Source organism: Phyllostomus discolor, chromosome 6 (genome assembly GCF_004126475.2).
Source record: "Phyllostomus discolor isolate MPI-MPIP mPhyDis1 chromosome 6, mPhyDis1.pri.v3, whole genome shotgun sequence".
NCBI lineage: Eukaryota > Metazoa > Chordata > Mammalia > Chiroptera > Phyllostomidae > Phyllostomus > Phyllostomus discolor.
Genome location: NC_040908.2, coordinates 696,883 through 767,242, shown reverse-complemented (window position 1 = coordinate 767,242; position 70,360 = coordinate 696,883).

Sequence of the window (70,360 nt, the reverse complement as noted above, 5' to 3'; positions counted from 1 at the left end):
GTGATGGGCCCTCCCCCTCCTGCAGGGGCCTCCCCGAGGGGCGGGCTGGCTGAGCACCTTGGTCAGGGAACGGCAGGCCGAGCGCCCGCGTACCTCCTCCTGAGTTTCTCGTTCTTCTTAGTGGAAAAACCTACAAATCTCCACCTGTGGAGCCCAAGCCCTTCTGCCGTGGCTCTAAGGAGGAAGTCTGGGGATTCACCCCAGGGTGCAGTCCCCTCAGTGCCCCCCACACTGTTTCAGCTCGGGGACTGCCCCCCTGGGGCTGGACGCCCGCCCCCCCCGAAGGGGACACCTGGTCCCGACGGCTGTGGGAGCCCGACAGCTTCGCCCGCCCGCCCGCCCGCCCGCACGGCGAGCACACGATCTACAAGGAACGTGGCTGCTTCTCAGAAAGGCTTCTAACGCTGCCTCTAACCTCAGCCACCTCTGTGCCAGCCTCCAGGGCGTGTGAGCCCTCCTTCCCCGGCCCTTCTGGGGTCCTGTGGCCCGCAGCTGCCCCCTCCAGGTGCCCTGCAGATGGGGCTTAGCTGTGAGGAGCGGGGACAGTGGCCAAAACCCACATGTTGCCCCGCTCCCACGACTTTGTCACCGTCACCCTCCCACCAGTTTCCCGGGTCTTGTCTCCTCGGGTCTGGGCTGTCCCATCACCCTGTGCTCTCGCCCCTGCGGCTTAGACAGGAAGGGGTCACGGCCGGGGTCACTGCGGGGTCACAGGAAGGGGTCACGGCCAGGGACAGAAACGTTCATTTGCTTTCTTCTTGGTGATGCCCCGCACAGTGCTGAGTTGTCTTGGACGTCACTCGAAACAGTTTTGTTAGGTCGTGTGGTGACAGCCGTCATGTCAGTGTGCATTTAAAAAATGAACTTCCCAAAATGGGTGAATTTTTGTGTGGCCATTTTAACATTGAAGATGGAAGAAAATACGTAACATTTTTGGCATAGTATGCCTTATTATTTCATAAAAGGTAAAACCACAGCTGAAATACAAACAAAGAGACTCATGCCGTGTGTGGAGAAGGTGCTGTGACGGAGTGAACGTGTCAGAAGCGGTTCGCAGAGTTTCGTGCTGGAGGTTTCTCTCTGGACGATGCGCCCCAGTCGGGTGGACCGGCTGAAGTTGATAGCAATCAAGTCGAGACGTGGATTGGGAACAATCAGTGTTCTACCACGTGGGAGACAGCCAACGTCCTCAAACTATCCCAATCGATAAAGTTATTGGTCAAAATGAAAAACGTGCCTTTTACGGAGAAACCTAAATCGACTTTTCGGCCAACCCCACATTTACCCACTTTTAAACACCCACTTCCCTTCCTCCTCCCCTCACCTCTGGGCCCCTCCTGCCTACGCCCCCCACGGACAAGCAAACATCCCTCAGCTGTCAGCCCAGGGAAGAGCGTGGTCCCCCTGCCCCCCAACTCCAACACCCGTCTCGGCAGCTCACGTCTGAGGTGAGAGGGCAGCAGCGTTTACAGGGCAGCCCCCCCAACCGGAACGTGCCCGGGGAGTACGAAGAGAAGGGGGGGCGGGGCGGGGCTGATTCTTTACAGCGAGGCTGGCCCCCGCCCGGGGACCTCCCAGGCTGTGACGGTCTCACCCGCAGTCCCTTGTCCCCAGACCAGGACCTTCCTCCGGGCTGTGTGCGTCCTGGGACTCCGCCCGCCCTCGACCGCCAGCCCACCTCTCCGCCCCCCAGGCCGCACGCCACATCGACTCGGGGGCTCTCGGTTTTCCTGGCTCCAGCTACCAGCTCTCCCTGTGCTCTCGCAGGGCATTTTCTTCCTAAAAATAACCCGGGAGCTCTTCACACTCCTGAGGAAGGTCAGCAGGTTTGTGGGGGCAATGAAAGCCGTCTGAAGGCACAGACCAAGACTTCCACACTCTGCTCGTGGGCGGCAGCATCAACAGTACGTCGGCCTCGACGGGCTGGTCCAATATTCACGCCCCCGTCTCCTGGGGAAACGGTCCCGGGGAGCGCCGGGCGCCACGCTGCACCCCCGCCCCCAGGGCCTCCGGAGTCCACAGCCGGAAGTCGGTGCCCGCTGACCGCCTTCACGCACTTCGCCCCAGCTTGTGGTCAACGCTTTTGGAAGCTGGTGTTTAGGAGTAAGAAATAGAGAGACCCTGGCTGGCGTAGCTCAGTGGACTGAGCTCGGGCTGTGAACCAAAGTGTCGCAGGTTCGATTCCCAGTCAGGGCACATACCTGGGTTGCAGGCCACGGCCCCCAGCAACCGCACATGGATGTTTCTCTCTCTCTCCCTCTCTCTCTCTCTCCCTCCCTCCCCTCTCTACAAACAAACAAACAAACATAGAAGAGTCAAAACTAGATTTATATTTTATTAAAAAAACCCACATAACCGGTCCCCCTGGAGGACGACAGGGAACAAACCAGTTCTCTTGGCCGCAGCAAGGAGAAGGCCCCCCCAGCAGTCGCTCTGCCTTTGCTGTGTGACGTCTGTCAGGGGCCAGACGGCGGGAGGGGGGGCCTGTCCTTGCGGGAACATCCCGTCCGGCTCAGCAAACGTCCGGCGTGTCGTGTATGTGTGTGCGTCCCGACTTCCAAATTCAAGGCGGTCACGCGTGGGAAGTGTTCCGTGGAGTCCGTGGTACACCAGTCCCCGCTCTCACCGGGAATGCTGGACCCGGCTGAGGGAACCTGGCAGATTCCGTGAGAGTTTTCAAGCCTCGCTGGAAACCCTCGGTGTGGGTAAATGTGTTCACGTTCACGTGCGTGTCCCAGTGTAGGCACTGTAGGGCTGTAAACAAGAAGACGTGTAATTTCCTGCTGGCCCAGTGCTCGCAGGTGTTTTCATGACAGTGTGACTGCAGGCACGAGACAGCTGGGCTCGCTCAGGCGCCCGGCCCTCCGCCCCCCCAGCCCTCTGCCCCCCCTGGGCCCCCCCCCCGCCCCCGGGCACACGGGCCGTATCGTCTCCCATTTCCCCAGCGAGGCGTCACTGCGGCCATTCCCAGCCGTCCCACCTCCGTCCGAAGACCGGGGACAAGACTGGTGGACTCCACGGGGGAGTCTGTCGCCAGCACAGGGGAGAAAAGCTCAATTTCTTTCTTTTTTAAAAGACTTTTAAAAAAGATTTTATTTATTTATTTTTAGAGAGGGAAGGGAGGGAGAGAGAGAGAGAGAGAAACATCAATGTGCGGTTGCTGGGGGCCGTGGCCTGCAACCCAGGCATGTGCCCTGACTGGGAATCGAACCTGTGACATTTTGATTCACAGCCCGCGCTCAATCCACTGAGCTACGCCAGCCAGGGCGAAAAGCTCAATTCCAAACAGCATCGATGGTCTACAATGTCTGTCTCTACATATGTGTGTGTTGACGTTAGTGAGGATCCCTAAAAATCAACCAGAATGCTCTTCCCAGGCCCCTGATCTGCACCGGCATTACCGACACAGAGAGCTCAGAGCAGACCCTGGGAGGGGCCGGGAGGGGCCGCAAGAGGTGGTGGCTGGGGCAACGGGAAGCAGTCTGGGACGGGACTGGCGGGGAAGCCGAATGCCTCTGGAGCGCAGGGGGTTATGGGCAAGAAGATTCGAGATAAAGTAGGGCCCTCTGGCTCCCTCTGGCTCCCTCTGGCTCTTGGGCTCCTCCCCTGGAAGCCGCCTGGACGGTGCCGCTGCTGCTGCCCGTGCTTCCCCACAGACAGTGCCCTGGGTGGAGGGAACTGGGGCGCAGCCCAGGGGTGGGCCGGCCTGGCCCAGGGCGGTGGGTTATCCCCTGGGCGTCCAGAGGGGGTGGCTGTGAGGCAGACACCGGCCGCTCCCGCAACACGGGGCGGCTCTGGTGTCTGACGCGGTTCCGGTTTGTGAGCTGACCCTGCAGAAACAACGTAGCTAAACACAAGCAGGGGAGCGAGGGGGAGCCCGGGTGCTCCAGAGTGAGCCTTGTTGGACAGCTCAGGTGACGAGCGCCTGTGGGGGGCTGTCGTCATCCCCCCGACTGGGAAGCTTCTGGATGCAGACCCCTTTCCTTTCCCACCAGACCCTCACCCTGGGGCTCGGCCGTGAGGGGGGTGGGGGCAGCGGGACCCCACTCCTGTTCGGTAACATTATTGTTTCAAACTCGTTAGCTCGTATCTCAGGCCGGGAAACACACAAGTCCCTTTTGCCCCAGTTGCACGACTATCGGGCGGACGACGTGAGGATGGAAGACGCGACACAGAGACTCCAGACCCAGGACGACTCCGACGGGGGCAGGGGTCAGGGGTCCGGAGCCGGGGGCGGGGGGCGGTGGCTCGCCGGGAGCCTGGGGGGGTTTGTGAGTGCGGTGGGCTGCCACCAGTCCAGTGAATGCCATTCTGCTTTCGTGGACTTTCAGGTCGTGTTCCGGAAATCGTGAACTTGGAGATGACATAAATGTCTCTTGTAGATTCTCTTCATTGGCTGGTGATCATCTAAATCCTCGATTCTCAGAATTACACCGGGGACACTCTATATTTTTGCCAAAAAACGACCAGCTGTGTAAAATCGGGCCAACTCCGCAGACGCACCGGCTCTCTGTACAACCTGGAGGTGGACGCGTCAGGGCCCCATGGCTCTGGGCTCCCCCCGCCCCGACCCGTGTCTGCCCACACGCAGCAGCACGTCCGTCGGAGCCGCGCCGACGAGGCCCCGGGTGCCCCTGCGAGGCCGTGATCCGGTCGGACCGGCCGGTTCTCGGGCCACACAGCCCGGTCCCCCCCTTTTGCCTGTAAGTGTGCCCCCTCCCCAGCTCTTCTCCGCGACGAGACCCTGGGCTCCGTCCCGCCCCTGGCCCCTGGGTGCCGTTCGGCGGTGGGGGGGCCCTTTGCAGAGCGAACTCCCGGTCACGAAAGCAGGCTTCTCCCTGTCCGGCGAGACGCTGTTCACACTGTAACAGAGTGCCCCTCATCTCGCACGTGTTGTGCCCCCGGGGTTTTCTCGGCCTGGCGGGGAGTAACACTCCGCACAGGGCCAGGCTGGGACCCGGCCACGCCTGGGTGCCCGGCGTCCGCCACCCGCCGGGCCGCATCCCTTCCGTCCGGTGGGCCGCCGTGTTGGGTCGGCCTGCGGCTCCACGCCAACCCACACCAGTGCAGACGTGGTTCCGAAGAAAAGCGACTCGGCCACTTCCCGCTCGGCCTGGGCAGCTGAGGCCGGGTGGCGGCCCCCCTCGACACCTGAGGTGTGGGCAGCAGAGTCCGCCCCTGTGTCCAGGCAGGTGACTCGGACAGACGCCCTGCTGGCGCCGAGAGCCCAGCCGCCCCCTGTCCGTGGGAGCAAGGGCTGCAGGCCACTGAGACTGGAAACCCCTGAGGGCCAAAGCCACGCAGTGCCCAGCATCAGGCCCGGACAGACGACAGACGGGCCGGATTAGTCCCCTCTGCCCTGGACTCGGCGACGCCTGCCCTGAGACGGGTCTGCGTTCCCCGTTTATTCCCTCTCACCGATCGATTAATCCATAGAAACGAGCTGCGGAGCTCCCAGCCCGGAGAGGCTTTAGCCTGTGTGGTGCACCCCACGGGGCGGCGAGCAGCCTGTGAGCAGTGGTTTAGGGTCAGGCAGCAGCCCCCTTCGGGGCAAAGCGTCCCACCGTCCGGTGCAGTTACAAACCCCAGGGAGATCGGGAACCCCCGCGGCCTCCGGGGCCCCGGTCCCTGCAGCCGGAAGGGCTGGCTTCGTCGTTTAGGAAACCCCAGTTCACTGCATGCTCCCACGATGCCGCTGCAAGATGCGGCTGCGAGGCCACCTGGCTGGCGGCTTCCCGACTGACATCCCCCCCGCCCCGCCCCCCCAACCACTGCACAACACCAGCCTCTCAGGTTCTGTGGCCTGGCGGGCAGGGGGTGGGCGACCAGCAGGCGAGGCTGGAGGGCCCGCGCTGACACTAGCGCAGGAGGGAGGCCGCCGCTCCCTGCAGCGGAGCCCGTGGGCCTCCCCGCCCCCACCCCGTGGAGAGGACACCGCGTGTTGTGCTCAGCCACGCGGCTGCCGGCCGGACCAGGGAGACACAGCCGTGGCTTCGGGCCCCGGAAGCTGCTGAGGCAGCGCTGAGCCTGTGTGTGCCTGTGTGTGCGTGTACACACGTGTGCACGGGTGCTCGGCCATCTGCGTGTGCCCTGCACCCAACGTGCAACGCCTGTTACAGAGGCGCACACACGCGTGAGGAACACAGTCGTGTGTGTGGACATGTGACTGGAAGTGCCCCGGGTTACTGGCGCCCAGAGACCTGCTGATCCCTCCCGCTGAGGGTGGGGGGCGGCCTGGGGGGGGGGGGGCCCGAGGGAATGGGTGTTGCCCTGCTGGGTGCGGAGAGGCCGTCGGCGCACACGCGTGGACGAGGCGGAGAAGCTCACAGCACGCAACTCCGCACGCGTGTGTCCGGCACGCACACGCACACACTTCCATTTTGACTGTTTTCACAGTGAGTCTGGAGTGTTTCAAAACAGTGACGCATCCTATATCCTGGGCCTCACACAGGGCGCTGGGCCTCGCCGTGTGACCCCCACGCTCAGTCCTCCTGCAGACCGTGTCCTGCGGGCGTCTGCACGGGGACGCCCCGTCCTTTACAAGGGACGTGGAGGCGCCCCATTGTCCTGCAGGCTCAGCCCCGGGCCACCGCCCCCACCCCCCGGGGCAGCTGCCCTTCCTCCCGGGGAGCGCGGCCTCTGAGGAGCCGTCCCCTGTCCCCGTGGCGGGCTGTCTGGGGAGCTCGGGTCGACCAGGGTTGCAGGGACACAGGAGAATCCGGGCTCCCATGTTTTCCAGTGTCTGTGAGTGATCTCTGCTCTTTGCTGCACAGAACATCCGATGTGGCGCCCAATCAGCGGAGGAGGCTGCACAGACGTCACCGGTTCTGTGTGTGTGTGTGTGTGTGTGTGTGTGGGAGAGAGAGAGAGAGAGGGGAAGGGAAGAGCAAGGGAGCAGGGGAGGAGGGGGAGGAGGGGAGAGGGGGAGGAAGGGGGGAGAGGGGGAGAGGGGGAGGGGAGGCTGCACCAGGGCAGCCCCATCAATTTCGGGTTCACGCGGCGGCTCAGGGCAGCAGGGCGGCAGGACAGACCCCATCCCAGGGACAGGAGTGACTAAAGGCAAAAACCCACTTAGGCGCATAGCTTCACATAAAATCCCGCATCTATTACCTAAAGGAATCAAAAAGAGGAAACTTCCACCACAAAACTGAGATTGTTGATAATTCATAGTAAACTGGGTGGGAAAAGTAGAATATATAGAATTCAGAAAAAAAAACAGCAACCCAGTTTTAATTTTAAGCTATTTTTGATGAGATGATAATGGTCTAATTTCCAGAATGCCTTCAAAAAAAAACCCAAAAAACAAAACAAAACCCTGAAAAATTTGGCAGAGATATTGAAAAGATAGTTTTTTTGAGGGCAATCTTAAAGCCATGGCTGAGGATTTGGAAAAAAAAAAAATAGCCGGAGATTTATTTTTATTAGATCTGGTTGGGTTATTGCATCATTCGTCAGCCCCCAGCTTTCTATTCCGATGCTCCGCGTTGCGTAATATCTGGGGCACAGGACCAGGCTGCCGCGGGCGCAGGGGGCGGAAACGGGCTCCTCGGAGGCCGCCTCTGGGTCCCGCTGGGAGCCCGGGGCCCAGGGGGGAGGGGGCAGGGAGAGCTCCCCCTGCCCCCGGTCTGCTGCCGGGCGCAGAGGGGCTGTGGTGGTCTCCTGGGCAGCCGAGGGTGTCGCTGGCCCCGTGACCCCAAGGCTTGCCCGCTGCCCCTTCCCCCGACACAAAGCTGGAGGTGAGTGCGCCTCTGCAGCCACGGGCTGGTCCGGCGGCAGCCGGCCGGCGAGCAGCAGGAAAGGACGGGAGTGCAGCCGCCCGAGCCCCTCTCCTTGGCCACACACACACACGCACACACACGCATGTGCACACGCACACACACACGGGCACGGACGCACACTCCGACCCCAGCTGGCTGAGGGGAAAAAGGGCGCTACCTTTTTAAAAAGCGAGCGGCTGCAAGCCATTATTAGCGAGGGCTATATCGAGCGCCCCGCCAGACAGGCGGCCGGGCTGAGCCCCAGCCCCGCCCAGACATGTGCCTTGCCATTTTCATTTTAATCAGCCGCTCAGGACGGCTGCTGATTCATTTTGCAGGAAGTCCCCCCGGGAGCCGAGGTGGACGCCTGAGGCGGGCGAGAGGCGACGGCATCGGGGCGCGGGCGGGGACGGCAGGAGGCGGGGGGTGGCCGCAGCCGCGTCCCCGGTGTCAACATGGCCACTGCAGCCCCGTCCTGAAACCGAGTCCGTCACAGGGAACACACGAGAGGGAGAGAGAAAGGGAGAAACTGTCACAGCTCGTTTCATTACCCAGCTACGCCCCCGACACACACACACACACACACACACACACACACACTCTCTCTCTCCCCCCAGAACGGCTGGAAATGCCAGCTTCCTGCACAGTCGCTGTAAAATGCAACCTATATACGCATATATATTTTATTTACCTGGTAACTGGCTGGGGCGGATACCTGATTTAGCCGGAGACTTTGATTTGTGGGATTGACAACCTTATTATGCAGTGAGCTTATTATTGATATTATTCTGCTCTCGGTTGCCATGGCCACCTTGTGAGACACATTCAATTTTCTCTCTTCCATCATCATTATCCATGAGGCCATCTGTTGTGGAAAATGAATTCAGCCTCATTTGCATGACTGATAAGCAATTTTTTTTTATCTATTTAACAGAAGGTCATATGCCGGGGATTTGGAGCTCGCGAAAAAAAAAAAAACGTGGAAAGAAAGCGTCTCGGGAGGCTGAGTGGGAGCCGCGCGTGCGGGACTGTGTGCGGAAGCACGGCAGATCCCTCAGGCCCGGGAGCCTATCGCGGGCCTCCCTGGTCCCTGCCCGCCCGCCCGGCGACATTTCCCCCCCGAGCTGCCGCTCCCCACGCAGCGAGAGCCTTCCCCGCGGTCTGCACGCAGCCCCGGTTGTTTTGCTCATTGTTGGTGGGTGTGCTTTCATTTTTTGTTCTCCGGACTGTGGGTTTTACTGTCAGTATCCACCGAAGACACAAGCGGCCCCCCTGCGTCTCCGCGGCGGCACGTTCCGCGCCGTCCTTCCAGCGGGCGGAGGAGCAGGGCTCCTCTCTCGGGGCGTTTCTGAGCCGGCACAGTGCCCCACACTGAGCGAGTGTGACTTGGGAGCGGTTGTGGTCATGGTGTGAGGTATGTGGTGTGCCTGGGGTTAATCCTGTGGAGGCAGCGGACAGGGGCTGTCTCTCCGTGGTGCCGGGGCTTTGCCGCAGTGGCCATTGTCTGCTGCATGTTCTCGTCCCTCTCCCAGCGTGGCCGGGGGCTGCGAGGCTCCCGGGCTGGAGGGCTGGTCACCCACAGAAGTCTCTTTCTAACACAAAGTGGGTGCTGGGTTTGCATGCCTTAGGCGAGGTGTTGTTTGTGGAAAAAACTTGCTGCATGAACGGAACTCGGATGCTGTGCAGACATTGAAACAGGAACTTCCTGGAAACGTTGCCGGATTACTTGGCATTACAGATACAGCGTGTCCCTGATGCAGAGCCTGTTAAAACATTAGATATCTGTGGCGTGGTGTGGTGTTTGCCTGATGGAAAGAAAGTTGACTTACGTTGATGCAATAGACAGACTCCAAGTTTTTTTTTAAACTGTAATCTCAATGTGTGAAGTTCATAATAATGAAACAACATTTAATTTATAACAGAAATGTGTCTTTAATATGATTTAAATTAATAAACTAAAACCCGAGCTGCAAACTGTAGTTTCAAATTCTGAATTTCAAGATTTATTCTAAACCAGAATAAGGCAGAGAAGGTAAATATTCATGTGGCAGGTCCTCAGAACACAGAAGGTCCACTTTGAATGCAGCACTGATTGAGCCGTGACAATTTCTATACCACTAAAAAAAAACCTATGCAACCTATAGACTTTTAAGTTATTTATTCACTTAGAGTAAACACATTTTATAATAAGAGCTTCTTGTTTGTGTTTGTGTTTTTAACCGAACAAAATTCACCTCCTAGACAGAAGTGCCTACACCCCCCCTTCAGACACAAGGGGTCTTCCTAACTGTTCAGTGTCACAGAAGTGACAGCTCCAGGGGCCTGTCTGCCACGGTGACAGAAGTGTGACTAGTTTGAGGAGAACAAGTGGGGTTTGCCCAACCGTCCTTTCCCGTAGCACAGCTCCACCGCATTGCCGCAAGTCCTCACCCCTGCCTGGAGAACTCTGCACGCGGGGGCGGTTGCATGCTGTACGTGGCATTCAGCAACACGCTCCGGAATAAAGAAAGTTTGTTCGTTCTGACTGGCCTAAAGGACAGTGTCTCTCCCACCTCCTCAGGCATCGTCACGGAACGGGCTGCAGTTCCCCTCGGAGCTGAGCGGCCCTAATAAGTTTTCCTTATCAACGCCGTCAGACCGCGGCCGACGTGCCTGTGTGACAGCTCTCACTCGGTGGCACTTTGAACAGGTCCTGACACCGTGTCACAGGCTTCACACGAGCGAGAGCAGCTGTTATATAATCCTCCCCGTTGTAACCAGCCACATGTCTTGCATTTTAGCTGGAGTCTCAGGAAGTAATTCTGTGTGGAGTACTAATGCCACACTCAGAAAGTTAAAAACAGGAAAAGCCTGATCGTCGGGGAAGATTGTGTGCAGTGACATCACTTTGCTCGGAGGGCTCTAGCCTAGGCGGCAGCGGCGTGGTCCCCGGACCCACGTTATGACACCAGAGAGCGTGCCGCCGCCTCCCGCCCCGGGCCTGGGGCCTGCGGGCGGGTGGGTGAAGCAGGGCTGTCAACTTCTGAGACGCCTAGGAGGTGGCTCGGTTGATTTCCCCTCCCCCCCCCCATAAAAAAAAGTTAATTACCAATCTTGGTTGGATTCTTCCTCGCCTCCCTGACATTGACTGCTGCTAATTCACTGATTAATCTCATTAGCGTGATTATCGCAGGATTTGGAGTTGGCGCCCATTGTTCTGCAGACGGTGCGGCCACTCGCCGCCTCATTCAGTGTCGCTGCGATTGTTCAAAGGCCGGTCCAGGGAGCTATTGTGAGCCGGGCGGCTCGCCCTCTCCCTTTCAGCACCGGGAGCTGTCCGCCGCCGATAGCAATTACCTTCAGCGGGGACGGCTCCCCGCTAGCTGGCTGGCAACGTGAAAATGGCTCACTTTCATCACCCTAATCGTTGTCCTCGCGGCGGGGACAGGAGTCGGGGCAGCGTACGCTCGGACGTTGGGAGATGGTGGCAGGAAAGACAGACAATCTCTGTAGCTTTATTTTGCGTGCAAAAAAATTTATCTGACTTTCCAAATTACCACACATGATATGGTATCGTGAAAATGACTTACACATGTATAATTGTGTTTTTTTTTTTAAAAAAAAAACCCATATTGTGGACATGCTTGGAAAACCTACTGGTAGTGAACATTTGTGGGATTCTCGGTAAAAATTTCATTTTTGAAAAGAGGAGTCAGGGTTAGCCAGATGAACTGGTGGGTGGGAAGTCTACATGCAACATGAATTTTAACTTCTCTTGAGTTAAACTTGCATCTCCTAGCAAAAGGTAGGCCAATTTTTTTTTCCAATCAATTTGGTTGGGAGCTGAGATTAGGGAGGAAAGGCTGACAATGTGTGTGTGGCCTGGTGCGTGCAGTGCACAGCAGTTTCTGCAGAAGCAGGAGCTCACACCCGACAGCAGCAGGGCGGCAGGGCTTTCAGCAGGTGGGGGCGTCTCGAGGTTCTGCTGGCACCCTTCCTGCCCCATTTTGTGCCTGACTTGTTTATTTTTTCCCCTCTTGTAAATTTTTATATTTCATAGCTTACTACTGAATCTGCCCAGTTATTTCACTGTCTTATGTGTTATGTCTGTTTTCTATGCCATAATCAATTAGCAAAAATAAATAAAATATTTTGCAACTTCAAAGCTTTTTAAAGTTTTTCTATTTGTTAAACTATACTTCAGATGTACAGTTTTAAATGCACAATCTGATGATCTGTTGATTTTGATTTTCTTTTACAAAAACTTCACACATGTGACAAAATGCAATTGCTTCTCGGTGGAAAATTTATTTTGTTGCCTAAATAATACTTCTGAAGTCTCACATGCAAACAAGATTTCTGCCTGTGCCTGTAAGACAACCTAGTTGGAGGGAGAGGCTTTGTTTTGGATAACATACTATACCCTCTATAAAATACTTTGTTTACTCATGACACATTTTTTTGTGGCTGCATTTTAAACTTCAAACAATGTGACATTTTATTTATTCTCGAATATTGCCCATACTGAAGCCCGCCCAGTGGCAACAAGGGGCCAGGGAGAGGCCCCTGGGTGCTGACCACCCTGTTCCTACACTGGCGTGTGGCTTGGCCACACGTCCCTCCAGCCCGTGGTTGGGATCTCCGACCGTCAGCCGGTTTTTCAGAGGCGCCTGGGGCTTTGCCACAGCGTCTGCCGTGATGCGCAGTCTCCCCGGAGCCCTGCCAGGACGCAGGTGAATGGCAAAGTCAGGAAGAGGGAAGTCCAGTTTTGCTAAATTCTTATAAATAAATTACCCCAGATCATAATTTAACTGTGACTTCTTATTTTAAGGCTCTAAAAACGCCCTCCTCATCAATGCTTTCTCTGGGGGGAAGTGTGCAGCATTCTTCTGAAAAGAGCAACAGAGGATAAGCTCGAACAAAAACTTGAACACGATTAACCCATTTTTCGCCAAGTTTCACCCCACTGTGGTGCTCACCACACTCCCCTGACGGCGACCCACACTCTCCCCCAATTAACCTGCACAGGCAAGACGCCGCCAAGTTAAAGAAGTGTCTGTGTGCGTAATTTTTAAGACTGTCCTCTTGAAGTTATGGGGGGGGGGGTGAATCACATCCAAACAGAATGTGTGGCTGTGATAAAAAACAAATATTTTAAATGGGCATACTCCACACACGAGAAATACAGCCCATAATGATAAACGTGTACAAGGGATGCCACCAAACACGGTACTTTGGTGGTGACTGTACGGTTTTTCTGGTGCCAGATTGTTTCAGGGAGCAGCTAGACAGTCTCCCATCAGCCGGCTGCTTCAGTGCAACATGGTTTCAGTTCGGAGCGTGCTTTGTCTCTCTCTCTCTCTCTCTCTGTCTCTCTCTCTGTCTCTCTCTCTCTCTCCCCCCTCTGTCTCCTGCCCAGTCCCTCTCTCCTGCTCTCTCTCCCCAACTCTGCCCTGTCTGTCTCTCTGCCACCCTGCCCCCCAGTCCCTCACACCTGCCTTGTTCGAGCACACACACACAATGATTTTTCTATGCCTGTTTTCACAATGAAACTGTTTTAAGCTTTGACATTGTAATGAGTCCTCGGGGTATCCGTGGAAGTAATCGGAGATGGCAGAGAAAATGCAAGCCAGGTGTCAGAGAACCAGGAGGAACCCAGAAATGCTTGTTTATCATGGAGAGAAACACTGAGGAGCATGGCCGTACCGGGCTGCTGGGCTAGAGAATTCCCGTCAAATGTGTCTCTTTAAAGAAAGCCCCTGCTCCCCACGTGGTGATCACTGGAGAAGTTGGGAGGGGGAGGGACCCTCTCAGCCGGAGTGGAAGGGGCATTGTGCCGCGCGAGGGCCGGGTGGCACAGGGCACGCTCGGGGAGCGTGGCTGGCTCTCGCACTGCGGAGATCTCCCGCAGGGCTGTGTGTCGCCGCCGAGCAGCCGGGAGGCCTGGGCTCCGGCGTCGGCCGGAGGCTGGGAGGCAGAGGAGCTGCCTTGGAGGCCGGAGTCGGGCATCCTGCTAACTTTGGGCTCCTGCGCGCTGCCCCCGCCCGGACACCCGTCTGCCCGCGCTCAGTGGCCGGTCACGGCTGCTGGTGGCGCTGCTCCCGGCAGGCACTCCCGGGGCCCTGGGCAGCTGCCGGCGCCGGCCCCGGAGCGCAGGGCGGACGGGGTGCACACGCGTGGGGGACGGGGACCAGCACGTGTGACGGCCCCTCCGGGGCAGACACGGCCCTGCCCGCACCTGGGAGCAGACGGCGGACCAGGATTTTGCCGGCCAGCCACCCACTGTTCTGCATAAAGGTACCTGTTTCCTTTCATCTAAAGGTCGCCTGAGGTTTGTCTGGTTGTTGCCACTCCAGCTCTCCCGAGTGACCGCTCGGGCACTTCAGCACACAGCTGTCTCCCTGACTACCTAGCGCCGGCCCGTGTTTGATGACAAATTATCACACTTCCTAGCACCGCGCGGCTGGGCGGACTGCGTCTCCAGCGGGGCGGCTCGGGCTCCGGCTCCGGCGGGGTGGTGCCCCCGTGGGCGCCCGGCAGCCTGGACTTGTTATTAAACAGGAGCCTGCGTTCGAGGCCCGCGTCCGGGGGGAGGGTGGGAGGTGCTAAGCAGCCTGTGTGGTTTGGCGCGGCCTTGCCGAGTGCTGCTGAGCCGGAGGCTGGCAGAGGGCGCGGGGTCTGAGCCGCCGCTGGGGCGAGGCGCTCGCTGCTCACTGCTCGCCTCCAGGAGCCATTTGTAGACCCGGCGCTCCCTTTTACCCAGAGAGGGGCCAGTGGAGCTCATGCGTCTCGTCCCCCTTTGTGCCTAGGAAACCCAGTTTGGCCTTGCCCTTTCAGAGGAAACTTTTCCCGGCCGTGTTCTTCCTGCAGACAATGCTAAAAGGTGCATGACGGTTTGAGCGTCCCCGGGAAATCGTTCTGTGCCTTTTGTTTTCCAAGGGAACGCTGGAAGCAGCTCGCACTGACACAGACCTGAGTGTGGCTGGCAACCTGCACGCGATGTGCAGGCGGCTCGTGTTAACTCTTGGGGAGCTGCCCTCCCGCTCTGAGCTGTGGCAGGGCGGGCTGGGGGCCCTTTGTGTCTCCTTTTGAAGCCGGGGGGCGGCACCGTGCGAGACACCGCGGGTCCGGGCGGCCGTGCGGGGCTGCTTTGGCGGCGGTGTGGCTTCACCGCCACCCCAGTGACGGGGGCTGGTTTGGAGATGGGCTGCCTCTCCCGTGAGCTGCGAGCAGCCTGCCTCTGACATTCTCCGTTCCCATCTATTCCATTAAATACGGCCCTGCACATGATACACATTCTGCTCTAGAGATTTAGGGGCCTGTGGCTACAATGTAAGAATCATACAGCATGCCTCCCCAATCTCGCCCGGCTGCGCTGCCAGCTCCGTAAACAGGAAGGCTAGCAATCGCCGGTGGTGTGATCCACGGCCGCACCTTGAGCAGCGGCCGGCTCGGCGGTGGGGCTGCCCCCCGGACCGGGGTCTGGGGAGATGGATGTGTTTCGTGCAGCTTAGAGGACGCAGCCCGAGACAGGGTGAGTCGGCAGCGGGCGGGGAGGCTGCCGCGCTGTGGTCTCCCGGGGAGCCGGCCGGCGCACACGCGGGGCCGGCCCTGTCTGCGGCGGCCGCCAGCACGCATGCCCGCCCTCCCTGTCGCTTAGTGGTGTCAAGTTATTAATTTCCATCTTCGACTTCAGGCCTGTTAGTTTCCTGTCGGAAAGCATTATTACTTTTGTCCATGTGGCAAAATAATTAGCATACAGATGAGGAGCGCCCGGTGTCTGCGCACCGGCAGGGAGGTGTGCCGTGGGAAGTTGATTGGGTGAGCGGAGGACACACGGCGGGCGCCCGAGAGCCCCCCAGAGTTCTGTGGCCGTGGAGCCGGTCGGAGCCTTTTCCGGGTGAGTCCCCGGCAGGGGAGGCGGGTGGCCGCCGGGGGAAGGGCTGCCGGCCGAGCCGGCCCCGCCGGGGAGCCGGGGGGCTGCGGGCGCCGGTGCTGGGAGGCTCGGGGCTCGCCTCGCTGCTCCGGCAGGTAAACGCGTGCCGGCGTCCGTGCCGTGTGCCTGGCGGCGGCTCCCCTTCCCGAAGTGGAGCAAAGTTCAACTCCGTGTGGTCAGCAACAAAAGGACAGTCGGGGCTGCCGGGCTGGGGCGGGGGCTGCCCCCCCCCCGCCCCCGTGCGTGGGTCTGGAGTGGGAAGGAGCTAGTGAGGCATCATTGTCTCCGGTGCAGCAGCCATTGCCCGGCGTGTTTAATTAGTATTTTCTGGAGCAGGGCACCCGGGCCGGTGCGACGAGCAGACGCCTGTGTCCGTGGAAGGCCAGGCGTGATTAGTTTTGACTGGTGTATATTTTTCCTAGCTGGAGGGGGGTTTTGGCTGATTCCACGGGCAACTTACTGGACGTTATGAAAATGGAACTGAAGTTTCTATTGATCTGTAAGCTCCGTAGATGGGGAGATGGGAGAATTAACGCAGCCCCTGGTACTGCCAGTGCTTGTCAGAAAAATGGAGCCTGTTTTCACCAAGCAGTCCTCTGAGTTGAGAAATAAGTGTGATGCCTGCCGGAATCCTAATTTTTTTTTATTGTCGTCGGTGACACACATTTCTTATATAATTCTGTGACCATAGTAGCGTGAGAGGGTGCTTCAGGGTTTAGTTGATATCATGCCATCTCGGGGAATTCGCTGATAAACAGTTCCGTCCTGTTCTCATAATTCCTAGTCTCCTTAAAAGGTAAGGTTTTCATTTTAAATGACCTAATTATTTCATCTGCTTTCAAGGTAGAAATTAGGCAGAAACTGTTATCCTTTAACTGTCTGTTTACAGTTTCCTGAATACTGCAGACCACTGGAGTTTCTTCTGCTTTTATTTTTAGGCTTTTTTTTTTGAAAGAGTTGCTTTACTTTAGCTGTTGACTTGTACACAATGACCATGAATATTTGACAGAAAAATGCAACTTTTTGAAGGGTCATGTCTCCTGTTTAAAAAAACTAGGCATTTCCAAAAAAGAAAAGAACAACAACAAAAGAACCACCTCAATGAGCCTAAACCTCAGAAGATGTTGCAAAGCACATTAACCCTTCATGGGAGCCCTCTGACACTTGGTGTTGCTCATTCTCTCTCCCATACTCCAAGTTTCTGAACATGCACATTGAGCTTTTTTTTTGGCATAATAGGTAAATTCTTCATTTTTATATCATTTTATGCATTTTAATGCATATCTATGCATATATAGCCTATTTTATTTTATTTTATTTTAAAATTTGCTGGTAAATTAGAATGAAAAAAAATTGAGATTTTTTTTAACCCAAACAATATTAAATGCCAAAATATCCTCCGACAGACTCGTGCCGTGTTGTCTAGAGAAAAGTAGTGTTTCCATGACTTTGCCTTTGCTGTGCGTCATTTCAGAGCTGAGCCGAGCTCCCCGTGATTAAAATAACCCCTTTCCGTTGCACGGTGGGTTATACCTTCCCCAGGACAAACCGCCGGTGCTGTGTCGGCCTCGCGTGCCCGCTCACGGGGGGGGGGAGCCCTTTCGTGGCACCTGCCACGCTTCCTTTGTGCCCGGCTGCCTCTCAGGGCTAGAGCCCAGCTTCCTCTTTTTTAAGGGCCAGAATGACGCCACGTCACTTTCCACTTGACAGAGTTACTTGGTGCCACTCTCTGTCACGCCGGTCCTCAGGCACCGTGCAGCCTGGGCGGGGGGGCCTCGCCTGGGAAGACAATGAGAGGCCCCCGGGGGGGGGGGAGGGATACGCTCCTGGCCACCTCGCTGAGAGTGCGGTTTCTAAGGGGGTAGGGTTTTTTGGTTTTGTTTTGTTTTTTGTTTTTTTTTTTTGTCTTTTTTTTTTTTTTCTAGTTTAGCTCTGAGGTTGAAGATCAAGTTTGGGTGAGAAAGCAGACTTGCACAACAAGTTTTGGGGCAATCCACGAGATGCCCAAGCATGGTCTGCAGTCCGACACCCTTTGCTTCCCCGGGGGCAGCGTGGCGGGCTCCGGGGCACCTCGGCTCTCAGGAGGCCGGTCCCCCTGCGTGGACCGCCCGCCACCGTGCCCGAGCAGGGCGCCCAGGGACCAGGGAGGGAGATGGGGGGGAGCAAACCCTTTCCTTTCAAAAGGTTGCTGGACCCTTTCTTGCCCCCAAATTCTGTGCTGTCATGTGTTGTTGCAGCGTTGGGAGGGCTGCAGTGAATGTCTCCAGAGGCTGTGTGTGTGCACGCACACGTGTGTTCTGAAAGTGCAAGCGGAACGCTGGGAGTCAGCTGACAGCGTGTGAGCCGCTGGGTCAGCATGTGCTCCGGGGCCCCTGCCTGAGGCGCCCGTCCGTGCGGCGGAGAGGCAGGCGCCTGGGACGGCGTGGCTCGCCGGCCGCCCTTGCTGGAGTCCCGCTGCTGGGAGGGTGCACCCCAGTTGTGTCGGAGAGAACCCCCTCTCGACAGCCGGCCATTCGCTGGGGACCTTCCCGAGGGTGGGGTGCCAGGCTCAGGCCTGTAAATCAGACAACTCACAGATTAATAATTTATGGGGCGGGGCTCCTTCTGGCACATTGGCCAGCCCTGTTCTGAGTAGCATCTTCGTGCTGTGCCCCCGGCCCAGACATGTCACGGACGTCAGGGGCGCTCAACAGGGTGGTGGCTTCTGCAAAGTGAGCGCTGCCCCCCCCGCACCCCCTCCTCCCCCGGCTCCAGAGGCTGCCACCTCACACGGCTCTGGCAGGGGTGGGCAGCTCTCAGAGACGATTCCCTGTCTCTCCCAACCTCCCGGCCCCGGACAGGGGTGCCGCCGGCCGGGGCCCCCGGAGCACAGGCGGCAGGCCCAGAGCACCGTCGCCGTGAAACAAAGCTGGCCGGGCTGGTTGTGGAAATAATCGCGTCTGCTGGGCACCCCGTCGAGAGCCATCGAATCAGGTCTGCAAGGTTGTGCACCCTCAGAAATCAATGCCGCATCTGCTCGTGGGCCTCCGGTTCGCCGAGACTCCCACCTGCCCGATGCGTCTGGGCTTGAGCGTTTCGGAAGCCGGGCTCCTGCAGGATGAATTTAATACGTCTTGGGGGCCGGGCGCGAGCAGATCGGTTTTACCTCTGCACCAGGAAAGCTCACAAACATCTGTAAGAACACAGATCTCCAGCAGCCCCGGATGAGGGGGCGCTCTTTTGTGGAACATCCCAAGCCTCCCCCCTCCCCACCTCATGCCAACATGGCATTTTTAAATTAGGAAGTTGATTGAAAAGGGCTGGAAGACCACGGATGTGGTCCTTTGGCATCCGCCCAGCTGCTCGTCACCTGGTCAGGAACGTCTGGCTCCTCACCGGCTTTAGGGAACAGGGGGCGTCAGCCCGAAGCTGAGGGACAGCAGGAACGCGCCTGGCCCGGGGTGCACGCGGGGGCAGGGGGGCTGGCCTCCCCCCTGTGGCCTCCTCTGCAGACGGGCTTGCCGGCTCCCTGCGTGGAGCACACGGCCTGCAGTTTTCACCCCAGCACACCTGGGTGCGTTGCCCTGAGAACGCTGGGGTTCCCATTTCTCAGCGGTCGGGGGGGGGGGTCGGAGCGCTTTATGTTGTCTGGATGCGGACCCCTGACTGACCTCCGGTCCTGTGGCTGGGGCTGGGCGGTGGTGCTGCCGGAGGAGGGCTGTGCAGCGCATCTCCGAGAGTAAACAGGCTTCTTCTTCTTTGGTTAACAAGGGACAGTTCTTTCTTCAGCGGCTCTTTTCGGGGTGTTGGAGTATATAATCGGAGCAATAAAAGTGTGTGCCTAATTGTAGCGTCCCTGTGGCCAGCGTGGCGTGAGCAGGTCACATTGTGAATTCAGCTGTGCCCGCCCACGCCACGTCTGAGTGCTCCCCCAGGCCCGGCACGCCAGAGAGGCAGGGGACCCCGCTGGCGGCCTGACCGCTGCAGACGCTGGACTGGGGCACCCCTTTACCTCGGGGGTCCAAGTCAGGGGGCTGCCGTCCCCTTGGGACTCTCAGCGGCCGGCTGTGATCCTCTCGGCTGCTCTCCTGCCCTGGGACCTGCCTGCAAATTTGTTGACTGCGTTTGGGTTCTGCATCTGAGGAGAGTTCAGTGACAGCCTGGCGGGTCAGTGACAGTGCCCGGCAGCCCGGGGGCTCCCTCACCAGCTTCCCCCGGAAGGAAAAAATGGACACGAGTGAGGAAGATGAAAGTGGTGGCTCCTCACACGTAGCCCCTCCTTCATGCTTCATGCAACACGCGTGTGCCGAGCAGAGCCCAAAGGGGTGGGGCTACAATGTTTGGCCCACAGCAAGTCAGGGTGTGTGTGTGAGTGTGCGTGCGCGTGTGTGGTGGGAGAAGTAGGTGTACAGTTGTGGGTGTGTGAAACACAGAGTTACTAAAGCTATTGCAACAATCCTGACCTGCATATCTGTTTCTACATAAACAACTGTGAACCTACTTTTGCCCCACCCTGTATGTGCATATGTATTTATAGGTATAGATTGTATGTAAACATGTGCCTAATTAAGTACATATGATGAATTATATGCAAGCACATGCATAAGTATATGCTTACATATAATCTACAAACAGATGTAAGTTAATATTTGATATATTACATTACACACAGAACATGCATGTTACATTGCCCTTGACATATGATTCATTGCCCATAACATATATACCATGTTACACGTTATATAGATCCATAGGATAGAGACATAAAATATACACTTATTTTTAAATACATGGATTCCCGGTACAGGGCGGTCACACCCCCTCGCCCAGGCCTCCTTCCCTGCCCTCACGGTGCCGTGCGCGAGGCCACCCCCAGCGGGGGCCCCACTGTCCCTTCCCGGACGACGGGCCCTTCAGGGACCGGGGTGGGGGGGTCGATCTGAGAATCGGCCCCCAGCGGCACGGACGGCGGAGTCGCCGTTCTCCAGCTGGTCGCACGTCTGACGTGAGTTTATCCCGTCGTTTCTCACGAGGTCCGGCGCGGAGGGCCCCGCCGGGCGAGGTCGGGGCGCTCGCCCCCCTGCGGTGTCCGTGTGCGCCCGCCAGCCGCCCCTTCTGCCGCGCAGCCGCGGCGGAAGCCCGCCTGCTGGCCGCGGGCGCGGCGCCGGCGACAGAACGCTGTTCCGGGGAAGGAGCGTTGGCGACGGCAGGCGCGTCTGGCCCGCAGTGTGCGCACCCCGAAGCTGCGGGTCCGGAGGCCCGCCGCAGAGCAGCCGCGTCTGGCGTGGCGCGGCCCCAGCCACGCCCGAGGGCCAGCCCGCAGCCCACGGGAAGGTCCCGGGTCCCCTGCTCACTCCCCTGCGACTTCAGCCTGGGACAGCAGCCGCCGCCCAGGAGCAGGCAGCGGGCAGGGCCGTGACTGGGCCGTCCACAGGCTCACCGCCGGCTGCAGAGGAAGAGCAGAGGGCGGGGCTGACGGGGCATGCAGGTCTGCTCAGATACAAGAATGTGCAGATCAAGTCCTGTAAAGGACAACTCAGCTTAGACTCAGAGTGTTATGTTCCCTGGGAGCCTGGAATCCAAGTAGCCCAGGCATCCAGCGCTGCCTGTCTTTGCCTAGAAAGAGGAGTCTCGGATTTCATGCAGTAAAAGGGGCTGCTTGGTGCCAGGTGCTTGCGTGGAACAGGGAAGAGAATCTTACTTAGCTGTTCGCTCGGATAAATCCTGGACGGATCTGTTGTGTGTTTTTTTGCGTTCACACGGCGTGTTTGGCATGGAGTCAGCGCTCGGAATTTTCCATGGAATTTGCCTCGTACACTTACCGGCGTCTTTTGTGGCTTCCTTCGCGGTTCTGGGAACTAGAGCGGTACGATGTTTTTTTTTAGTTCATCTGTTGTTCCTGGGGTTTCGTTAACTCCAAAACAATCCTGTTCCCTGAGAGACCCACACCCCTGGTGCGAGCCTCGAACCGTTGTGCCTGCTCCCCGGGGACGAGTCACCGCACCTGTTTACCAACGGGCTGAGACACCTGTTCGCCTGGCTCTGGAGTTAACAGTCGAAACCCTGTCCGATCAAGGGGACAGTGTGACAGGGGAGACCACCCACGGTGTGCAATCACAAGGGACCCATTTGTGATGTGTGACATCCCCCGTGCGTTAGATTGTGAATAAGTTGGAAAGTGTTTGCCGCCTGTGGTAAATGTCCCCAGGGTGGACCTCACCCGCCCGGGCGCCAGCTCGCAGAGGGTCTGTAGGGAGAGGTACGGCCAGTGACATTTCCCGTAGGTTCTTCCCGTCTCCAGAGGCCCACACGCGCCCGTGAGGCCCTGCGCTCGGTGTCAACGGCGTCACTGGCGTGTCAGGGACGCTGGCGAGGCAGCGTGGTTGGAAGAACGGCATCTCCACAGGACGGGGCAGAAGCAGTTTGCAGCTGGGAGCATGGGAAACGCAGCTCACTCTCGTGTTATTATTGGTTAATCGTTGCAGCGTTTTCCACACCAGCAGCTGCCCACCTACTTCTGTCCCACCCAGGACACGTGGGACGCCAGCCCCCGCCTTCTTGCCCTCCGGCACGGCCCCGTCTCCCCGATCTCCTTCCCACTGGGGCTCCCCTTCGGCCTGCGTTAGCGACCCTGCTTGCTCCCGCGCCTGACGTTCAGTTACTGAGGGGCAGGGCCAGGGGGACTGTTGATGACCCCTCTGCCGACTGTCCAGGGCTCTTCAGGATCGGAGACTCCGCCTGGTTCAGCCCTGCCCCCGGGGGTGGTGCATGGACCCCTGGTCCTGACTCCCTGTCGTCTTCAAGACGACCAACGATGCTGGAGATGCCTCTCTTCCCACCAGCTCCTAAAGGGGGCGCTCACCCACCAGTGTGCATCGTAGTTACCTTTCCCCCTTTTGTCCTTTTTATTGTCTACGTGAGGCTCCCTGTCCCTACGGAGCAGGCCGTGGTGGAGAGCCCACCCGACAGCGTCTGGGGTGCAAGGACCTTCGTCCGAGTCCAGCTCTCAGTCACGTGGGGCGAGGTTGCTGGGCCGTTCCAGCCCTCCGTGCCTCGGTGTCCTTGCTGAAACGAGGGGGCTGCGTTCCACGGTTTCTCCGCCCCGGCCCTCGCGTTCTGCGGCCCCGAGCTGCCGTCCCCACGCAGCCCTGTCCCACGGACGGGTCGCCGTAGGCAGTGCCCTGCCCAGGGCGGCACCTTGCTGCTCGTTTGGGGTGGTTCTGCAGAGAGGAGCGGCAAGACAGCCTGACGCCAGCAGCTGGAGAATCTGGGGGAGGTGCTTCTCCCACGGGTGGGTCTGAGCTGGCTCTCCTGGAGCCGGTTGAGTTGGCAAGCCGTTCATCCGATCCAAGGCTCCTTGGTCTCTGGAAAAGTCACCGGACTGTGTGTGAAACTCGAACATGTAGCTGAAAACGGACTTCCCTTTCAGCGCTTTTCTCTCTGAATTTCGTTTATTCTGTGACTCTTGTTGACTTCCCTCTGGCCGAGTCTCCCATGGTGCTCCCTGCAGTGGGGGTCGTCCCGATGGGCTCCCACCCAGGTGCGTGCGGGGAGGGTTCTGTTGCTGCTCCTTTGCTCCCCCGACCGACTCGCCTGGCCGCAGGGGTCTCCTTTCCCTGCCGGGAGGACGGGGGGCGAGCAAAGTGTCTGGAGCAGGTGCCACTAAGCTTGCTGCGGAGGGGAACAGCCCCGTGGGCTGCGTGTGTCACCTTCTCTCCAGGAAGCGGTGTTCAGGTAGCAGTCACAGCCGGCGCATGACAGGTTAATAGAAAGTTCTAGCAGCTGAAATTCTCAGCACTTACAATCTGTTACACAACCCGTGTCCTACTTCTGGTAGCCTAAAGCAACCAGAGAGACAAGATCTTGCGGGGACAAATAACCCCTGAGCTTTTGCCACAAGAACTGGTGGTATGTGGCCTCCACCAATTCACATGAGCTGAGTTTGCCTTTGAAATCGTCCAGGGAAGTCAAGAAGACTGTTGAGCCCACCGTGGGGGAGGGGAGCAAGACAGGACCGAGCCCGCGGGCAAGGTCAGGCCGCCCCCTCTGCACACTCGAGACGCAGACCCCTCCCCCGAGACACTGCAGCCTCCCCCGCTCGCTGCCACCAAGGAGGCTCCTTTGGGAAAAGTTAAATGAAGATGTGCTTTACTTAATAAAACCATCTACTCTTCCAAGGGCTCGGAATGCCACATGCATAATTTTTAAGAGTTGGGAACTGCTTCTCGCGCCCAAACCAAGGAAGAGGTTCAGTGGGAGATGGAGCCGCATGTGTGCGCGCGCCGATGAAGGGGCGGAGCGAGGCCCGAAAGGGCGGAGGCGGTGGCGCGCGGGGAGGAGGTCAGCAGGACAGAGCGCACGGGCAGTACGAGGTGCACTGAAGGCGTACACTCGGGCGATCCCCCATTCTAATTTAAAGCGGGGTGCTGTAACATCACGCTTTTGGAAGGTGGAAGTGCGGTCCTGTGAAGTGACGAGCACCCTTATTCTCCTTCCTGCCAGTGCACACTCTTTGCACGTCCCCCCGAGAAACGAACGGGAACAGACTTCCAGGGAGACGCCGCGATACGATAACAGAAGTAACGACAACAGAAGTAACGACGACCAGCCCTCGTTTAAAACGTGCGCTGCACCGGACGCCTCACTCCTAGATGACACCGCGTAAAGCCCCCAGGACGCTGTAGGTTCGCGGGCGCTATTATCATTTCGACAATCATGAAAAGACGAGAGAGCGTGCTGCTGGAGAGCTCGGGTTATTAAAAATACGGTTTAAGGACGCAAAGCCCAGGGCGGAGCTTCCGCCGGCGAGAGTGCGGCTGGCGGGTCGCCGCCGCCGCCGCCGCCGCCGCGGGGGGCGCTGGAGAGACGCAGCGCGCTCCGCGCCCCGGTGTCTGCGGGGCCGGCGCGACGCTGAGTCTGAGCCCTCCTCCTCGCCCTTAGGATCCGAAAGTCTAGTCGGGGTTACAAAATGTGAGGATGGGAAAGGTCGAATGGCAACAAGCCAACAAAACAAGCCCGACGGACAGTCGAGCCACCAGAAGAAGCGCTGTGCGCCCCCTGGCAGTCCCCTGCTGTCCGGCACGCAGCGCCCCCAGGGTGGGGGCCGGAAGGGCACCCCGTTTCTGCACCGCAGGTGGCCTGTGTGGCTCATAAGTAGGGGTGGGGGTTGGGCCGATTCCTGAAAAGGCGAGTAATTTGGAAGTGTGGGGAAAAGACAGGGCAGCCTACGTTAATGTCCCCGGAGTGAGTGCAGTGGATGATCGCGACGTCTGGACGGGTGTCACCGTCGCGCTCCGTGCCAGCGGAGTGGGGGGCGTGGGGGGGGGCGTTGTGCGTTCTCTTACCCGCGGCCTGAGCGTGGGCTCTCGTGGGCTCTCGTGGCCTCTGGGGGGGTTGTGCATGGAGACAAGGGGGAGGCCGTCCCATTTTGGAAGCCGTTAACAGTTTGCTTTTTAAAAACTTCTCAAAACTGCATCGTTTCATTCTATGGCCTCAATATATGTCAGCCAAGGGGTTTATTCCTTTTACTAGATGATTAACAAAAATATCAAATACCTTTAATTTTGTAATGGTCATAAATAATTCCATGCCTTGTCTCATAAAACAGTTGAAAACATTAAGCGCGAATAGTCAGCTCCGCTCCGCTCTGGAACGACGCAGGTGGGGACTTCTCCTTTTCCTGCAGGCGGGCGCGCTGCCGAGACACACGGGCTGGGGGCCCCAGGTCGTGGGGAGGGCGGCGCCCAGGCGTGTCTCTGAGGTCACGTGTGACGGGAAGTAGGCCGCGCAGTTCAGCTTCTCTGCGGCTTCCCAGCGGGTCGCGGCCCACTGCCCTGCGCAAGGTCAGGTTTACGCGTGACCCCGCGAAGGTGCAGTGTCCCCAGAAGTGAAACTATCAACGATCGCTCTCACCCACGGGGTCTCGCGACGGGCCGACACCCCGTGGTGAACCACGGCCCTCGATACTCACTCAGCGACGGCGCCATCGGGGCCACTGCGCAGGGGGCTCCAACACCAGCTGTGACGTCAAACAGCGTGGTTTTTTTTTTGTTTTTCCTGTAGTGGCTCTTGGAGGAAAAATGTCCCGCTTTCCACTTCCTTATTTCCCCCAAACTAGCTATTTTAAACGGATTTATAAGCCTCAACCACGCCTGACTGTAAAGCCTTATCCAGAACGTCAGCTCGCGCAGAAAGGAGCCCCCGAGCTCCGCTGCGGTGAGCTGGTCCAGGCCTGCTGGCTCCGCCCACCTCCCGGCCGCGCGGGCGGCGGCGCTGCAGGAGCTCGTCGCGCACAGGGCCTGTGCGCGCTCGCTGTGCTCGCTTTCTGGGCTTCACCCTTCTGTCAGCTGAGATGCTCAGAAAACGACGGGCTCCGTGTTACCAGCTTTGCTTTTCCTTACATACAAATGCTGTGACTGTGCCACGGACGCCCAAATCCTGCCAGTTCCTGCCCTTCCCTCCAGGGGGCGCAGGAGGGGGCGCGCGCAGAGCAGGAGCCCTCCGCCCCTGGGAGCTCAGCAGGGGACGCAGGACGTCCGTGCTGACCGCGTCCCCGGTTCCCTGCGGTCCCGAGCCTTCTCTTTTTCCCTGGATGCCCGGCCGCCGCAATTTCTGCGGCTTCTGGCGGTTCGCGGTTGCCCAGCCATGGCCCCTCGACCGGTGGCTTGCTTGCCACGGAGCCAAGAAAGGTCCCCCCCGTCCGCACTCTGCCTCGCCGTCGTCCTCGTCGCCCGCTCAGCCGGCTTCGGGCCAGAGGCTCCCCTCGGCCCACTCCTCTGTGTCTGCGCGTCCTGCCCGGCGGGCCCTCCCGCGGCGCGCGTGCGGGGGGAACGCCCTTGAAGCAGCCGGCACGCTCCCCGCCGTCCTTGGTGAACCGAAGGCCGGCTTTGTCTCTCTCTCTACGGGATCTAAAAATAGGAAGAATGGATGCGGGGCCGGAACTCTCAGAAAAGCCACCAGGAGTGAAAACCCTCAGGAAGGCTCGGAAGCGCCATGCTCTTCAGGGGTGGCGGGTGCGGGGACTGTTTTGCGGTGCGGGGTCAGGGGTCAGGGGTCGGAGCCACCTGGCGGAATGGCAGAGGTGGGACACTCTGGGTCCTGACCACAGTGGGTGGCGTCACGGGTGTGGGGTGCCAGCCCTCGTGCGCACTCGCAGCCCCCCTCCCCACCCCCGGGATCCCACCCTTTCCCAAGCCCCCAACCCGAGCCCCGGTGGGCGAGGCAGCCCCCCAGCCGGGTCCCAGAATGCGTCTCCCCTGGCCGCACACCTGCGCCCGTGGCCGCGGAGCCTCGGGGCCTCACGCGCCCAGCTCGACGCTGCCGTCCTTGCAGCGGAGCACAGTGATTCATGTGCATCCCGGGCGGAGACATGAGCTCACCGGGGCCCAGCCACTGCAAGGGGATGCGCTCGGAATCGCAAAGAGCCGGGGCCGCCCCTGAGTCAGCGGCAGCTGCTGCCCTCCCCGGCGGTGCCGGGCCTCCCAGAGCCGGGCTGGGCTGTCGTGGCGACGGAGTCCCAGGCCGGAGATTCACGCGTCCTCAGGACCGCGTGTCTGTGCTCAGGTCCACTCAGGGGACGACGCCTCTGGGGGACCTCCGCCAGCCCCCACTGCGTGCTCACTCGGACCGGGCTGCCTCCGGGGGAGGACCGAGGGCGGACACACGGCCTCGCCGGGGACCTGGCCTCCGTCTGGCAGGTGCTGCTCCAGACCCCCGGCTCAAGGGCTGCAGGCCGAGCGGAGCCCCCACGGGGTGGGACTCAGCAGGGGTGCCCTCGTTCCCTGGGTGCTGACCCCTGGCACTTGGGGTGCAACCACAGGAAGGCCGTGCGGGGGCTCCCTTGAGTGCCTCGGGAGACCCGGGTCTCTGAGCACCTCGCCCACCCTCGCCATCCCTGTCCGCGCGGCGGAAGGCGCAGGGGAGCGAGCTGACGAGACCAGGCAGAGCTGTAACCTGATCCAGGCGGCTGGGCCAGGTCCCTGTCTGCGTGCATCAGCCCGGGAGGCGCAGGCGGGAGACGGGCACGCGTGTGACGTGGTCTGTGGGAGCCTGCCAGGTGGCACATGTCTCGGTGCTCACAGCCCGTCGGCGGGGATTTGCCGTCAGCCGCCTTTCCTGCCTCTTGTGTGATCTGGGTTATGAGACTCTTAAGCCCCTCCCCTGGCATCCGTGGTCGCGGAACCAGACCCCACTGGCCACGCTCAGGCCAGGGTCTGAGCGCCGCAAGGGGGCTGCGGGGGTGTGAGGTGAGACGCCAGCCTCCCGGGGTCCGACCCAGTGGGTGCGGCGTGCCCGCGGATGGGAGGCGGCAGGAAGTCTCTCCTCTCTCCTCTCCTCTCTCTCGTCCGCTCCTCTCTGCGTTTCGGCATCAGGCAGAGGGGTTTTGCTGTGCGCCCCCCCACCTCCAGCCGACACTCGTGTGCGTAACTGCTCTTCCTTCCACTCCTGCAAAACCCTTCCTCGGGGCAGACGCTGTGGGTGCTAGCAGCATGAGTCAGATCCCCCCTCTGCCCTCAGAGAGTCTGTGGACCTGTAGAGGAGAGAAAACTAGTGTACGAAGGGCTGTAATGTGGTGTGGGATTTGGCCCAAATGGTAAGGAGCCATCAATTAGATGTTCGGGTTTTCCGGAAGGAGGGAGAGACGGTGGGGGAGGCTGGGTGGGGTGACAGGCAGAGGTCGTGTTGGAGACGATCTCGGGGGGAGATGGAGGATTTGGACAGATGGTTACAGACCGGGCAGAGGTTCGGGCAGGGAGGACGAGGCGAGAAAACCCCTAGGAAGGAGAGCACACGTGGCCTTTTCCGGGGGTGGTGTGGGGACCCCGTGGACGCGGGGACGGGCATTTCCCGAGGCGTGGCAGGGAGCGGGCCTGGCGCACTGGCCGGCAGGTGGCTGGGGGTCACGGCGTCACCCGCGCACGAGCCCCCGCGGCCGCGATCGCGACTTTGTTCTCCAGATAATGGGAAATTACGGGAGGCTTGTGTGCCGTTGAGTGACAAGGCCGGAGCTATTCTTCGGGATAATTAACCTGGCAGCCAATCAGCGGCTACTTCCTGCCAATTCCGCCTCTAAAATAGCTCTCCCAACTGTTCCATCCCTCAGCCCTCTCCCGCGGCTCCGAGGAGACTGTCATTATCTCCCTGCCGGACGGGGACAGTAGCCTCGAGCGCCGCCTCCCCCTCTGCCCCGCCCCCCCACACGAGCACACGCTCCCCATTCTGTCTGCAGACTGGTGAGGCCAGGCGCAGCCCGGGCGTGCTTCCGGGCTCACGTGGCACCGGGGCGGGCCTTCCTCCGCCCTGGGACTCGACCCGAACTCCCCCCCAGCGCGCAGGGAAACCCCAACCCGAGCTTGTCTGCCCTCTGTCCCTGTGCCGTCCTCGCCAACGCCGGGGGCGGGGGCCGCTGCAGCGAGGAGCTGGCTCTCCCCTGCTCATGGTGCTGGGCCCTTCGCGCCGTCCCCGCCCACTGCCCCATCCTGCCCTGTGTCCATGCAAATGCCCGCTGTCCCTGTCCCCCCTTCGAGGGCCAGTTCGGATGCACTTTTCCACAAAGCCTTCTAATGCCCCCAGAGGACGTCAGCCCTCTCCCCGGCACCTGCGCCCGTCCGTGTCACAGGTGCACCAGCCACCTTGCACCTGCCGTGGTGCACCTGTGACAGCGGGGCGTCCCCTGGGAGGCCGTGACCTTCTGCCCTCTGCGAGCGTCTATTCCCGTGTGAGCGGTGGGCGTGCGGGTGCCCAGTGACGCTGTGTGGGCGTGGGCTGAGACCGGTGGGCCGAGACGGGACGTGGCTGCCTCTCGGTGGCCGTCGGCGTGACCGACGCGTCATCTTCCATGAGGGCCTCGAAGGTTCCGGATTCCACGTCCCGTGTCCACGGGAATGTTTTCGTTCTGAGTGCGATGACTTCACTGTGGTCCGTGCGGGGCCGCCCACCTTCATACGTGGACACGGGCACGGGGTCCCTGTGTGGGGAGCGTGTCACACGGCACTCAGGACACGGGAACCGTGCATGAGCTCCCGCCGCGGCCCTGAGTCACCGTGGGGGGCGGGCTGGCTCCCTGTGGAGCGGTGCGGCCTCTACCCTGCCTGAGTGAACACTCCGCCCGTCGGGAGTCCGGCCTCTGACCGGAGAACCTCGGCCGTCCGCCCGCCCGACTTCCCCGCACCCACGTGTGCGGACGGGCGTGCCCCGCCTCGCTCGGGCCGCGCGGTGCCACTCACACACTCGCACGCCTGCCACTTGAGCTCGAGCAACGGAGGCGGACCCCCGAGAGCTCGGACTCCCAGGCCTCGTCCGCAGCCACCGGCGGGTGCTCAGGGGACGCGGCCTTGGGCCCCTTTGGGGAGGAGGTGTTTCCCTTCCCCCCCGGTTTTCCCCTCAGGAAGCAGGAGCCAGGAGGGGTTTGAGACGCAGAATCTTGGGAGGCGCGCTCTCCCGGGGGAGCCCCTCAGCAGAGGGGCCTCTCCGTCTTGTCCTGTGCGGGCCGGGGAGGGCCACCACCCTGGTTGTAAAAAGAAGGGGGACAGACAAGCCCTGGGCCCCCCAGAAGTCGTCACCGAGGAACAGGCAGCACGTGACTCCCTGGCGAGTCCTGTGGGCTGTCTGTCCCCAAGGCAGTGAGGAGTGCTCCATGCTGCATGACGAGTCCAAAGACGCCAAGTTGTTTCAGCAGTTTAAATAGCGTGGCTATGCTGGGTTGAACTTACCGGGGAGATGTTTAGACATCGCGCTTTATTTCTGTGTGTTTGAAACCAGACGTTGGCTTCAGGGGTTCACGCGAGCCTCTGGTGTGGGGACGCGTGGCCTCGGTGTGTGTGGTCCAGGACCCCGAGGTGCACGTGCTCTTCACACTGCGCCTGCGATTGTTCAACGGCAGCCGGCCGCATCCTCTCCAACTCCAGCCTGGGCCCCGCTGCCACGGCAATGGTTTCCGAGATGGCCCCGGGGTGTGTGGGGTAGACACGCAGCCTTCGCCCTCTCGTCTACTGCGTCTCCAGCCTCGGGCCACGTTCCCCACGGCGTGGGGCCCGCTTTCCCAGCCTGCGGACCACAGCGACGCAGACACGAAGAGCTGAGTCGCCCCTGAAACTCCTTCTGTGGGAGTGAGCCAGAAGGATTAAGGGATTAAAAATAGGAAAGTAAGGAGGAACTTGGTGCTTGTTACTACACTGGAGTGGACGGGGTGAGGAAGCTCGTCAGTCAGCACATGAGGTGCAGGGGAGACCCAGGGCGGGCCCTGCGGAGCCTGAGACCCCGGCTGCCCGGTCCCGCGGACCCGCCGTCCCCCGAGGAGTGGCCCCTGCTCCCACTCCCACGGCCCCTGCGGCCCAGCCGCTCCCTCGCCGGTGTCAGCCACCTGCACTTCCGCGGCGCTGACCAGTGCCCGTGCCCCTTCCCGCCCCAGCCCAGGCCGCCTCCCCTTAGGAGCGGGCCTTGTGCTCCAAGGCATTTGTTGGGGCCGAAAGGCCGTCCCAGCGCCCGGCACGGAGGACAGGAGTCGGCAGACACCTGCCTGATGTTTCGTGGGATCTGGGACCCACGTTGCTCGAGCCTCGTTAGATCCAACGTGGCTCTGCCTTCTTCGCTGACCTTTCGGGGTCTTTTTGTTTCCTGCTTCTGCACAATCTCAGTTCGCATTTTTGTTCCGGGTGAGAGAGTGCCCAAGAGGCGCCGCCGCCGAGGAGTGTGGGAAAGGACACCCGTGGCCGGGGCGACGGCGTGTGTGCGGGTGGGGGCCCTGCTGGGGCCCCAGGTGAGAGGCCTCCTCCGCGGGCAACGGGGCCCCGGAGAGCTCTCGCAGGGCCGCACTGCTTCGTGCCCGGCTCTCCTGAGGGGTAAAGCGACAACGGTTTTCATTGGTGACGCTGCGTACCGCTCACACGGCCGTGACCTCGGCGGATTTTCAGGCCAGCTGGGGCTTGGTGTAGCTGGGTTTCCAGAGGCTCCTCTTGGCCTCCGGCGTCACTAAACTCGCTTCAAGGTGGGATGTGGTGGGAGGCCTGGCCCTCTGCCTTGCGGCTGGTCGGGAGCGGTCCCAGCGCCCACGTGCATCCCTGCGGCAGGAACCAGCCCGTGGGCCTCGCGGCCCGCAGCCGAGGGCTGGGCTCCTTCCTCCCGCCGGGGCCTGACCGAGGGTGGTGACGTCCCTTGGGACACAGCAGCACCTGATTTTTGGGTGTTGACTACATCGCTCTTTAGCACATTTTGGTACACAAGTCAGTTGGTAGGGGCCTTCCGAGCTCCCCCTCTGTGCTGAGGAGGGACAGGTGTCTGGAGGGTGTGAAAGGACCCATGTGGCAGCGGTGAGCGGAAGAGCAGGTGCTCGGGGAGGGCGCGGGGCTCCCGGGTTCACCCGAGGGTGCCGGCCGGGCGCTCGGACCACAGCCGGTCAGCATCGGCTCGCTCACTTGTCCACAAGCCCCTCGCCCTTGACACCCCCTCTCCACCTTTAAAACCCAGCATGATACAAAGACACGTTTGTCAAGGTTATTGGAAGGGTGAAATCAGATGATTTTGTGAAATGCGAAAGGAGTCTCCCAAACTCTGTTACTATGACGATGGCTATTCCTTCTAAATCGTGTTTGACCTGGAATTAAGGGTTGAGCCCGATTGCTCGCCCTCTGGCAAACAGTAGCTGCTGAGTAAATACGGGCTGAATAATTTAGTGAGTGGATAAAAACAAAGACACGCACTTACCTAAAAGGGGCTCAGTGCTGACTATTATTCAGGGGCGTCCACGGAGCCCCCCCAAAGTCAGCAGTGCTCCTGCTTCTCCCTTAAAACAAAAAGTCTGACCCCTGAAAGCCGTGTGCGGGTCCCTCTCTCAAGGACTTTGTTCCTGCCTCAGATAACGATCGCCTCTCCCCACGCCCGGAACCCAATTAATAACGGGGGTTTCGGCGAAGTTTCAGACGAGACAAAGGAGCCCATTTACATTCTCCCAGAGTCGAGGACCCGATCAGGCTCCCGCTCCCGGTGCCGCCATCTGAGCGCGGAGCTGCCTGCCTCCCGGGGAGGGGGAGCTCATTGTTCGCCGCGAGCAGACACCAGCTCCGGGAATGTGCATAAATCAGCATGTTTAGTGGCAGGCACCGTCATCGCGATGTGACATCTCCGTCAAGTGTGTCTTGAAGTCTGGCAAAAATAGAAGTGCCGCCGCCCTCCTCCTCCCTGTCTCGAAGGAAGAGCGGTCCCGAGTCTCCAAAGCTCACCTTCCTCTGCAGAGGGGCGCATCCGCGGGCAGGAGCGAGCCAGGGCTCCTTCTGTGGGTTGGTTTGCACCCGCGGGTGCACGACACTCGGAACGTTTGCACACCACGTACTGACTCATAAGTTCAGCAGTCGCTCGCTTATTCGGTCTACTACCACTTCAGCCTCCGGCCCGACTGCACACGGGTGTGCAGAGCTCGCTTCCGTCCCGGGGCTCGGCCACGCTGTACGTGTGTGAAAACGACGGCACGGCCATTGAGTCTCCCCCACGAGGGGGTGCGCGCTCTCTGCGGTGGCTGGGGAGCCTGCGAGTGTGGTTGCGTTTCAAGGTCACTGGCGGAAGCGGCGTCCGCCTGTCACGAGTGTGGCTTTTGGAGTGGACAGAGGGCCCCTGGAGAGCCTGACATGTCACCCCAGTTTTATTTGTTTTGCACCAACAGGACACACAGCTCGCACTGGCACACGGCATGTATTTACGGTTTTCCTCTGGCCGTGGTCACACGGGCTGGTATTTGGCTGCTGTGGTGGGTCTCGATGACGTTCCCACAGCGAGATTTCCGAGTAAAGGAAAACATGACAAGGGCTCCACTCACCAGCCCTTCCACGTGGGTTCCACCCTCTGCTACAGCCAAGTGCGGGGACCCGTGCCTGGCCCACAGTGGGGCTCAAACACGGGAGCTGGGTGTTTGCTCATAAAGTGATGGAGAATAAATTTGCAGGTGAAATGGGGCGTGTTAGAATTTGAAAAGAGTTTTCAACATGTCTGTTTGAGACTGAGTTGGCTGACGTGCAGAGCAAGGTGAGCAGACAGAGACCCGGGTGTGCAGAGGCGAGGAAGCCGGGAAGGTGGCCGGGCGGGTGAGAGGGACGCGCCGCTGGCAGGGGGCGGGGCTCAGGGCCACCGGCCAGAGGCTGATGCACACGCGCGTCCATGTGGCCTTCAGACGGCCTGGAAGGGCGGCCTGGCGCCCGGTCCAGCCCTGCGGCTGTGGCCTGACGTGACCGGACGCCGTTCCGGGACGGTGGGGACAGCGGGCGTCCCCGCGGGTGCTCCGGCAGCAGAAGGCCTGGCCAGGCTCCCACGGCCCCTGCTCCCGTTCCCGTAAGATGCACAGATAGGTCAGCACTCTGGGCTGCATCCCCAGGAGGAGCAGGTCAGCTGTCTCTCTGCCAGCCAGTCCTTTGAGGACAAGTGCCCGCGGTCCAGAGCGCTCGGCCCCTCCAGGACACTCCCCACACCCACACGGGGAAGGAACAGCTCGTCACACGGAGAGAGGCGCCTCCCTTGCCCGCACTGCCCCAGCTGGCGCCGGCGGCCGGCCGCCCTGTGGGCAAGCCCCCAGTGGCTTGCGTGCTCTCTCGGGCGACCTCCCGCCGACCTCCCAGGCTGAGGGCCGACCACTAGAGGTGGCACACTGCACGCACAGGGAGCCCAGGGACTCCCTGGGACACAGAAGAACGAGGGGTGTCCGTGTGCTGTGACAAGTGACAGGGCCCAAGGGCAAGCGTGAGGGAAGTCCCTCCCTGACACGCATGGAGGACGCGCATGCTCTTTACGTGTGCACTGGAACGTGGAGACGCCGACTCGGTCTGGCTCCCATCGTCTCTGAGCGGCGGGTGTGTGCAGGAAAGGGCAGTTTCCGAGAAAGAGCCCGAGTCTCCGAGGAGGGCCAGCCCCCTTCCTGGCGCCCTCGGATGGACGGACGGGCACACGCACCGGCCCGGCGCCCGCAGTGACACACCGAGCCCGGCCCGGTGACCCCGCCCGGGCACCGCTCCCAAGCCACTGACACGCCACACAGGATCGATTTCTTCCCTTTGCTCTCAAGTTAATTAAAAGGAGTCACTGCCTCAGCAAGCTGGTGGGAAATCGTGCAGCGCCAAACCGTGATTGAGGGGCCAGACCGGGAAGGGCCTGGGCGGCCAGGTGTTTTCAGACAGACCTTGCTGAGCGGCCGTCCGGGCGGGTGCGCGGGGTCACTGCCCGGCGGTGAGGGGGGAGGAGTCAGCGTCCCCGGAGTGGGGACGTGTGGACGATAGGCCGCCGGCGGGTCTGAGCTCCCACTGTCGCCGGCCACCACCGTGCTTTACTTCAAAAGGCGAGCACCCGGTGCACTGAGGACCGCGGTGCCTGTGGGCGCCCGATTCCCGCCGCCACCCCGGGGTGACAGGGGCCCTCCCTCTCCCTGGGCCGACTGGGCACCGGCCCCGCACCCGGCCCTGGACCCTGGGGCCCACGGGTGGACATGCACGCTGCCAGGTCCCAGACGAGGCCCCCTTCCCCACCAGCCCCACCAGGAGAGTCCCTACTGGGACACCCACAGCGATGGCCTGAGGTCCCTCCCCTCCTGCCCTACAGGGGCCCCTCCTGGGGACGCGTGGGCAGATGGGTCGTGAGGATTCCGGCTGCCTCTGTGGCCCCGGGAGCCACAATTCCCACCAGCCCGAGGCGGCTCTGCCTCAGGAAGGTGTGCTGTGTCAGGTCCCGCCGGGAGGGGGACCGAGGCCCCCGGTGTCTGAAACTCGCGGTGCCCCATTCCGTAAACACGGGGTGCTCCTGGCCGGAGCCCCGTGGCCGCCTGGCTGGCCCGCGCGCAGCCCCAGGTGACTGCGTGGGGCGGGCTGCCGCGGGGGCGGAGCGCGTGTCGTGTGTGCTGTGGCTCGGTGTCTGGGCTTCTGAACAATGCTGACGGGTGACGGCTTCCTCACAGAGGCCCCGTGTCCCCGAAAGCTCGCTGCCTCCCTCTGCCTGTCCCAGGACCAAGGTGACAATATCGACAACCTAGTTGAAGGTGTTCGGTTTTGAAACACAGAGGGGTGTTTACTCACATTAAGGATTTTTGGCTTTTTTAAAAGGAAAACCTCTAATTTGAGAGTTTACAACACTCTGTACTGTTGTAGTCTGTTTCTGAATTGCCGCTAGCAAGGTATTACTGCAGAGGCGATCCTCAAGTTAGACCATATCCGCTTCAGGAGGGTTTCCCCGGTCAGTCCCGCCCCGTTCAAGCCCATCGCGTTAGCTCACGCCTGGCTGTTTATTACATGGCTTTGCACTGTTATTCTGTACCTCTAGTTTGTGTCCTCAGAACGAGCTGAGACCTTTGAGCAAAAGATCTCAGCCCTCCCAGCACGTCCCGTTGTCCGTGGTCACCAGCAGGCACACACAGTCACCAAAGAAATGTGCGTGTGCCCGCGGGTGTGGAAGTCGGGTGTGCCCGCTGGTATTTCCGGCTGGGATTGAAAGCTGGGCCTAATCGCAGTAAATCTGGTCCTCACAGCTCATAACGACTGATTGCTGGGATGCTTGGGCGGCCACGTAAGCTGAGGATATCCCGTGAGCGTGTCCGCTCTCCCTCGGTTTCCGCCCGGGGCCGCCCAGCCTGCCCGGGCTCCCTTCTCCAGCCCTGAACGTCAGAACGTTCAGGACGCACGGACGCGGGAGTGAGGCAGACGTGGGAAGGACCAGGTGCACTGGAATGCTTAATGCCTTTTTGGGGGGGAGGTAGGTTTTTAAAAAGTTGTCGTCGTGATAAGAACACTTAACGTGAGATTAACCTCTTTAATTTTCAAGTACACGGCGGAGTATTGTTCGCTGGAAAATTAATGCTGCCCAGCAGATCTCCAGCACTTGCTCATCTCGCTCAGCTGAGCTGCGGACAGCACCCCTCCCCCGGCCCTGGTACCACCGACCTGCCGCCGCTGAGAGTCTGACCGTTGCCAGTGCCGCGTGCGCGTGCAACCACGTGCTCCGTGTGACACTCCGCAGGGCCCTCTGGGTGTCGCTTGTGGCAGGGTCTGTCTTCTGCAGTCTGAGCCGTGGTCCGTCGTGTGTACAACCGCGTCTTCTTTATCCGCTCTTCCATCCTCGGACACTTCGGCCGCTCCCACATCTCGGCTGTTGCGAATAATGCTGTAAAGAACATAGGTGTCTTCGTGAGCTCAGGGTTTTATTTTTGTGTATAAATACCCAGAAGTAGGATTGTGGGATCACACCGTAACTTTTAAAACGTTTTCTGGGGGACGCTCCATACCGTTTTCTGTACTGGCTACCCAACTTCGTAATCTCACCAACTGTGTCCTTGAGGTCCCTTTTCCCCACATCCTCCTCGCCAGCACTTGCCGTTTGTTGATTTATTGGTGACAGGTGTGAGGGGATATCTCGTCGAGGTTCTAATTTGCGTTTCTCTGATGATGAGTGATGTTGGACATGTTTCCGCATGCCGGTCAGACGTGGATCTGTCGTCTTTGGAGAAAAACCTACCCGAGTCCTTCGCCTGGTTTCTGACTCTGTTACTTGGGTGTTTTTGCTATTGAGTTGTAGGAGTTCCTTATATGCGGTAAGAAGTAACCCCTGGTGAGATACGTTTGCCAACACTCTCTTCCGTCCCATAGGCTGCCTGTCCCTGTGTTGCCTTTGATGCGCAGAGTCTTCAGTTTGATGCAGCTCCGCTCGTTGGCTTCTGCTTTAGTTGCTTCATATTGTTAAACTGTTCATACCACACAAAGCAACTGAAAGAGCCAACGTAATCTCTACCAAAATCCCAATGGCATTTTTTTACATCGGAACAAAACCATCCTAAAATTCACGAGGAGACACAAAATACCCCAGAGAGCCAAAGCAATTGATAAAGAAGATTTAAAATATATAATATAATCAGCATAGTCAAAGTGTCCCTATTACCAAAAGCAATATGCGGATTTAATGCAATCCCCATCAAAATCCAAGTGTCATTTTTTTTAAAGAAATAGAATAAAAAACCATCACATTTCTGTGGAGCCACACAGCACTGTGAACGGCCAAAGCAACCCTGAGAAACAAACTAGGCTGGAAGTATCTCGTCACCTGATTCCGGACTGTGCTCCAGACCAACAACACTCAGAGCAGCACAGTTAGCAGGAAAACAGATGCACAGACCCATGGACAAAACGGAGAGCCCAGAAATAAAACCACAGGCGTATGGGCAAATAACTTTTGGCAAAGGAGCCAAAAACACACCCTGTTGAAGAGAAAGCCTCTTCGGTCAATGGTGCCAGGAACATGGGAGAGCCACGCGCAAAAGGATGAAACTAGACGGCAGTTTGTCCCCAGTTTTCTACAGTTTGTACAAAAATTAGCTCAAAATGGATACATATGGTACCTATACACGAGGGACCCCCCAAACTGGAATTACCTTCTGGAGGGTGGGTCCCGTGTAGGACAGGATTCCCCCACTGGGTGAGTGTTCTAGGAGCCCATCTGCATCAGTGGACCAGCTGGCGTTGTTGTGAGAGGCTGCATTCGGTTTCGGTGAATTATTTTTTTGAAGAGACTTTCAGTGTGTTTGCCCATTTTGTGATGGGTGATTTACCGGTGCCCCTGTCCACACAGCTCTGAGTGTTCAGCAGTTTTTCCCGAAAATGGTATGGCCCCCACGCTGCACCCTCCCAGTTCCCCTGATCTCACCTCAGGTGACTTTCTTTGTTTCCCTGGATGAAGGAAAGGTCCTCAAAGGGAAACGTTTTATCAATGTGGAAGAGGTGAAACAAAAACGGCAGAAGCACTAAAAGGCATCAAAATTGACAAGTTCAAAACCTGGTTTGAGCCGTGGAAAAAAAGTCTCTGTAGGTGTATTGCATCAAGTGAGAGTCCTTTGAAGGTGACTGAAGTTTAAACATGTAAGAATACACAATTTCCTATAAGTAAATTCTGGGTTTTGGGGGGTCCCGCCATACAATGGAACACTTAGCAATCAGAAAGGATGAAATGCTGCCATTTGTGACGTGTGTGGATCTTGAGATTATTATTTCAAGCAAAATCAGTCGGTCAGAAAGAGCTAAGAGCCACATGGCTTCACTCGCACATGGGACATGAAACTAATCCATGGACACAGACAACAACAGGGTGGTTATGAGAGGGAAGGGGTTAGGGGCTAGTCAAATGTCGAAGGAGCCTACACACACACACACACACACACACACACACACACACTTCAAGCTGTAGGAATTAACACAGTGCAGCACTGGCCTAGACAGGCGTCTAGAGCAGTGGGAGCAGGATGGAGAGCAGTGCGAACGGAACAGGAAGAACCCTGGCCTACGCTGTCGATTGAGTTTTGGCAAGGGTGGCGAGGATACCCCATGGGGAAAAGGTAGTTTCTTTGATAAAGTGTCGGGAAACCTGGATATCTGCATGCAACAGAATGAAATTAGACCCTCATACCCCACACAAAGTCAACTCAGAATGAATTAAAAAGCCTTAAGCTTAAAACGTGAAACTGCAAAACCTTGAGAGGACACATAGGTGAAAATCCTCATGACATTGGCGCTGGTCGTGATTTCTCAGAATAGCTCTGCCCTGCTAAAACGAGGGGCCTATTTTTCTTACCTGAGATGGCTCTTGAAGGCATTAGCTTTATGCGTCTGGCCGTCCTTCCTGGCTGGGAAAGTGCTCCAATGGTGATAGGGAGGAGGGGGAGGGACACAATATTTCATTCTGTGTAAAAGGATGCATTTGTTCTTCTTGAGAGATTCCTGAAACCCTCCCCGGAGCCGAGGCCCTCACGCACGCTGAGCAGTGTGCGCGGCTGCTGCGTGGTGGGAGGGAGGACGTGGACACAGCAGAGGGGCCGGCGGCTGTTGGGAACTTTAAAGCCTGTCTCTGGGGGGAAATGAACAGGAATGCCGTGACCCGTCCACGGAACAGCGTGCGCTTGGTGGGGGCCTTTCTCGCCGGTGAGGGGCCGGTGGATCTGCCCTGTCCAGAGCGCTCTGCCAGGTGGCCACGCGCCGTGGTCTACCTGGGGCAGTGCAGGGTCACACCTGATGTCCAGGTGTCCCGTCCAGTTTAGTGTTTGTCCCAGACAAGGGGCCCCAGTCGGGTCACCCTATATATAGTCAGGGCGTTCGAATACAATTTCGAGATGCTTCTACCTTGAGCCCAGCAGGAAAGATGACTCGGAAGCATTCCTAGGACGCTGGCTGGGGCCTTGGCGACTTCCCTGCGGTGCCCAGGGGAGGCAGAGCAGCAGCAGAGAAAACCCGGGGAACGAATGTGCCTTGCACGCGGGCTGTGCACACACACGGTGCCTGGCTGGACTCTGCGGGGAAGCCGAGGTTTGCACGCTCACTGGCCTGCCCTAAGAGGGTCCACTCGGTCTGTAGTTCCAGAGGGCCCTACGCGATCTCCCAGACTGGGGGCTGAGAGCCCGCACAGGGGCCCCTGGTGCTCCCACAAATTGTGGGCTCCTTCAGACCGAGGCCACCACAGGCTTCCTCCCACAGTGAGAGACGCGGAGCGGTGCCCTCGGACGCCGCAGGGACCGCACCTGCGTCACCCAGCAGCATCTGTCTCCGTGCTTTCGTCCCCGCCGATCTCCTTACCTTGACATTGATGGGCCCTGCAAGCCTCATGTCCACTGCCATTTCCCTCTCCCTTTTCTCCTGGAGTTAGTGACATTAGTGAGGCAGCATTTCTAGAGAAAAGAAAATGCCCGTTTCACTGCTGAGATACTGACACTAAAAAATTGTGTACCATATATACTCAGAAAATGTGTCCCAATGTTAATCACAAAGCTTGTTTTTAATTTCTTAACCAAAGGGGGAAAGCCCTCCACATGGCAGTATTTGTCAGGAATCATGTCCTTTCTCTTTAAAAAAATAGTCTAAGTGGGAATAGTGACAGTTCACTAAACAGGGCAAGAGACTGGAGAATCGGTCTCTTCCACTAAACAGGGCAGGAGACTGAAGAATCCGTCTCTTCCCCTGAAAACTTTTTCTTCCCTTTGCTTAAGGGGTACTGTTTCCTTCCCCTCTCAAACAGACCCCCCCCCGCCCCCCAGGAGCAGTCACAGGTCATTGACTCGTATTCCAGGTGACTTCTCCATCAGAGCTTCTCTGATCGCTCCAGGCTCCTCTGGACTGACTCTGGCTCAGGCACAGGCACCTCCTGGAAGAACAAAGTTAAATCCTCTGTGTTTTCCGTATTTATCCTACTGGGCTTTTTACACGTAGCTCCGCTCTTGTATTTCCTGATTCTCGTATTCGGGTGGCCACCGCTTTGAAATAACTGGTGCTGCGGACAGACAGTTGGTTCCTGTCATGTGTCCCTTCCTCTCCCTTTCTCCCTGGCGACACCCACATCTGCCCGACAGACCTTTCCCCGCGGGGCAAGGCCCCCGTCTTGGGTAGCACCTTGCAGGGGCTGGACCCAGCAGACACTGGCTGATGGCTTGTGGCGTTGCCCACGTACTTCACCGAACGCACGGCGCGCGCCAGACAGACGGGCTTTCCAGCGACTCGGAGCGGAGCCCAGCGTGGAGGGCCCGCCTCCGCGTCTCCAGCGCGCAGCGGGACTCCCGTTCCTTCCGTCTGGAACGTCCGTCCTGGTCTCTCCTCGTCCGGCTCACCCTCGGGCTCTGGAGCTCCGCGCCTGCCCCCGGCCCCGTCCCCCGCTTCTCTGCTCTGATTCCGCGTGTGTCGGCCCCAAAGACCTCGGCGCTGGCACCGGCCTCTTCTGGTAGAGAGACCCCTGGCGCGTGGACTTCGTGCGGTTCCGCGTGTCTCCTAACTCGGGAGCGCTCCCGGGAACACGCCCGGCGGGCGCCCCGGGGCTGCCGCGGCCCCTGCCTGCGCGCCCGCCGCGGTGGGGCGCTCCCGTCACCCCCCAGCGCGGCCCGCGGAGCGTGCGTGCACGCGGCTCGCGGCTGTCCCCGGACGGACGGACCGCCGGCTGCTGGAGGCCCGGGACGGGGTGTGTGGACGCGGACCCGGCGCGCAGACGCGGCGAGCGAGCCTCCAGCACCCCGCAGAGGGCTGCGCACGCGAGGCTGTTCCCGCGGCAGCTCTTCGCCGCTGTCCTCGGCGCGGCCCCGGACACCGGGAGCTCCCGGTTCCGTCGGCGTGACGGTGGGTGCAGATCCACGCGTCGTGGCAGTGCTCAGAGGCCCGCCCCTCCCCGGTGCAGACGGAGCGGGAACCGCGTTAAGACCCCCGGGTCTCGTTCGTATGGCGGCGGTCACTGCTGTCCAACTCAGGGCCGTGTCCCTTCCCTTTTCTCCCCGGCCACGCGTCAGTGGAGCGGGCTTCGTGGCCACCTTTGTGCTGAAACCCGGGAACACAATAACCCCTTTTTTTCTGGTCTGCGCCTTGCCCGTAGTTTCGAGCCTAACTTCTCAGAGTTTTCCTGGAGTGGACCTAGAATTCACGTAGAGCTGCGATTCCAAAACCAGGCCTTTTCTTTGTGTTTCCGGATCGATTTTCATCGTGGCCCCCTCCGGTGTGGCAGGTTTTACCACGTTCCCTTTTCCTCCTCACCAGTGGAGGCGCCAGGTGCACCGTGCGGTGGTTCGCGCCGCCAGGACCCGGCGGAGCACCGCCCCGGTCCGCGTTTCTCAGCCTGGCCGCGCGTGAGGGTCTCCGGGAAGTCTTTGAGGAGACGGTGGAAAGGGGTCGAGCGTGCGGTGATGGGAGACCGGACCTCGGGTGGTCAGCATGCAGCAGGGTGTACACAGACGTTTTCTTATATGAAGCCGTGCGTCTGAAACTTATTTCATGGTATTAACCGGTGTCATCCCAATACACTTAATTTAAAGAGGAAGAAACACTGATGTCCCAGCTTCGCTTCGACCCATTGAATCCCAGTGTCTGCAGGGGCACGTCCCTGTGTTTTCCAAGCCCTCCAGGGGGCTCTGAGAGGCGCCCAGGGCCGAGACCTCCCCTGGGCTCCTCCCCCTGCCGGAGGGCGAGCACCGCGGCCCTTCTCCCACAACCAGAGCTGGCAGACCAGGGGCCGGGGCCCCAGGGCCGCTGCTCGGTTCTGCCCCGCCTGCCTCCTGGGCACCTGGGAACTCGCGTTCCATCTGGAGCTGGATGTGAGCTGGCGGGTCGGGGGGGGGGCACCCGGGGGTGGGGAGTGTGATCTGAAGACGAGTTTTCAAAGGTTCTTGCTTTCCTGTTGAGGAACCTGCCCCAAGGAAGGGACTCCAGCGCGAGCGGAGGGGCCTTTTTGACGGCGCGCTGCAATTCGCCGCGGGGTGGCTGACATCCCTCCGGCGTCAGCCGTGGTCACGTGTGGCACTCACGTGTGGCACTCGCGTGTGATGTTGTGACGGTGGGCTGCCAAGCCCTTGTCAGAACAAAAATACCCTGCCTCCCCTGGGGGATCCCGGAGCTGACTCCAGGAGGCCTTCCCCCGGGAGCAAATTTTCTTTCGCTGCACACTTTCCTTCTCCTTCCCTCCCCCTCCTGGGACCCCCCTCCTGGGGCCCTGCGGGCTCTGGGGTTAGAGTGAGGCTGTGTTTATGCCGTGACGCAGGTGAGCTTGGGGCTTGGGGATTGCTGACTCTGTGGGCAATTAATTGGATCTACACACAAATCTCATTTTTCATGCCACGTGACGCTAGGAAAGTCACATAATTTCTCCGGTGTCGAGTGCTTCCCCGTGTCAGTCGCGTGCCCCCTCCATCTGGAGAGGATTTGCAGCCCGTTCGCGCGGCCGTGCACGGGGAGCCTCCGGCAGCACGGGCGCACCCCGGCGTCCACGGCAGAGCCCCGGGCCGGGCCACAGAGGACCTCAGTGCAGTCGAATTGGAGAGACAGGTGCGCAGGTTGACGCCGCCGTCCGCCGGTCCTCAGGGTCGTTGGTCGCCGTTGCCCTAGGCTGTCGCCGTGCGCTCAGGTGTGGGAAGACATTCTGTGTTCACCGCCCGTCGTCCAACTTTTTCATGAGGTGTAGCTCACCACGTGAGATTTAAAAAATACTGCATTTTGTCTTGTACGAGGCGCGCTTTTTGCCCAAATTTTTGAGGGAAAAATAAGGATGCACATTGTACATGGTTAGTACTAATTCCATATCTATATAAATGTTTTTAATTTTTTTAAAGATTTTATTTATTTACTTATTTTTAGAGAGGGAAGGGAGAGAGAGAGAGAGAGAGAAACATCAATGTGTGGTTGCTGGGGGCCGTGGCCTGCAACCCAGGCATGTACCCTGACTGGGAATGGAACCTGGGACACTTTGGTTCGCAGCCGGAGCTCAATCCACTGAGCTACGCCAGCCAGGGGTGTTTTTAATTTTTTAATTTATGCTCATGCGTTAAAAGTGTGACTCTACAAAGCAATAATGATATTCACATGCTAAATAATACCCTGGAATAAGATAATCGGTTTTGTTTCTAAATACAAATAAGTAAAAGATTGAATTAAAAAATTTAAACAATAGTTTATTTTTTTCCTGAGAGTTTGGGCCAAAAATGTGGGTGTGCAGGATACATAAGGGCGCATTATACATGACAAAATACAGTAATAAGCAAATAGGCCATTTTTTGAAATTAAGGAGAGCAACTAACTCTACTACTGTCATCCTTGACGTGTGGGTGGGAAGCAGTGTAAGCCTGGAGAACACGTGTGTGAATACACAGAAGTGTAGAGGAAGGGTACTTGTGGGCCGGCGTGCCTGAAGGGTCCCATCAGTGTGCAGGAACAGACTATGCCCTTGCGGGCCAGGCGGTGGGCCTCCAGGGCTTTCTTAGAGTTCAGGAACCGAAGAGCCTCCCTTTCCGCAGTTCAGTCCCGCTCCACTGTCCGCGGAGGGCTCTGCTGGGCAGACGAGTGTCCCCGTGGGCCCCCCGGGGGTGGGGACCTCAGCCTGTCCCTGTGCGTCAGGAGCCGCAGACACCTGCATGGGGACAAACCAATGGGCCTGGAGCTTCCATCAGTGGGTAGAAAGTTTTGTAATTATCTAAGTGAAGATACCTTTTGTTATGAACTAATCTTGATGTAAAAAGCTGCCAGTTGTAAGATGAGACGGAATCACATATCCGATGAGAAATCTGAGCTCTGTTTCCGGGAGGCGGTAGGAGCGGTCCAGCCAGTATGTCAGCGGGGTCTGTGCGTCCTCCAGAGAGCTCCAGAAGGCCAGCTCTCGGTTCCAACGTCACTTTCCCGAAACTCTCGAGGGTGTTTTGGTCCCAAGTTGGTCCCGAATTGCAGACTGAGCCTGGCTCAGAAGGTTGTAGTTGCATTGCTGTTGTTATTACGTGGGAAGTTCATCACTTTTCCTGGTTAGAAGCGGTGATATTGATGTGTACATAACTAGGGTTTTGTTGGTTTAAAAGACAATATGAGCCCTGGCTGGCGTAGCTCAGTGGGTTGAGCTCGGGCTGCGAACCAGGCATTGCAGGTTCGATTCCCAGTCAGGGCACATGTCTGGGTTGTAGGCCACGGCCCCAGCAACCGCACATTGATGTTTCTCTCTTTCCTGCTCTAAAAATAAATAAAATCTTAAAAAAAAAGACAATATGAAATAACTATCAGGTAACTAGGGTATTTATATAAGTTCAAAGACCACTTTCCTGAACTTACTGAAAACTAAACCTTAATTGTCAAGGTCAGAAGGGATCCTAAAGATTATCTAACTCTCCATAACCCTTGTTCTACACATGAGGAAGTTACCCCGTAGCTTTAAAATCCTACCATTTTTTCATATGCAGTGATCAGATTGTTTACATTTTAAAATGAGATAAAAAGATTGGGACTGGCCCCTGCTCGTTGATATTTCTTTAACTCACCTGCTGAGCACCTGGACAGGTTGCAGGCCCAGTGTTTTGCCTGGGAGCCAGGATGAGAGTGACAGCAGTGGCAGTTTCCGATGAAGTCAGTGTGTGCGCGCGCGCGCACACACACACACACACACACGCACACACACACAGATGGAGGTCTGTGACTGTCTTTCCTGTGTGGGCATGTGAGCATCCGGCCTATCCGTGTGCCGTAAATGGCTTTTTTTCTAGATGCCGTGCACAGTAGACCTCAGCCAAGTTGTTTTGGACACCAAGTCTGTTCTTCTGATTAACCCCTTCCCCCTCTGCCCCCAATAGCTCCTGCTCCCCGGCCCCAACACCACCCCCATATTCTGCAGATGACCACCCCCACGAGGGAGCAAAGGCCGGGCTGCAGGGGTCCTGCCCCAGCTCCCGAAGCCACACGGAGACACTTTGTTTGCTGTGTCGGCGTCGCCGCTGATGGCTTCGCCCGCTCTGCCCACGTGCAGGGAACCATTTGGGCCACTTAGAACCATTAAGACCTTAATTTTTGACTGGTAATAGGCAAGCACACTCTAACCCAAGAAGAAACTAGATTTACTGTCATTTTCAGTTTGTAAAGCAAGAGTCCAAGGCCTGAAATGCTCATAAGGATCTTCTAATGGGTTCTTCTTTGTTTTATTTTCCCCATTTATTAGAAATCATCAGAAACGTGATGTCGACATTATGGTTTTCAAAGTGTACATACATTTGATTTGATTTCGAAAGATCTAGAATGGTCTTAATGGTTTTATTGTCCTGGAACAGTCATTGGCTCTTATCTGCAAAAGGGTGTATTTCTGCGTGTGACCCAGAGCAGGGTCACCAGGGTTGCAGGTTTTCTCTGAAAACGATGCGGGCCCCAGGGTTTCAGTGCTGGGCCGAGGGTCTGAGAACGCGGAGGGCGGTCTGCGGACACCGGGAGAGCCCCGGAGTGGGAGAGAGCTCGTCAGACCCCCGCCGCCCCCGGTCCGGCTGTGTGTCTCCGTGAGCTTCCTGGCGTCTCGGGCCAACGTAGCGTGAGAAGTGTGTTTCCTGTCTCTGAGGACTGAATGAGAAAACGGGCCCGCAGTGTCTAACAGAGCCTGGCTTCTCAGACACTCAGTAATGGTGGCTATTGTTTGTGCGGTCCTCAGTCTGAACATGCTTACCCTTGTCACTGGCCTCGCCCGAAAACAGGACGCGGGGCTCCGGGCAGGCCGTGAGACCGGGGAAAGAGGGCATCCCAGGTGGAGGGAACCAATGTGTGTGCCGTGGAAAGCACAGAATTTCATGTCTCGTTTTCCCTCCCACGGAATTGCTAAAATTGGAATGAACATGGTTGGTGGTTAGACAGCGCTGAACCTGTGTTCCAAGGAATGCTTCCCCTTTCCTCCAGCTTCCCCAGTTTCTCCTGTAAACCTGGGAAAGGGGACCTATCAGCAACGTGTCCCCTTCCCCTTCCCGTCTTCCTGTCTCAGCCCCGATCAGGCCCTGGGCACGCGGTCCGACTCTGAGGTCCGACTCTGAGGTCCTCGTTGGGCTCTGCAGGCGGAGCCGCGATGGATTCTGGAGGGCTTGCCTGCAGTCCGGACCTTCTGTTGGCGGCGGCGATCGCCTGGGTGTCCGTGCCCTCTCGGACTCGTCTCCTTTTGTGGGTGGTCTTTGTAGGCCAGAGACCTGGGGACTGACTCCACTTGCACACACCTGACCTTGTTCTGTAATGTCTCTCAAAGGCCAGACTTTTATTCCAGAAGCACTGCAGCTTTGAGGAGACACCGTGGGGGTGCCGCTCCGGGGCTGTTCCCCGGCTGAAACGCAGTGTGGGCAGCGCCTGTGTGCTCGGCCTCCACTGGCTGACGGAGCGCAGCTCCTGTGGGGAGCCCGGCCGTTCCCGTTGGGTCAAGGGCATGCTGTCGGGTCCGCTAACCACACCTCCTGTCCTCTTTCTCGTGCAGGGAGGCAGCGGCGGAGACCGGGGCCGGCGTGCGTGCAGAAGCCGTCTGGACGCCGGCCTGACCCGCGCTGACATTCCAGGAGGCCCCGGAGTGCGGTATGTTTGTGCAGACGGGGGTCTCGTGCTCACGCTGCGGCCGTAAAGGTCACCTGGAAACAGGCGGGACTCGGGATGCCGGGGCGCCTGATGTTCTCTTCTACCTCCTTTCCTTGTCTTTGATATTTAGGCGCTTCAATTTTACCGTATTGTGTGGTTGGTTAGGTATGCACATTAAGCTGATACATCGTTGTTACTTTTTCTTACATCTGCACACTAATGAGAGCACTGTATATATAATCTCAATACCTCAGAAACACGCCAAACCAAGCTGGGGGCCTTCAGCCTGAACCACATTTCTGTCCTACACGGTGGGTTTAGCTCCTTTTTCACTCCTGATGTTTGCGTGGTTCCTCACAGGCTCCTCATGGTCCTTCCACTCAGACTCTTTGCCTGGGGCCCGTAAGAACTCGGAAAAGTAACTGGCGGTAGCACCGAACGGGCCTTCGTGCGTGAGCCACGCACTCCGTCTTTCCCTGTGTCCATCAGCTGAGCCTGTGGTGGACTCGGAGTGCAGAGGGTCAAAGGTGAGGGTTTTTGAGATGGGTCACTCTTTTGTGGAACTCCTCTTCACCACCGATCTGTTACTCACGGAGAGGCAGATGGGTGCTAAAGTTGGCCATGTGTTCCGTGTTTGCTGCTGTCAGGGCCCGAGGTGTAACTCTGCGCTCACGCCCTCTGTGTTGTCTCGTCTCACGGTGCCCTTGGGAAGGAAGTGTCCCTGCCCCTCTGCAGACTCGAGCGCCAGGGCTGACGGGGCGGGGCAGCGGGCCCAGGTCACACTGATTTCCCAGGATTCGCCGAGAACCACAGTCCTTTTCTGACCCAGGGTTTTCTTTTCCCTGGTGGCACGTCGCAGGCAGGGCGGTCACATGCATCCCGTTTGAAACCTACCTGGAGGCGGGACTTCATTATTTTCCCGCTCCGTCAACAAGTGGCATTACCTTGACCGGTGTGTTGGAGACCTCTGTCCCTGTTCCGTGACCTCGAGGTACACGCGTGACTTTCTGGACCTCTGCCTTCTCTTCTGACGAGCGAGTGGGGCTGGGAAATGCTACTCCTACGCACAAGACAAATCCAGTCCCCGTCAGGACTGTGAGAGATGGACCAGTCACTTGGGCCTAATATTCTCTATTTACTACACAATTAACTTTTAATTGTTGAAAAATTACACGTTTTTTAGGCTTTATCTCCTTTCTCTCCTTCACTTTCCAGTGGTAACATCATCAGAAACTTATCTCCTGAGTGTTTTCATTCCCCCTGATATTTAACTGCCAGAGAGATAGATTTTTTAACTTTGGTTTTATTTACATCATTAGCATATGTCCATTTTAGAAAAATTAGAATACTATGATGCATATGTATACACACATAATAAAAAATTAAAACACTGCCACTAATATGTCGGTTTAAGATTCTTCACAATTGTTTTCTTTGCACATGTAATTTTAAATTAAGATGGATTATAGTGTACATTCTTTATTCCTTTTTACTTTATGCATCATTCATAGCTTTCTATATCAATAGGAGCATTTCTGTAACATTTTCTATGGTAGACAGTATTCCACTTTAAAGCTATGCAAAAACATATCTGAAAAATTTTCTATTGTAATTCTTCTCAGCTGAATTTTTAAAATTTTGCTTTATAAAAAAGGTTTTAATGATCAGTATTTTACCTAAAACTTTTTTCACTGTTAATTATTTCCACAACAGATAGTACAGTACCCAAGTCAAAGAGTAGGTACATGTTAAGACTTTGGAGAATTCTAATGCTTTCTGCATGCTCCTCCACTCACATGTCTTGTCATGTGTCCGCATGTCCTCTGTGACCCTAAACACGGCAGTGTGAGGATGGCCTGTGTCCCGTACACAACTTCCATGGGTCTGGCTTTAAGAAGAGTAATCCCGTAGTGTGAGGCTTAAAAGATTAAAATTTTATTTCAAGATGTATTATGAACATTTTAAGAACTCATTTCCAAATCTTACACTTGGATTCACTTGTCCAGATATTAATTCAGCATGTGCAGTACCTGCTGTGTGCGAGACATTAAGCTGGACACTGCTGACAGGTAATGTGTAGGACATGGCCCATGATCTCGAGGGGTTCCTTCTTTGGCAAAAGAATCCACACTTACGTTGAGTGCTACATATATAGCATGAAAAGCACTGTGACAAATTTGCTTTAAGAATATAATCTCATTATTAGCTATTTAATACAGTGGCCATGATTATTCCTGATGCCTAATCCTGTTTCAACACCCTCGATCGTCCGAGGGATCGTCCGAGGGAGGTGGCATTGTGCTCGTTCCCCTGCCCTGCGGAGGGTGCTCTCTGGGCACGCCTGCCCCCCCCTGCCCCCCCAGACTGCGGCGAGGGAGGGTTTTGACTTCTTGAGTGTTTCCAGAAATGAGCCGTTCACGATGCACCAAGGCGGCCCGTCCCATTGTTGTCTTGTGTTAATGGTTGAAATATTATTCGTGATATTTTTGAGGAAAAATTATGATTTTATATTATATACCAGTTGTTTGTCACTTTAGCCTCTGGGGAGATGTAGAATGAGGTCCGTTCAACTCAGCCCGACTCAAGGGGTGCGTTTCACGGGTCTGCTGCCGCCAGAAACTGTTCTTGCTGCTCAGGGCTGCTTTCCGCGTCACAGAACAGCAGTCCAGACATTCGATGGTCGTTATATTGTCCTCAACATACGAGTCAAATAACTTACCCCGTTCAAGGCAATTAAACTGTCACCGTACTAAGTCTGGAAGTTTCTATAAAGCAGTGAATTTGACTCGATGTGTGACAACACTCCTGGGCTTCTTGGAGAGTTCTCCCCAGTTGGCCGTGAGGACAGAGATGCCCACCCTCTGTGTACAGACCACCAGCAATCGTGTTCAAATGCAAACGAAAGTCACTTGTCCCAAACTATTGGTGACGGTGACAGGAGAAGCCTTCCCACAGTGTGTGGATTTGGTATAAAAGATGAGTCTGAGATAACAAGGGGAACCGAGGCTATGCGCCCTGAATCGGCCGCTGTCAGCAAGCCGCTGAGCTTCCTAAGACCTTGGTTACTGGTCTGCCACAGGCAGTCAAGGACACGGCACTGCGGGCACTCCGGCTCCCAGCGGTAGGTTGGGTTCTTGTACGTGGGCGTCTGGATTCTGGACTGCGTGGCTCCAATGCACTCGGGTCGTGGGTGTGTTTTCTGGAAGGTTCCTTTCACACAGGTGCACGTGTGCGTGTGGCGCTGTGGCGGAACCGAGAGGCGGACAGCTGTCCACAGTGGGGAACACCGTCTCCCACGCCCGAGGGGAGCGAGCTGAGGAAGGAGGCCGTGGGCGGCGTGTGCCGCTTGCCCCTGAGCCAGCGCCGCCTCCCGGTGCCCTGGGGAACGGGTGACGTCGGCAGTGCGCCGTCCCCGCAGCCCCGCTCAGCTCCTGCAGACGCTGCCCGAGGCCTCTCCCGAGGAGCCGCCCGTCTCAGAGCTGACCTCCCTCTCCCTCTCCTCCCGCTGCCCTCTGTTCTCTCCCAAAGAGCCCGCGGCAGGGTGGCTTCTGTGTTGTGGGTTTTGCTCCCAGAGACGTTCCAGGGCTCATTCGCCCCAGGACCCACCTGCTCATCTTCCTGGGGGGCCCAGGGTCCCACAGAGCTCCCCTCCAGCACCACACGGCAGAGGAGTCACTGGTTTTCCGACCAGCACCCTCACGGTCCGACTTCCTATCTGTGTGTGGTCCCGGAGAAGGCGAGGGTGTGGGTGGTCCTAGCCTGGGTCCCTCGTGGTGCGTCCGGGCTCCTGGGGCTCCTCCCCGATTCCTGAGCTGCTGCCCCCTGTGCTCAGCGTCACGTTGAAGAGTCAGAGCCCAGTTCCGGTTGCCCCATGCGCAGCTGCTGACTCCCGGACTGCACTGTTGGCGGGGGTGGGGAGGGTGCGTGAGAGACTTTCCTGCTCCAGACTCCAAAGGAGTTTCTGGAGCCCTCGGTCATCATAGAGGCAAATACTAACAGGGCAACTTAGCATAACTGTAGGGACAGAAGGAACACACTAATCCACGGACATTGTGACCCGTGCATATGGGCATGAGTGTCACATGCTTGAGACCCTTCTGCTATAAAGAGAACCTTCTTTTTTTAAAGATTTTATTTATTTATTTTCAGAGAGGGAAGGGAGGGAGAAAGAGAGAGAGAGAGAAACATCAATGTGCGGTTGCTGGGGGCTGTGGCCTGCAACCCAGGCATGTGCCCTGGCTGGGAATCGAACCTGCGACACTTTGGTTTGCAGCCCACGCGCCATCCACTGAGCTACGCCAGCCAGGGCTTATTATTTCTTTATTTTATCCTTTTCTGATCCTTGGTCTTACTATTTCTTATACCTTATATATTTCAAATTCCATACAATTGACCGCATTTAAGCGTTTGTTCCGCTGGCCTCTCCTCCCCACCCTTGCCCTGCCACCGCGAGCTGGTCTCGTGTCGTCAGCAGGCACGCATGCAAGGACAGCCAGCTCACCACAGCCTTCTACCGGGTCTTCGCAGCTCCCGGTCTCCGGCCAGAAGTCAGTGAGAGAGAATGTCAGTGCCTGGTGTCCAGTGTCTGCCAGTCTGAGGACGCAGAGGAAAAACTCTTACAAACATAGGTCAGCCCAGGGATGTGCAATAAAGGCTTGCACTCACCTCAGATCTAACCAGCTCGTCAACTTGGAGGTATAATTAAATAGTCGGGAAGAGCAACCAGGCCATGGAGCAAGGTGCCAGTGGAAGTTGGAGGGAGAGGGTTTTTTTGATAAGTATATTTTATTGATTATTTTATTGAGTTGTCCCATTTTTTTCTCCCCTGTATTCCCCTCCACCCTGTACCCCCCCTCCCACCAGCATTTCCCCTCCTTAGTTCATGTCCATGGGTCGTACGTATAAGTTCTTTGGTTCTCCATTTCCTATACTATTCTTAGCCTCCCCCTGTCTGTTTTGTACCTGCCATTTATGCTTCTTATTCTCTGCACCTTGTCCTCCATTCTCCCTCTTCCCCCTCCCTGCCGATAACCCTCCACATGATCTCCATTTCTGTGATTCTAGTCCTGTTCTAGTTGTTTGCTTAGTTTGGGTTTTGTTTTGTTTGTTTTGTTTTTGAAATTCAGTTGTTGACAGTTGTGAGTTTGTTGTCATTTTGCTGTTCATATTTTTTATCTTCTTCTTTTCCTTAGATAAGTCCCTTTAACATGTCATATAATAAGGGCTTAGTGATGATGAACTCCTTTAACTTGACTTTATCTGAGAAGCACTTGATCTGCCCTTCCATTTTAAACCAAAGCTTTGCTGGACAGAGTCATCTGGGATGGAGGTCCTTGCCTTTCATGACTTGGAATACTTCTTTCCAGCCCCTTCTTGCCTGCAAGGTTTCTTTGGAGAAATCAGCTGACAGTCTTATGGGAACTCTTTTGTAGGTAATTGTCTCCTTTTCTCTTGCTGCTTTTAAGATTTTCTCCTTCTCTTTAATCTTGGGTAATGTCATTATGATGTGTCTTGGTGTGTTCCTCCTTGGGTCCAACTTCTTTGGGACTCTCTGGGCTTCCTGGACTTCCCGGAAGTCTATTTCCTTTGCCACGTTGGGGAAGTTCTCCTTCATTATGTTTTCAAATAAGTTTTCCATTTCTTTCTCTTCTTTTCTCCTTCTGGCACCCCTGTGATTCGGATGTTGGAACGTTTAAAGATGTCCCAGAAGTTCCTAAGCCTCTCCTCATTTTTCTGAATTCTCATTTCTTCATTCTGTTCTGGTTGAATATGTATTTCTTCCTTCTTTTCCAGACAGTTGATTTGAGTCCCGGTTTCCTTCCCATCACTGTTGGTTCCCTGTACATTTTCCTTTATTTCACTTTGCATAACCTTCACTTTTCCCTCTATTTTGTGACCATGCCCAACCAATTCTGTGAGCATCCTGATTACCAGTGTTTTGAACTCTGCACCTGATAGGTTAGCTATCTCTTCATTGCTTAGTTCTATTTTTGGAGCTTTGACCTGCTCTTCCATTCAGGCCGCATTTCTTTGTCTCAGCTGCTCCTGCTATGTTGTAAGGGGCGGAGCCTTATGCATTTACCAGGGCGAGGCAACCCATGTGGCTGTGTTGTGGTGCCGTCCGTATGTGGGGGAGGGGTCCAAGAGGGAACAGTGCCACTTGCTCGGCTCTCGCCAGCTTTTGGTCACTTCCCCTGCTCCCCACAGACAAGCCGGGCCCTTCTGGTGCTGATTCCCAGGTGGGTGGGTTTGTGTACATTCTAGGACTCCATGGGTCTCTCCAATGGATCTCCGGTGAGGCTGGGAGTCTCTCCCGCCACTGCTGCAACCCCACAGGTGTTTTCAATCAGAGGTCTGAGGCTTTATTTCCCCACTGGGACCCCGGGTTGTGGGTCTGTCTCATTCCTCAGTTGTTCCTCCTGGTTTATCTGTGTGGGAACGTGGGACCACCCAGGCTGTGAGCCGCTGCCTCACCTGCTCAGTCCTCCAGCCGCCCCCTTCCTGTGAACCCTCTCCCCCGTTCACCTGCCTGTCCCCGCCCCTCCTACCGGTCTGGATGGATGTTTTTCCTTTAACTCCTTGGTTGTTGGACATCCATACAGTTCGACTTTCTGACAGTTCTGGTTGGTTTTTGTTTTTAAATTTGTTGTCGTCCTTCTTTGGTTTGTGCGAGGAGGCAGAATGTCATCTTGGCCTGAAGTCTGGGGTAGCACAGTCTAAGGAAGTCTTGTGTTCTCCCTCCCCCTCTGCCCTGCCTCTCTCTCCTGCTGCTGCCTGTATGTTAATGCTCAATCATGACAATGACATGCTCAGTCATGACAATATAATCATAGTAATGTGGGAGAGGTGTTATTTTTCTCCACACTTTAGACAGAGCTCCACTCAGGAGGAGCCCTGAAATGCAGGGACAGCACATACCCATCGCCCTTGTAACGTCTCGACCCAGAAACCCTCCACAGTGGGACCTACAGTGTCACAACTGTGCAGACACCAAGAAACATTGAAGGCCTAAAGAGCCCTAGAAACAAAGGTCCACTCTGGAGACCGCCTCCTTCACCCCAGCAGTCACGTGTAAGCGACCGGTGTCAACGGTGACAGGCAGGGTGGTCGGCACTATTTCCTTCAGCTCTGGCGCCTGAGTTGCCGTGGTGCCGGGAGTGAGGGGCAGGGAGCTCGGCGACGGCCTCTGGGGAGCCAGGCACGCCGGGGAGTGGCAGGTGCGGCTGCACGGCCCCCACGGCCCCCACGGCTGGGTGAGGAGTCCTGGGGACCACGGCAGGCCGGGGCCCGGTGACTGGGTTAAGAACGGGAATGGTGTCCTCGGCGTTAGGAAGGTCCCGGCTGGTGCACGCCTTCCTGCTGCACGACCCGGCTGCCCGCCTCAAGGTGGCACTTCAGCCTTGAGCTTCTCCCACCATCACTGAGCGTCTCCCTTTCCGTGAAACTCAGCCGTTCGGATGCGGCCGGAAAAAACACTGCATCCGAGTAAGGGTGGAGCCCTGATGTATCAGAGTTTTAAGTTCCAACTGCATGGCATTAAGGAGTTAGTGCTAATTTGGGGGGAATGTAAATAGTGTCGCGGCTCTCTAAAAACAAAGTTATAATTTAGGGATGTGTGCTGAAAGATTTCTAGATAAAGTGATATGACTTTTGGACTTCCAAATAGTGTAGAAGTAATTATTGGACGGCAGCATAGATGAAATTACACTGGCCAAATGTAACTGATTGATGGGTAAATGGGAATTCTTATGCTCGTCTGTACAGTTTCATATTTGTTTACATTTTCCACATTAAAGTGTCTCAACAAATGGGAAGTTGCGTGACATGGTAATGAAGAGGCAGTTCCAACACCAGACTTGTGGGAATAATTCAACATTTCACCTCTGAAAACTGGGGTGAAGCTCCTCTCTGGGCCTCGGTTTCCCCATCTGTAAAATGTGGACGATAAGCCTGGACCCTTGGGGTCCTCGGGGAGGTGGCGTGAGTTGTCACGTGAGCCACCGGGAGCACCTCGTGCGTGGCAGAGCCCTGGCGTGTGGCCACTCTCATTAACTTACACAGAGGTGAATGTTTTAACCTTCACCTGAGGTCGTGTTTATTGGTTGTAGAGAGACAGGAGGTGGGGGAGAGAGACAGGGAAACAGCAATTGGCTGCCTCCCATACGCGCTCCGACTGGGGATCAAACCTACAACCCAGTCATGTTCCCTGACTGGGAAGTGAACTCACCATGTTCTGGTGTGTGGGAGGACACTCCAACCCACTGGGCCACCTGGCCAGGGCTAGAGGTGGAATTTTGCGTTTATTTTCCACTTGGAATTTCTCATTTAAGCAGTCGCTTGTAGAAAAAGTCACTAATATTGTGTATGAAAAGCATTTTGGAATGAATAGTTTCCTTTTCTCTTCAAAAATCAAAAACAGAGTTAATTTAGTAATTAGTGACTTTTGTGACTTGGTAGCATTGAATATATTTCTAAAGGTATCTAAAGAAATGCTATAGCACCCTGGCTGGCGTAGCTCAGTGGATTGAGTGCGGGCTGAGAACCAAAGCATCGCAGGTTCGATTCCCAGTCAGGGCACATGCCTGGGTTGCAGGCCACGGCCCCCAGCAACCGCACATTGATGTTTCTCTCTCTCTCTCTTTCTCCCTCCCTTCCTTCTCTGAAAATAAATAAATAAAATCTTTAAAAAAAGAAATGCTATAAAGTTGGCTTTTAAAACTTGCTAAGAATATTTTTCTTCAAAACAGTATAGCTTAATAGATTATACAGATTAGCCACAACACATACCGTATCTTGAGTATTTCATTGCTTTCTCTTTCTTTTTCTTTTGCAAAGGTAAATAACTGCATTTTTCTATAAAGACAATGTTTGAACAGCCACTTACAGTCTACCCTTACACAACACTTGAGAGGTAGTCACTTTGCGGTTTCATAGTTAATCCTCCAGTGCTCCCTTTCTTCACGTTATTTGAACCCTAACTCACAGCTGTCCTGAGGAAGGAATCAACATCGGGAATTAAGACAACTGTGTGTTCCCGAGAAGACAGTGTGGCTGACAGACAAAGGTTCCAGAAGCACACAGAAAGTACACAGAACGGTGGCCGTTCACTATTTCCTCCATTCTCGCTGTCTTTTCTCCGTGTGAGGTCCGCTTTCTCTTCCCTCCCCTTCGGGGGTGTGGGCGCAACCTGTGGGGGTCCGGTTCTCATCCCAGTCGGTGAAAGGGGGCTGAGGGGTTTCCAGTGGCTTGTGCTTGAGCAGCCGTCTCGGGGGGTCACTGCGCCCCAGAGGAGGGCGGGGGGGGGGGACGAGCAAAGACCAAGTGTCCAGGAGGTGCCTCCAGGCTCAGCAGGTGAGGCCAGGGCGGGCGGGACAGCGAATGCCGGGAGCCGTTTGCGAGTGCCAGAGGAGCTCCCCGGGAGGGTGTCACACTGATGGGCAGAGCTCGGAGGGCTCCCTCCAGGATGTGGACCACAGGGGCTCGGGCGTCTGCCGCGGAGGAAGGGCGTAGTCCCGAAGGAGGGTGGGGGCGTCCGGGCTCTGAGGGCGGCGTGCGAAGGAGTTCCGTGGACCCGGCTGTGCGCGAGCTGCTTCCAGACCGCACACCAAGCGGCCTGCCGGCACGGTGGTCCCGCCTCCCTAACTTCAGTTGTAGACAAACCCCAACGAATGGGCATTTTCGTTATTTTCAAAGGACACCTGAAACACTTTGTCTTTCCCTGGCGTGCGGATGCTGAGCTCCTCCCGTGGGCTGGGCTGGGCTGTGTGTGCAGCCCCAGGCGCGGGTCCTGGGGCACTCCCGCGCCACAGGCACACAGGTGACTGCCGCACACCCAGGCGGCAGAGCCCTCGGGGGGGGGGGGGGGGGGGGGGGGGCTTGAGCTGGGGCGGGCAGGGAGGGAGGGAGGTTGGGGTGGGGAGAGCGTCCCGCCAGGTGGCGTGAAGGAGTGCGGAGGGCTCCCCCGGGCAGAGCCCCTTGTCCTGCCGGGAACCAGGATGACGGGGCACGGCGCTGTGGGGGTGAGTGTGGGAAAGGGGCTGAGCGGAGGGTGTGGGGGATGCGATTCCACGCTGAACTGTTTGGGGTTCATCTTCCAGGCAGCAGGGGCGGGCGTCAGTGTGCGAGCGGGGAGCACCCGCGGGCCGACTGCAGGGCGGAGGGAGGCGGGCAGGCCCCCGGAGCAGCGTCTGGGTCTCCATGGCGCCGGGAGCGCACTGGTCCAGGGGCCTGAGCCCACGTCCCGTAGCTCGGAGACCCCCTGGACACTGCTCACTGCGGCGGGCCCTGCTGTTCCCACCCGAAGCAGCTGGGCCAGGGGGCGTCTCTCGTTTGGGGTGCTGGTGCTTGGAGCTTCACACAGGCAGGGAATCGGCATCCGGGGGCCGGAGACCCCTCACAGGGCAGGGCTGCAGCGTCCAGGTCGGGCTGGAGGAAATGTGCTTCCTTCTGTCTAGGGTGGAGACGGGGTCCCCGAATGGCAGGGCTCCGTCTGCTTGATGCTCCCCAACACGCAGCTCACCCTCGCATCTCTGCTGTGTAACACACCATGCACACAGATGTGCACTCACCTGTATGTGCACACACGCACCACCATAGCACATGCATATGTATACATGTGTGCACGCACACGCACACCGTGCAGACATGAATACACGTAAACACGCACTTACTATAGTGCTGCCTTTAGGCTCCCCGTCCAGACCAGCCTCCCAGTGGCACCCAGTCAGCCCAGAGGCCAGGCGGAATAGTGGCCGCTCACGGTGACGCCCCTCCAGTGCCCCCTCCCCGTCCCCCCCCATCCCCACCCTGTGCTGACGCACCACTGGTGACGCCCCTCCAGCGCCCCCCCCGGTCCCCCCCCCCGTGCCTCCGTGCCCCCGCCCTGCTGCTCTTCCTCGGCACTCTGGCGTTCCCGGGGCGATGCCGAGCCGACCCCGCACATCGCCATCAGCTCTCCCGGGCCCGGCCTCGCCCCTGGGGCACCGACCGGGGACCCCAGCTCTCCGGTGGGGGCTGGCGGCTGATGGAGTGACCCCGACCCGGCCGAGGGCTCTGGCCCAAGTGCCCACTGACCTACTCCGCGATGTGCTCACACGCGAAGCTGTTGTTACGTCGAGCCCACATCTCCTAGAACGTAAACGTGTACAGTTTGGGCTGACTGAAAGTGAAAGCTCATGGTTTTCACATATTAAAAGTGCTCCTTTTCCTGATTCTCCTAAAAGTGTTTGGAAGAAAATTTAGCTTCTGTGGCTATTCAGTGCTGACACTTGAGCACGTCGAATGCAGGTGTCCTCCCTCCCATTTCCCTGCCCACGAAGGGACCACAGGGGGCCCAAGGGTGCCCCCGACCTTCGCCTGGGCAGGTGCAGGTCAGCCCGCTCGCTGCCGGCCCTGCTCACGCTGTGGGCGGCGTCCTGCCTCCTCCGGACACTGGCTCTGGGCGCCGGGTGCCGGAGAAAGGACGGAGTCTTGGGAGGAGGTGCACACCTTTCGAGGTGGAACCTGGGGTCTCCGAGGAAGGTGCACCGAAGTGTCTGCACGGCGAGCCGGCCCCAGGTTTCTGGGGGACCGTGTGTAACGGGGTCGGGGTGACCTCCCTCTGGCAGTCTGCCGCCCGCCCTGTTCTTTGTGCCTCCGACCATCTCGCCGACGCGCCCTCGCCCGCTCCCGCACTTGGGTCCTTCTGGGAACTCCCTCTCCCCCTCGTCTGTCTCCTCTCGCTCAGCGTTCCGCTGCTTTCTCCTCGCTGGCTGGGCGTTGTCCTCTTACATTATTCATCCTTTTGCTCGAAAAAATTAATGATTGCAGTCGTTCCAAGAACGGAGCAGAAAATAAAACCACTGCCCGTACAGAGGCCCCGCTCCGTGTGGGCGTGTGTGGGAGGGCGGTCCACCCGCGAACACACCCACACACGTACACGGTAGTGGACGGGCGTGAATCTGTGCCACACACGGAAGCTGGAGAGAGGGAAAGTGGGAGTCGGGGTCAGGGAGTCCGGGCCAGTTGGCGGCTTGAGGCCGAGGCCAGAGAGAGTAGGAGAGTGGGCCTGCGGGGGGGCCCTTGGCAGTGGCGTGTGGGACAGGGGGGCGTGCTGCAGGGGCCGTGGGGCAGGGCCGTGGGGCAGGACCGTGGGGCAGGGCCCAGACAGACACACAGGTGGGGCCAGAAGCAGGAGCAGACTGGCGGGAGCGTGCACCCCACAGGAGCAAGGGCTTCAGCTCCCACGTGCGTGGGTGGAAAGCCTCTAGAAAGTTCTGGCAGACAGGTGACCTAGCGAGACTGGCATTTTCAGAGGATCCCTCTGGTTGTGGGCGGAGAGGGGAGGGGAGGCGAGTGTGGGGAGGGAATGGAGCGTGGAGGGTGTCACCGTCCCGTGAGCAAGGGGTGGCTTTGGTTCGGGTGGGGTGGCGATGGTGGAGACAGAATGTGGTTGGGAGGGGCAGGGTTTGCTGACTGGATGGGCAGGGAGGGCGAGATGGGGGGCAGGGGCAACAGGGGTGGCTTGAGGCTATGAAGGGAGGGGTCTGGGAGTTGAGGTGCCCGTGAGTGCCGGGTGGAGAAGTCAAGCATGCAGCTGAACTTGCACTTCAGGGGAGCCACCGGTTCTGAAGACGAGAGTTTGTGATTGTTGGGGTGCAGGGGGCCGTGGCGTCCAGGGAGCGAGCTCACAGAGGAGAAAGGTGGTCCAGGACCTGAGCGGTGAGACCCCCCAGGCCCGGGGTGTGAGGTGCTGGAGCTCCCAGCGAACGGGCCCTGCCGGGCAGCGTGGGAAATGGGGGGAGGGGGGAGCCCAAGGCAAGGTGAGGAGAAGGATGATTGAGTGCCGCAGGTGGCTGATAGAGAGCACTGGGGACCCTCCCGGATGAGTCACGTCCGGGTCGTTGCCAGCCCGACCACAGTGCTGATGGTGGGCCTGGGGCTGCCCGGTGCGAGGGGACGGAAGGAGAAAGAGGGTTTGGGGGTGGTGCGTGTGGTGCGCAGCCTGTGTACGGGCTCTGCTCTGTGGGTGGCAGCTAACTGGGACCGAGCTGGGGGGGGCAGGTACACACTCCAGTGAGGAGTCGGCTGCCATTGCTCTTCTCTTTAAAGGAGGGGCATGGCGGAAACTCTGAGCGTGAAGGCTGGAAGGCTGCAGAGTAGGGAGAGGGGAACCCGGCACACAAGTGGAGGGGTGGCCACAGACAGAAGCAGCCATTGGCACCGCCAGGGTGGAAGCCAGTGCGGGTGCTGATTTCTCGGGGACCTGGGTGCCCACTGCTCACCAGCGGTGAGGAGGGTGGGAGAGGCAGGGGAGTTCCGAGGAGAGCAAGTGTGGAACCGAGCAAGGGTGTGAGAGGTGAGAGACACTGAGGGGTGGGCAGGCCAGCGCCTGGCCGGCCCAGGGAGAAGGGGCTTGAAATACATCTGATGAGAGTAGGGAAGGACATGGTGACAGCCGGGGCAGGGGGTGCTGGATACGGAGCCCACAGCAAGGATGCCGCTGTTGGTGTGATTGTGAAGGAGGCCTCAGGTGTGGTGCCCGGGGAAGTGTGTGACTGGGGAAGGGAGAGGAGTGAGCACATCGGAGAAGCCAGGACCCCGGGAGGTGGCGGTGCAGTCACAGAGGGAGAGAACGTGATGCCTGCGACAGAGGAGGCCGTGAGGGGGCCAGGCCTGCATGCGCAGGGTCCGGAGGTCTGGGCTTCATTTGCCTGAGGGAGAGATGCACTGACCTGGGGGCGGCAGAGACATGCACATGTGTGTGCATGTGTGCACACATGCACACAAACATGGAAGCGTGGGGCCTGTCAGCAAGGCCTTCCCACCCCCATGGAGGCCCACCCGCCCCCCCGGCTGCACTTCCCTGCATCACTGTTATGGGGAGCGGGAAGGGGGGAAGAGCCGTGGGATTCTTAGAACCGGTAAGAAATCTGTGTCTTCTGACCGACATGATAAAGTCAGCGAGTGACCAGGAAGGAAAGGAAAAGGACACGGGCCACGCTTCCGCTAATTTTAAAAGGGGACGGTTGTCATCAGCGTGACAGCGCCGTGCAGCCACTCTGCTCTGTCCCTGCGCCCTGTGACCCGGCCCGGCGGGCGCGTGGCCTCGCGTCCTGGCTGGGCTCGGGGGGGCGGGGGGGGGGCTCCGGGGCACCCAGGCCGTGCTGCACTTTCTTTATCAGCTGCTCTGCCTGGTTGCCCGTCGCCTGTGATGCCCCTTTGTTGCCGTCCTTAGAGAACGCTCGCACGCGGTGAGTGTCAGTCAGGGAGATGGGTTGTAATTTTTTCTCTGCTTGTTTGTCACCTTTTCGGTCCGACCTCGGTGGGCTGATCCCTGATTACACCACGGTTCTGTCCTTTCCTCTGCCCTTCACTGCGTCCCGGTGTCCGGCACGAGGCAGGGGCTCAAGTGTAGGTTCCAAGGGGGGAATAGCTGTAGGTGGATGCATAATGCATCTCGCTAATAGATGAAGAACTGCGGTGAAGCAGATACGGGAAGCTCTGGGTCTGATTTCTTTTTTTTATTTTTTATTTTCAAGATTTTATTTATTTATTTTTAGAGAGGGAGGGAGGGAGATAGAGAGAAAGAGAGAGAGAGAGAGAAACATCAATGTGCGGTTGCTGGGGGCCGTGGCCTGCAACCCAGGCATGTGCCCTGACTGGGAATCGAACCTGCGATGCTTTGGTTCCCAGCCTGTGCTCCATCCACTGAGCTATGCCAGCCAGGGCTTTTGGTCTGATTTCCAATGTAGACCGAAGGCCACGATGCCTTGGAAGGAACTGATAACGGACTCTATGGTGTGGAGGGAGCGAGAGATAATTCGGGCTGAGAGAAGAAGCGAAGAGGACCCAGTTCGTGCAGGCGGTCCGTGTGAGATCCTGCCTCCCTGCTTGGAGGAGGGATGTCGGGCAGAAGGAGCCACAGACAGAGCGTGAGGGGACTTAGGAGTGCCAGACACTGTGAAGGTCGTTCCGCCCGCTGGAGGCTGGAGTGCAGGGAGAGAGACCAGAGGAGGGAGAGGGCGGGCGTGCCGGACCCGTGTGCCGGGGGGCGGTGGACGCCAGGCTGAGCTGTGAGGACTCACGCACGGACGCGCAGCCTGTGCAGTGGGGCACACAGGCTGGCAGCCTGTGGGTGACCCGGGCGGGGAGTGCGAGGGGAGTAAACAAAGGAACAGCTGGTGTGGCAGGGACCGAGACCCGCACGGAAACAAAGCACTCGTGTTCCTGGTCTTGGTTGATCTGCACACCTGTGAAGAGGTGGGCGCTTTCTTCCTCGTTCTGTGGAACGAGGGGAGGCAGAGGGTGGTCTGCACATCTTTGTAGCCCACCCATGTCGGGGGAGGTGCAGAGGTGCGGATGAGAGACGAGAAACAGCCATGGCCACTGGGCAGCCCTGTGACACTCAAGAGCATGACCACTTTCCTGGCTGACAGTGACAGAGTCATTGATTATTGGGATCTGAGAAACTAAAATTCTTCCATCCAACGCAGGCGTACGTACGAATCAGGTGTACATGGCGTTTTGGGGAGTTGAAAAACGACCTCATGTGAAACTCCGCATTTCATAAATCGGTTTCTAACATCTCGGAATTTCCACCTGCCGTCCCTCCAGTCGCACCCTTCAGGAATATTAATTAGAAGGCTAAGTTTCAGATGACGGTCCGAGTCGCATGTTCAGGGCCAGTGCTGGGTTCGTAAACGTGAAGGGAGCTGAGGGGGTGGGGGTGCGGGGGGCCGGCTCGAGGCCTCCATCCTTGGTCCTGTTCTCACGCAGAGACTTGCCCTGCGGGCGGTGTTCCTCCCGCGGGTGCGCTGTCCCCTGTACGGCTGGTGCTCAGGCCCCGGTCTGCAGCTACGGAAGGCCAGGCGGCTCACACCCACCCCTTTCCGGATATTTCTGCATAGACACCTGCGGGCACCTCCCGCTGAACACGTCCCAGCCACACCCAGCCTCTTTCCACTGAACCTCTTCTCGGGGATGAGTTCAACTTGTTGAAGTGCGTGCGGGCTGCTGGGTGCAGGCTGCTGGGTGCAGGCTGCTGGGTGCGGGTTGCAGGGCTCCAGGGGCTGCCTGGTGCCTTTCGTGGCCACACACAACACACACAAGATCGGGCTCTTCCCCCTGAGGGGATTTTGCCCTGGCTCCCCGCCCTCGTGTTTCTGGCAGTGCGGCCTGGTGTCACGTGTGCTCTTCGTTTCCTTTTCCCGACACAGAATGTAAAGCGGTCACTTTGCGTCATCCCCGCGGTCTCAAACCCAGCGGCCCTCTCCCTGTCCGGGGAGCCAGGAAACCCACGGAACCTGTCGAGGGGTTTCAGTTTCCCCATCGGACGTGGTGGGAATGACAGTGCGCGGGCTTCCTGTAAAGATCAGGGACAGTGCCGGGAAAGCACCTGCAGGGTGTGTCCTCGTGCAGGGAGGGCCAGCAGGTGGAAGTGAGGAGCAGCTGCGTGATCACCGTGTAGGTGCTGCTCCCCACCCCATCCTTCGCAAAACAGCCTCCCCAGGCGTCGCCTGTGCCTGCACGGTCTGTGTTCTTCCCTCGTTCCCTGCACACCTTCCCTTCCTTTCTTGTTTGGCTCCCTGTCTCCCCCACCTGGATTGCTGTTCCCCGTGGGGGTCACGAGGTCTCCTCGCCTGTCCTTCAGGCACGCTCCCGGCGCTGTTTTCTTCTCCCCGCTGCGCTCCCAGGTCCGGCCCCGTGCCTGGGCCGTTGTCAAAGTCCCGTGGGTCTCGGCCGTGGGAGTCTTTCGCACACAGAGCCGAGATTCGGTGTCCCAGCCCCTTGCCCACTCCACTCCAGCAGCGTCCTCGCTGCTGCTGCACCTTTGGGTCCCGGATGTAACTCAGCAGCGCCTGGCAGGGTTTTAGGTGCTGTCGTCATTGCCGCACACTTGGTGTACATACTGAGGTCCTGACCCCTGAGAGCGCCCAGAACTGCTGGTGGAGGTGCCGCTGGCGTTCGCTGTGCCGGGGGTGTTATTCCTGGGGGTGGGGGGGGCAGTGTCATAGTCTAGAGGAAGCACAGGCTGGGATAAATCTGAGCTTCAAGCCTCGCTCTGCCACGCATTAGCTCTGCGAGCTTTGTCGGGTTATATGGCTTTCCCGAGAATCCCTTTATTAATCCATAAAGCGGCCGTAACACTGCTGCGGAGCTGCTGTGGAGATTAAACGAGATGCCGCGTGTAAAGCCTCAGAACGATTCCCGGAGCATAACAAGGTTGTCCAGGGCGGGGCCGAGCTGCCGGTCACTCAGCACGTGATGCTCTCTGCAGACCCCAGCAAATGTTCAACACACGCCTGGCGCTGTGTCCCCTGTTTCTGTCACCCCACGAAGGCAGACCCCCACCCGGTCCTTCTCGGGGTGCTTAACGCGCCCTCCCAGCCCCGTGCACCAGCTCAGGGCTCTTCACTGTCTTCGGTCGTGCTTCATTCAGGGCTCGCGTCCCACCTGGCTGTCAGCGTCCTCCCCACCTGTTCATCATCATCATCATCATCATCGCCATCTGAAGGTGAACGCGGCCACGGCTTTCTCTCCAGGTGTCAGGGTTATTAAACTTAACCCCCACCGCACCCATGGGGATGCGCACCCTTCCCACCAACAGCCTGGAGAGACGGCGACTCCACCAGAAAGGTGCGTCCCGTGCTCCTGGGCAGCTCCTCGCCGGAGGCCGGCGTGCACTGTCTGAGGTCGTCTGGGACCCGTCCGGGCCTTGCCAACGGCCCGCTCTGCCCGCTGGGCATGGGCCCTGGTGCCGCCCGGGAGGCTGCCGGCCACGCCTCTCCGAGCCCGAGGACTCGTCCCCCTGGGCTCGCGGGGGCTCGGCGTGCTGTGTTCTCGCGCCGGGCACTGGGCTGCAGCCTCACTGCCGTGACCTCGTCCTGGGATTCTCGGGGGCGGGAGCGTGGTTCCCGTGGTCAAACACGGAAACCAGGCTGTAGGTGCCCAAGGTTCTATAGCCGTTAAATCGCAGAGCAGGAGTTTGAACCCCAGTCTGGCTGCTTCCAAGTGTCATGCCTTTACTTATGATCTCTTTTTCCTTTTTAAAAAAGATTTAATTTATTTATTGTTAGAAAGGGAAGGGAGGGAGAAAGAGAGAAACATCAATGTGCAGTTGCTGGGGGCCGTGGCCTGCAACCCAGGCACATGCCCTGACTGGGAATCGAACCTGCGACACTTTGGTTCGCAGCCCGAGCTCCATCCACTGAGCCACACCAGCCAGGGCACCATCTCTTTTTCTGCCTTGTGTTTCCTTGAGCATTTGGTCCCGTGTCTCACGCCTCAGCAACGCCGTTGGGAGGGGCCACACCAATCTGGGCCCCCTGGGTTCGCTGTGGACAGCCCCCTGTGCCCTCTCCTCAGGCACAGCTCGGCTTCTGACCTGGGGGTCTCAGGAGGCACGAGCGCCTGAACTCAGTGGCAGTGCCCACCTCTCCGTGACACCCAGGGCCTGGCTTCGTGGCGCCACCCTGGCACCCCCAGCCCGGTAGGGCTCCTGGAGGCCTGCTCTCGGCAGACAGGAGGGGTTTACACAGGGAAATGACGCTGTGGCCCTTCCAGTCCCGGGTCAGCGTTGCAGGGAAAACAGTTACATCCGTGGAAACCACCCACGGCAGAAGTAGGGCATTGTCTCCTCGGCAGACTAACATTATTAGGTCACATGAGCACCAGGCTGTGGCCCTAGACACCGTAGCATACAGAGAGGTCTGGGGAAGGTGGAACCGAAGGACTCGGAGCCTGGGGTTTCTGCGGGTGCCACAGTGCGGGGTGTGGACCTCAGCAGAGAAGAAGGGGTCAGGCCCTGTGTGTGCAGGGCAGGCGCCAGCCGGGCTGCGGGAAGTGGGCGGCACAGGCCCGGGTCTCTGTGCCGAGTCTCCAGGGGGCACGCCCCTTGCTGCTCAGGCTGCACTGGCCCAGGACCTGGGGACACCGATGAGCACTCGGGGGCAGCGGCCAGCGCCTGAGTCCAGACACTTCTTGGGAACGAACCTGAGCTTCTGAGCCACGCCCTGGTTCAAGTCCCGACCGCGTGCCTGCTGGCCGGGGGTCTCAGGCCGAGCAGGCTCAACTTCCTGAACCCGGTGTGTCAAGGAGGAGGCAAGGCTGTAAGGTGCACACAGTCGTCGCCAGGATTGAGTTACAGAGGGTGCACACGATGCGCACCGTTACGCCTGGCCACAGCTAGCACGTGCAAACTCTGTCTCCTCAACTCCCTGGAAACCAGGAGCCCTCAGGATCTCGGTGTCCGGGGTCAGAGGAAAGGGCGGAGCGGCCTGTCCCGCGCCACCCACCCGGCTCCAGGACGCGCACTGCTCTCCACTGTGGGTGAAGCACGGGGAGGGAGGTGATGGTTAGTCTGGGTCCTGAGTTTCGTTCCACCGGCACAGCGGGGTGCTCAGCGTCTGTGTGCACAGGGCCCCCCGGGAACGCAGCGCGCACCGTTACATACACCAGTCCGTGTGCACCGCAGAGGTCACGCGGCGTCTCCTCTTCATGGGGTGGCTGCTGGCATCTCAAGCCCATGCTGGGGCCAGGCCTGCGTGTGGGACCCCTTCTTCCTGGAGCTGTGGAAGGACCCCGCGAGGTCTGAGCCGGGCCTGGGTGCGCGGCCCGGGCTGCAGCCCGAGGCAGCGGGGTTTGCTGCTCTCCCACTTCAGTGTGTAAGGATCGTGCTGTTTTCTTGGATACTAGAAGGGGCTGTTTGTGGAGACAGGGAGCAGTTCGCTGAGACAAGGAGCTGCCGTGGGACACCCAGGGAAGAATCACGTTAACCGCCCTCCCCAGAGGCAGCGGCAGGTCTCATCTGAAAGTCCCGAGTTTCTCTGTGTTCCGTGTCTGAGAGTTTGTTTGTGCTCTTTATCCTTGTGAGAAAAAATAATTTGTTTACTTAGTGCCATTCCCAATTGGGGAGTCAGACTATTTATTACTTACGATGTGTACCTATTTGCGCCTGCCACATAGGCAGGACATGAAAATCTTTTCCAGTTCACTGAAATAAAAACACCTCTGCCCATAACGTAATCTATGAAGGAAAACAATGCTGTGTGTTTAAAAAAAAGTGTCTTTAGTTAGATTCAGTGAGACATTATTTGGTCATTGGTTTGCCAGGAAAGTTCCTATCAGCAGCAAAGAAGACCAGATCACGTGTAATACTTGCAGCTGTCACAGATGTTAATGAAAAGTTTTATCAGGCAGGGTATTAAAACAAAATTAGGAAGTTTATAAAGAGTTTCAGGAGATTGGGGGTATGGGAAATACATAAATCACTGGAACCGTTCAGTTTGTTGCCCTAAAGATGATTTGTCCCGTCTTCCTCTTTTCACGCCTTCCACCAAAAAGGTTTCATTCAGTGCCTGTGATGTGCTACACACCGTTTTAGGTGTCAGCATCCAACAGTGGCAGCACCCAAAGGACAGATTGCAGAGCCCGCAGCCCCGCACCCGTGGCTGAGGAAGGACCGGGCCCGCTGCCACGCCGAGGTCACCCCAAGGCGCCGTGTGGTCCTGGTCCTCAGAGCCACCCCTGGGGGGGACCAGTCCTGGCCGGGACATTTCACAAGGGCTACGAGACAGTGTGGTTGAATTGAACCCATTTCAGTTTGCTTCCATATGAATTTTTTAAATTTATTTTTATTCTGTGCAGGAATGACGCATGTCCTCAGTGCGTGATCTGTTTTCTGGTCGGCTCAGAGAAGATCGTGGTAGTACATTTCCTGAAGAGGTTAATCAGACCTCATCTTACCAGGAGTGTGCCATGACCCAGCCACTTCCTGAAGCTTACAGGGTTTTAAAGATCTCCATAACTGGCTGCTTTTTGTCTGTAGGTGTTGTGCTGCTGTTACAGTCTCCAGGGGGTTCCTCCCCACCGATCTGGGTTCGTTTTGCCTGAGGAAAGATGTCTCTTAATACCAGAGATCAGTGAAAAGGAAAGGAATTTATTATTCATTTGAATTAACACAAACTAAAGTTCCCCGCAAATGCACACAGTCCTCCCGGCACCCTCCGAGTGGCAAAAGGGAGCACCTCCAAAGCCTCGTGGTCCTGACTCTCACCCAAGCCTCGTGGTCCCAACCAAGACACCAAAGCCGCGTGGTCCTAAACAGATGCGTGGCCCAAAAAGAGAGATGCCCAGTGGCTGCCATGCCTCCGTTTAAATCCCAGCACCAATCTTCCTCTGCAGCCCCGTTTCCGGCTGCTCCCACAATTGGCTACAGCTGCCCGCATTCTGGGCCGGTGTGGCCCTGTAGTGTGGGGCCAATCATCTCCAAGCTCTTCTGGACCCCTATTCAGATCCCTATTCGGGGCTCCCCTCTTGGCTGCACCCTGTTACACTGCTGTCTGCACAACTCTCTCATGTATTTATTTTTCGTTTGTTTCTGCCATAAACGTGCTGCATACGTGCACCTATGCCTGCCAACTGCCCTTCGGCCAGGTCTGAAGCTCCTCCCAGCCGGTGCCCTGCTGGTGGCGGCTTGAGGGCTGCAGAGGAGGTGGTTCCGTCCCACCCCGAACTGGGAGAGGGCTAGTGTCTAGTGTGGTGGGTCTCCCGGGCACTTGTGAACGACCTTTTCTGTTCCATTCAAACGACGTCTCTATTTAACGCCTGGAGACGACATAGTTATATTCCTGACTCCTGATGTTTCTTCATCATTTCCGATTTGTTTAAAAGACCGTAATCAGGTCTATACTGAATATAAGCAAAAATATCAAAAGGCAAATATGTGTAAGTGCATTATAAATACACTTTTCTGTTTTGATTTTATGATATCCGAAACAACAAAACAACACATTGCAAAGAGCCATGTTAACAAATAAAACCCCCAAAGCAGACGACAGTTGGGGATCCATGTTCTGGGAAGACACACAAATAACAGACCCAGCTGGGAAGGGGGGCAGTGCAGGGAGTCAGCAAACAGAGCAACACACGCAGCGCCTGGCCAGGGGTTCCCGAGGTAGGATTCCATAATGTTCCGTTTGCCTGTGTAGCCTTGATCCTTGGAGCACAGAAGCCAGATTGATTCTTAGACTAGTAGGCTGAGGCTTCAGCAGAGAGCACTGCAAGCAGACAGCAGGGAACGGCTCCTAAGAGCAGTTCATCTGAGAACCTGGCGGAGTTTCCCGAGGGAAGTAGGAGAGGCGTTGTCCCAGAGGGTGTCACAGGGGCACGGCACCCAGAACAGATGCCCCCCTTCTCCCTGGGCCCAGGGACGGGGCTGGTGGTGGTCCTTCTGGTCCTGCGCGGGCTCTGCGGGTGGTCCTGCCACCGGAAGGGATCGCGGCCTTCCCCTGCTCACAGGGAAGGGCAGGAACAGGGGAAGCCCAGGGGCACTGGGCGGGGGGGAACTTAAGTCACATTTTGGGTAAAGTGTAAAAAAATTCTACAGCCAGTTAAGTGTGTGCAAGAGAAAAGGTGTGAGAGAGCAGAAAGAATGCTGCAGTCCTTCCACCAGGACGCACGGGACTAGGCTGCGGTGTCAGATGGGTCTGTTACCAGTCGCTGGAAATCAGAGGCATCATCACTGGGTCTGGAAGGCTGGGCCATGACGACGTCCTGCCCATGGCATCAGTCCCTGGTTAGAAGCTGGCGGCTTCGATGACGCCTGTCGTTTCCATTTGAGATGCAGTCGCCTGCACCTACTGTACTGAAGTCTGTGGGTGCCTTCAGAATCTCAACGCGTCACCCGCGGACCCGATCTCATTCAGCCCTCATGGGGTTTTTGTGAACTGTTGTAACTGGAATGCCCTTTTGTTGGCGGTCACTGGTGCACGCACAGAGCTGGGCAGTGGCTTCCCGGACCCCGTGTCCGCCATGGAGCCAGGTGTGAGCTCCAATCGCCCTGGTCGCAAACCCCGGGCTTTTCTGCGCTGGGGCCTCCCGCGAGCTGAGCGGTTGGGGAGGTGCTCGGGGAAGGGGCACACGTGGTG